The 64763-nt window shown below is 32.0% G+C and overlaps 5 protein-coding genes and 1 pseudogene across 7 annotated transcripts in view; 4 read left to right on the top strand and 2 right to left on the bottom strand.

Annotated features, from left to right (window-relative positions):
- Nucleotides 1-12785: 12785 nt before the first annotated feature.
- On the bottom strand, nucleotides 12786-13791 carry LOC121225476 (probable carboxylesterase 12). Its single transcript, XM_041109791.1, has 2 exons — nucleotides 13788-13791; nucleotides 12786-13692 (listed from the first exon to the last, which is right to left on the bottom strand). Exons 1-2 carry the CDS (start codon nucleotides 13789-13791, stop codon nucleotides 12887-12889), a joined length of 810 nt encoding a protein of 269 aa, XP_040965725.1. The 3' UTR covers nucleotides 12786-12886.
- Nucleotides 13792-16313: 2522 nt separating this feature from the next.
- On the top strand, nucleotides 16314-27265 carry LOC121225475 (dynamin-related protein 5A-like; annotated as a pseudogene).
- Nucleotides 27266-35813: 8548 nt separating this feature from the next.
- Nucleotides 35814-39269, top strand: LOC121225635 (uncharacterized). Its single transcript, XM_041110029.1, has 6 exons — nucleotides 35814-36101; nucleotides 36531-36766; nucleotides 36847-37105; nucleotides 38301-38480; nucleotides 38562-38717; nucleotides 38815-39269. The coding sequence occupies exons 1-6, from the start codon at nucleotides 36072-36074 to the stop codon at nucleotides 38986-38988; spliced, it is 1035 nt and encodes a 344-aa protein (XP_040965963.1). The 5' UTR covers nucleotides 35814-36071; the 3' UTR covers nucleotides 38989-39269.
- A 1574-nt stretch (nucleotides 39270-40843) lies between these two features.
- Nucleotides 40844-45284, top strand: LOC107920297 (polyadenylate-binding protein RBP47B). Its single transcript, XM_041110028.1, has 6 exons — nucleotides 40844-41391; nucleotides 43143-43623; nucleotides 44069-44151; nucleotides 44228-44358; nucleotides 44583-44676; nucleotides 44949-45284. The coding sequence occupies exons 1-6, from the start codon at nucleotides 41011-41013 to the stop codon at nucleotides 45087-45089; spliced, it is 1311 nt and encodes a 436-aa protein (XP_040965962.1). The 5' UTR covers nucleotides 40844-41010; the 3' UTR covers nucleotides 45090-45284.
- Nucleotides 45285-50870: 5586 nt separating this feature from the next.
- LOC107918774 (uncharacterized) lies at nucleotides 50871-52168 on the top strand. The gene has a single exon (XM_016848357.2). It carries the CDS (start codon nucleotides 51017-51019, stop codon nucleotides 52040-52042), a length of 1026 nt encoding a protein of 341 aa, XP_016703846.2. The 5' UTR covers nucleotides 50871-51016; the 3' UTR covers nucleotides 52043-52168.
- An 8703-nt stretch (nucleotides 52169-60871) lies between these two features.
- The window catches only part of LOC121225633 (CDPK-related kinase 5), a 5482-nt gene continuing 1590 nt past the window's right edge, over nucleotides 60872-64763 (bottom strand). The window contains exons 2-11 of one of the 3 annotated variants that reach the window (XM_041110026.1): nucleotides 63720-63850; nucleotides 63601-63642; nucleotides 63407-63515; nucleotides 62973-63051; nucleotides 62595-62891; nucleotides 62402-62514; nucleotides 61854-61958; nucleotides 61711-61773; nucleotides 61437-61604; nucleotides 60872-61310 (exon numbers count right to left, since the gene is read on the bottom strand). In XM_041110026.1, the coding sequence (XP_040965960.1) occupies nucleotides 61170-61310; nucleotides 61437-61604; nucleotides 61711-61773; nucleotides 61854-61958; nucleotides 62402-62514; nucleotides 62595-62891; nucleotides 62973-63051; nucleotides 63407-63515; nucleotides 63601-63642; nucleotides 63720-63850 (1248 nt within the window). In that variant the 3' untranslated portion in view covers nucleotides 60872-61169. Of the gene's footprint in view, nucleotides 61311-61436; nucleotides 61605-61710; nucleotides 61774-61853; nucleotides 61959-62401; nucleotides 62515-62594; nucleotides 63052-63406; nucleotides 63516-63600; nucleotides 63643-63719; nucleotides 63851-64763 lie in introns of those variants that run through there. The other 2 variants (XM_041110025.1, XM_041110027.1) reach the window with 2 other exon arrangements.

Here is a 64763-nt window from a genome sequence, read left to right as displayed (position 1 = left end):
GCCATAAACTGCTTAGGGTTGTCAAATTTGGGGATTTTGGGTAAGGGTTTTGATTTTGGGGATTTTTGTTTAGGGTTTTTGATTTTAGAGGTTTTGGGGATTGCTCACACCTCATCACCTTTAGAGCCAACAAATCCACATCCAAGCTCATGCGAAAAGTCGCCAAAACCCATCGTTTGAAACCTCGGGTTAGTGCTATTCAAACCTGGGTTAGTGCTACAATAATGGATGAAGATACTTGCATGGATGGATTCTCAAGCAGGGCTATGAATGGGTATGCGAAGATGATCGTGAAGAAACGAATTGTTAAGATCACACATTTGACGAGCAATGCTTTGGCTCTCATCAATGACTATGTTTCATCTCAGATCCTTCATTGATTTTCTCGAGAAAATTTTGATGGCAAGGGAAGCATTATGTTTCATAGATTTATGTTCAATCTGGGATTTGTATGGTTTTCGAACAGGGCATAAGTTTTTAAGATATTACAGATTGTGTTCTCAACTCCATGTTTATGGTTCTTGATTTTTGTAGTTGTATCAATTTGAATATGAAATTTTTGTAATTGGTTCTCAACTTTATGTCCATGTATGTTCAATTAACAACGATCTATTTTGATAATTTTATATTTCAAAAAAATAATTTTAATAATTTTAAAATTATTTGCTGACATGACATATAAGACAAAATAGTACCACGTCAGCATTTAAATACATTTGGACTACCATGTCAACGGTTAATGTTGATCGTTAGTCAACTGACGGCCATTTTAGCATCTCCGTTAAAAAAGACCAATTTGACAAAAAAATGTTAGATGTGAAAGTGATAAAAAAACGTTAAGGGCTAAAGTGACCAAACAACCAAATGTTTGGGGTTATTTTTGACATTATGCTTTTTTTTCTTTCCCCTTCTTCTAGGAGATTTTCGTTATATGATTGTTGAAGGGACTCAGCCAGAAGAAGCAACCTCTGCTGTGAGCTTCGTTTGTTTTTGTTTTATAACATGCGTATATGTTTTGGGGATGGCGTGTAACTCTGTTCTGAAAATGAATCTGTAATAAATAGATTTCTTATTCAGTTACTACTTTATAAAAATGTTACCCCTTGAAGGATTTGCTAAAGTTTATTAAGTTCTGACATATGAAATAATTTCTACTCGTATATGCCAAACTATTTTATAAGTAATCATTACTACTAGTATTGTATTGTTAAGAAGATTTTTTCAACCAAAAGATTTAAATCTATTTGCTTTTCTTCTATGACGTATATTGTTAACTAAACTTGTGTTTTGAAGAAGTTTACTGAGGCTCCACCTAGTTAAGTTCATATGTATTGCAATTGAACTGAACTATGCATGTGTTTGTTTTCTGTCTACATAACATTTCAATCAACCTTCGAAGATTGAGGTGTTACAAGAATGACCACCACCCTACCCTAACTTTTGTCAAATCGTTCATCTCCCTTAACCATTTTCTAATAAAATTGCTAGAAAGAGATTTAGCGAGGATAAAAAGAAGCACCATAAGGTGAATCAAAGTAAGCAAATAGCTAAAATGTAGAAATCGTTGCACAAAATTAACAAAAGCAAGAAAATCACCAACAACAGTTGTAGAAATTTCAAACAAAAAAGTAGGCAAAATAACTTCGAGAAGACAACCTAGAATACATATAAACTTATCTCCCAAAATGCACCATTTCAAAGGACAACTAGCATCCAATTGCAATTCACCACCTATCTCAAAAGGCTGATGATCATCATTATTACCATTCCCTAGAAATGCAGTCCTTAGTGTACATTTATGACATAATCTCAAACGCTTGGACATAATGTTTAGACATTAAAGTGTCTTGAGGAACGTCACTTTATAACCCTTATCTTAACTCAAAAAAGGGGAAGGATATTGTTATACCCCCATTCGTGACAAGACACGTGGAAAACCTAAAAGACGTCTAAATAGTAAACCTACCACCAACAAGTCGAGTGGTCACCTGTGAACTCACCCTCTAGGGTGAACTATCCAGACAACGGATGATTTAATATTCATCGGGAACATGAAGTCATTTGGTCACCAAATATCACGTGGGCTCAACTGTTTTATCCCATCAGAGTCAGAATGAATGACAAGATTTGTCTTGTTACAGACATCCTCGTCCCATCGAAGACATCCCTCCCACGAGCTTTGTAAAGATGGCTAGATGACAAGTCCAACACGTTAAAACAATATTGTACGGGACCCTACTTATAAATACCTCCAGGAATGATGAAGATGGGGGACCCTTCAAGGACACTAAGTCTACACTCTCTCAACATTATTTTAGCCTTCAACCTCCAAACTCTCTTCACCATCATTCTCCATAACCTCCGACTCTCCGCCCCAACTAGGTGAACTGACTTCCTTAGCAACCAGTCTCCTTCCCTTTATATTCTTCTTTTGTTGAGCACTGTATCAACAAAATTACATAATTTATAAAGTAAAGGGAAATAAAATATTATAAAATTGAAAATCCGATCAAATTCGAACTTTAATATTGAACCTTAAACTTTATCTATACTTTAAAGTGTTAATTTTTTTTTCAAAACCATTTTTCAAGCTTAATATTGTTTAGACTCTTTTAAATATTGGGCAAGCCTTCTAACTTGAACGAGTAGTCTAACCCGTGTGCATATCTAACTCCCTATAATACACTTTATTATAAATATTTTTTTTTCAAATTTATATTTAAAGAATTATATTTCATATCTCATATTAAAATTGAAATATATGCCTAAAAATAAAAATTAATACAATCATTTAAAATTTTCCTTAAAAATTAGCATAACAATTATTAAATTTCGTTTGATCTAGTGTTTGTCTTCTCCTATTCACCTAATTAATAAATACTACAATAAATATTTAAGTAATCTTTGGCCTAAAATGCTAGTTTTGGTTTCCTATTTTTAACGTTTCTTCCCGTTGTCTTTATTGTTTATCCTTAGTTCTTGACGTTTATCACTTTGCACTCATTACACTGAAAAAGTGCAGCCATGTGTGTGAGAAAAGAAATATTAAAATTATATAGATAAATTATATTAATAGTAATTTAATTATTAGTTTTTTTCGGTAACTCAATTATTCAATTTCGTTTTTTTTCATTAGTTGGCTTATGATGATAGCTTTTAATTTGGAATAGTAGTAACTTTAACTCTCAACATTTATAAATTGTGTCAATTTAGTATTGATTCTAAAAAATTAACCCCCAACATTTATACATTGTGTAATTTTATCTCTTTCTTTTTTCTACTTTTCTTTGTGACACAGTGGGTTAATTTTAAAAGAATGAGAAAAGATGGAAAATATTATCTTAAATTTTTGGGTGTTTTCATTTTTTTTGTATATTTTCAATCAAATTTAACTGATAAACTGCAAAGTTTCCACTATTAGTCAGCTGGTGTCAAAAAAGCTAAAATTAAATAGTTAGAAGACCAAAAAAGAAATTTACTAATAGTTGGGTGACTAATAGTGTTATTTATCAAAATTATATTTATAAAAATTTTATATTATAATTGTGTCATATGTAGAATGGTGAAGTATTTATGATCAAACTCATGTTCAATACATTTTTATTTTTAGTTGTTTTATTTACATCTTTGATATAAAAATAGTAAATGACAAAAATATTGTCGTATTAATTTATTATTTTATTAAAAAATAGTTTTTAAGTAATTTTTCGAACCAAGTTAATATTAAGTTGACTTATGATACTAATTCAATCAAGCACATTATCTATCATATATATGGGCAACTATTTGATACAAAGCTTGTAGAGTATTTAGATTCTACAAGTATGGTTGAAAATGTGACAAGTATCCAATTTGTTTATATATTATTCTTTTATTTTTTATTATATCCTATGGGGCACATGTCATACCCTAAACCCTATGGTGTAATTGAGTTGAGCTCGAATACTAGCAAACTCGAGCTCTCAAGTTCAACCAAACATATACTTTTAAGCTAAAGTTCAACTCGGAAAATACTCAAGCTACTTGAGCTCGAACTTGATTAAGCTCATACGCATTTAAGCTCGAGCTTGAACTGCACTTGATACTCAAGTTAAGGGTTAATAATATATATTAAGGGCAATAATGTAATTTAATATATAAAATATTAAAAATATATATTAAAAATAAAAAGTTTGATCAGGTTCACAAGTCGTTCGAGCCGAGTATTATACTAAGCTTGAATTCAACTCAACCAATAGTTCAAGCTGTTCGAACTTGAGCTTAGCTTGATAATTACTAAGTCGAGTTTAAACTTTTTCGAGTCAAAATCAAGTAGCTTGTACGCACCAATATCACATTTACACCCCTAAGTTACCAATGACTACTAATACAATATGCAATAAAGTCTTTCTTTCTTTCTTCTTTATGGTCATTATTATTACTTCACCTTATTTTACAATTAGAATAAAACGACAGATCGGTCCATTCAGTGGCAACTCCATGTTGGCAATTTATTAACCAATGACTGGGAAATCAAAGGCAGATACGAGCTATTTTTGCTTAGCGGGCAGATTAGGTAACCAATTAGGTAGGGACCTGTATTTTAATATAACATCACACTAGTTAAAAGCTCCAAGCTGGAGGGATGTATGGGGATCAACTCATCATAAGGATATTATTAACTTTTATATATACCAGTATGTTCTCACCCACTTTCTCCTTAGGTTGATTACTTATTTTTTAAAGTGAAAATTTGAAGGTTATAATATATTCAAAGTTGTTGTAATCTTCCTATTTGGAATTTATTTTTTATAATTTTATTTTCAAAAATTTAATCTCCGTATTTTTCAAATTTTAAAATTTAAGTTCAACTGTTAACACTGTTAAAATCTTTATGTTAAATTTGCCGATGTGACATTTTGAAATTAAAAAAAATACTCCATCGACATCTATGTAACAAAAAATAACATTGTAATGGACTTGAATTGAATAGAGAAATTTAATAGTGTTAAGAATTCTTAAAAATCCACCTCAGCATTTTAATTAGAATAAAATCTTAAAACTAACTAATGAAACTATAAAAGTAGAGGCATTAAATTATGTTAAAATTAAATTATAGAGATAAAATCTCAAATTTGAGTGAAATATAGGGATCAAAACTGAAATTTAACCATTCTTATATAATCTTTAAAAAGTAGATGGATTAGAACTAAAATTTAGCCATTACTTTCTCATATAAAAAGAAAAGAATCAATATATGTCTAAATTATGTCAAAACTAAAATATAGAATCAAATTTAAACGAAACATAAGAATCACAACTAAAATTTAACCATTTTATATAATCTTAAAAAGTAGATGAATTAAAATTGAAATTTAGTCATTATTTTCTCATGTAAAAATATAGACAGATATCTTTTCTAGGAAGACCTTGACGGCCTTTCTTTTATACATGGTAGTATAGATATGGTACTAGATTGGATTGACCAATTGAACTATTTGAACTAAGAATTGATTGATATATTAATACATAGTACTTTCTGTGTTTAAGTACTGTTTCACCCCTCCAATAACATAGTACTTTCTCTTTTTCTTCTTGGTGCTTAATTACAAATGTGTTAAAATCATTAACTAAAAATAGAAAAAAAATTTAAAATACTAATTACAAATATTTAATGGTTATATTTAAATATTTAAAATATAGTTTATATATTCTAATTAAATTTTATAAATAATTAATATTTATAGCTTAAAAATATTTAAAATTTATATTTCATATATTAAAATATTAACAAGTTATAATAATTTTTTATATTCTTACTTAAATATAATAATATTAACTAATTTAAATATTATTTAAATGTATATTTGTTACTTGATAATAAACTGTCTAAAATGGACATTTTATTTCTCAAAAGTAATTTTTGACAACAATATTAGACTCTCAAATCTTAAATCAAACTTTTCAAAAACACTTTTCAATAGCAGTCTTCAAAAACATTGCCAAAATAGTAGTCTTGTAATTCACCAAATATATATATGTCTCCATGAAGATTGTTGAAGTTTAATTTTTTTTCCCCAAACCTCAATATCTATAATTGAAGAGACAGTTTTGTGATAAGTAAGTAATATCAATAAATAATTTAGGTTAATTTAAGTAATACTCCTATTTTTTAAGGTTAAAGCAGGTATGCAATTTGAATCATAGTCGTGAGAGAAAAAACATTGATTCTAAAAGCAGATACATCAATGGTGTTTCATTTCACAGTCCACAATTACTGAATTTTGCAGGACTTGTCTACATATACCTTTCTATGGGTTTTTTTTTTTTTTCTGACAGAAGCTGCTTTCCTATGTTTTAGTACAGCAAAGATGTTAAAACATTTAGCAGCATAAATGGGAATAATAATGAGAGTAGATGGAATTACGTTACACATGCATTCAAACTTTCCAACAGCTGAGTTGGGTAAATTTTTTCTACTGTTTTCTTTATACAATATCTAGTGGAGTATCTCGTTTTGTCAGTAAATTTAAAACCATTCAAGCCCGTAGTTGACAGTATTAAAAGTGAGTTATAAACCAGCATGGTCGCTTGCTGCTGTGAGTCAAAAATTAAGATAGACAAATTCTACTAGGCAGCAGCAATGAAATGCCTACCTGCCCTCATCAAATTGGGACGTTGATATGACTTTTGGCCAGCCCATCAATCGGCAGACCTTATTAATAAAATCCACTGACATCGCGGTTAGGATCTAGTTTCCGAATTTTAATATAAGAAATTTATTTCAAGGTGTCAATATCAGAGGCACCGACACCGCACGCATCGTTTTTTTATTCATTTTAATTTTGAGTAATATTTTTAAAAACATTGTCTTTATTATTATTTTGTTTGTTTACTATATAAATTTCTTATTTTTCTTATTTTTTTTACTAACTTTCTATTTTAAAGTTTAAAGTTGGTAAAATAATAATAATTTTATCTATTTTTAACATTATTCATGTACTAATCGGTATGTGATGTTTCGACCGATACAACTAAAATTGACTGGAACGAGTTGATGTAAAAACCAATTAGATTAACCTTTAACTCAATCGTCAAAATTATTATATATATATTTTTATTTTAGGCACTTAAAATAAAAAGTTTGTAATTGATGCGGCCACGTTATATTGTTATATTGTTTGGTCATTTTGGTCACTTATTAAAATCGCAAACGAAAAGTTATCGTGACAGTTAAAAATTGATATAATAATATATTTAACCTTCAACTTTTATATATTATATCGTTTTAATTATAATTTAAAAAATTAATTCTCAAAATTTACAAAGATTAATTTGATCCTAATTCTAAAAATTCAAATACATATAAATAAAAAATATAATAATAAAATTTATATTAATATTAAATAAAACAAAAAAAATCCCCCACCCTTCTCCCACCGGACCTGCCCCACCATCGTCCCTGTCCTCCCTCTCTGCTGCCAAAATGTGAACGCAGCATAAAGATGTCTTTCTGGCATATCTCATACATACGCTACGAAAATCAGTAATTATATGGATTATTTGCTTAGTAAAGGATATGGAACCCCGTACCTATGCTCTGCATGTTGAAAGAAAATCTAGGAGGAGCATTTGGTGCCTTCAATCCAGTAGTATATATCTTGCCTTTTCCCAATCTAAACAAGTATATAAAACATGAAGTAGCATAAACATACATACATACATACATACATACATACATAAATATTTTCGAACTAATGTTTTTTATTCTCTAATTTATCATATTTTGTTATAACCATACATGAAAAAGAATAAGAGAGGGAAAGCAAAGTTGTGTTGCAGAAGCATTTAGCTTCACACCTTTTCATGATACCAGATGATTAAGATCCCATCCTCGGTAGAACTTCCAAAGACCGATGACTTGTAGAAATAATATAAAATACCAAGTTAAATACAAAAAAAGTTTTATCATCACCAAATTTTTATATTGATAATTTTAGGGTAATCTATAAAAAAATAGTCACTTTTGTTTGCCTCAAATTACATTTTAGTCACTTATGTTTGAAATGTTATGTTTTAGTCACTTATATTATCTTTTTGTTATGAAGTGCTTACTCTGCCGTTAAGCTCCATTATCTCCCTAACCGCAATCTTACATGACAGTCCAAATGGGTTTTAAATGCCAACTTGGATGTTCAAACCGGGACAATAATAGGTTTTTAATTAAATAATTCATTAAATAAATTTAATTAATTAAAAAATTTAAATTAATTACACCTTGAACGGAAAAAAACGAGCAATTTACCAATAAAAGCCCATTTTTTTCAAAAATTATCGAAATGTGCCCATTATTTTATTATTTATCGGAATGGTCCTTTTTCGCGAAATTGCGTCCACGTCAGCGCGATGTCAAGGTACGCGCCAGGAAATCGCGTCCACATCAAAAATTTCGACCGCGCATGAACAGTACCCAACGGTAAAAAATTTGACGGTTGCCCCCCCAACGGTAAAAAAAACTATAAATACCCTCCACCGCTTTTTATTTTTTCACAAACAAATCCTCTCTCATATTTCCTCTCAATTCCTCTCAATTTCCTTCCAAATTTCTCTCAATTTCCTTCCAAAATTCTCTCAAATCCATATTTAATTTCAATTTCCTCTCAATCTCCTTTTTTAAAATAATTTTAAATTTTTTTATATTTTTATAAATCGTAAAAATTTGTACGATTTCATCAATGGCCGGATCATTGACTCGTCTTGATAGGCATCACATATCGGTGGAACAAATGACAATGGTAAGTGTTAAATTTAATTTTTAAATATTATTTAAGAAATTTTTATTTATGCATTTTTAGATAATTATTAATTTATTATTTGTTATAAAAGTCTGAAGATCGGGTATTAGAATGCAATATCCGGAATATGCATGCTCCTCCATCACCGTTGGTAGAGAACTACCTCCGGGAAGCGGGTTTTTGGCACGTGGTGACGGTAGGCCGGGGATGCAAGTTGGACCCGAAACTGATCAGTGCGTTGATCGAGAGGTGGAGACCTGAGACGCACACATTCCATCTTCCATGTGGAGAGTGCACTATCACTCTAGAATATGTTAGTTTGCAGTTGGGATTGCCGGTGGACAGGCATCCAGTCACCGGGTCTGCCCAATCTAGCAATTGTGAGGCGGTGTGCTACGAGCTTTTGGGCACTATTTCGGAGAAAATGGAGGGAGGTAAGGTCGAGATGGGCTGGTTACGTGACACATTCCCTGATTCGGATGAAGATTCAACCGAAATTGAAAGAATCTGATATGCTCGGGCATACATTCTTCAAATAATTGGAGGTTATCTGATGCCCGACACGTCACGGAGCCCCGTACATCTAAGATGGCTGCTAAAACTCGTTGATTTTAAAGCAGCCGGTGAATTGAGTTGGGGGTCTGCCGTCTTGGCAACATTATATCGGGAGATGTGTGGGGCAACATGACCGAGGAGAGCAAACATCGGAGGTTGCCTGTCACTACTGCAGTCATGGGCACGGTTTCGCTTTCCATTTCTACGTCCTCGAGTGAACCACCCATATACATTCTCACTCATAACGAGATAAATTTTATTATATTACATTTTACAATTATTATGTAGATTTTTAAAAAATAAAAGTATGCTAAAAATTTATTTAATCAGGTGGAACCATCCGACAAGTTATGCTCGATTACTGTCCTCTCTTGAAGATATACGGCTTCTATTGGACCAACGGTCGGAAGCAGAAGTAAGTATTATTGCAAATAAATATTTCCATACATTCGCTATTCGATTGATATTTAGTATTTAGTATTATGTATATAACTAATATTTCTATCATGTTCATATAGTTTCAATGGACACCATACGAGGATCCAACAATTCGGGCAGTAATCCCGGAAGAGTTTTTACAAAATCCACAAGCTTGGCAAATGAAAGTCGTGTTGGTCAACTACGCAACCGTGGAGCCGCACCAGACAGACAAAGTGCTACGACAGTTTGGATGTAGACAACCGATTCCAGTGGATCCTAAGGTGTTTGACGATCAACACAAAGTCGACCTTCGGCAATTGAATACGGATTGGACGAGATACTGGTCTGAGTACATGGAAATACGGGAAGATCGGTATGAATATCTACCTACTCGGGAACCAATCATCGTTCCGGAGTTATCATGCGTTTCAGAATACATGCCATGGTTTAGGATCCATGGCAAGCTGTATTTACTGACGCCAGAGGAGAGGCAGCGGCAAATACGTGTCGAAAGGGTAAGGCGCGGGCCTCTAAATCCAAGACGACAAGACGAAGGCAGCCCCTCAACGAGGCCCAGACATTCACCTGGCTCATCATCAGCGGCCATGCAATCATCAGGCCCAACGAGAGCACCGACACAGCAGTTCAACCGATGATACCCACGCAACCGCCTTTTCAGATGATGCCAGGTGCGTTTCCTAGGCCTTATATGTACCCTAACCCTTATATGTATCCTTTTTCGAGTCTTATGGCAGGTTGGAGCCAAATGCCCGATTTAGCTCCATTTCTTGTTATGCCGAGCGGACCGTCGATGTATAAGCCTGCGGCGCACGAGGGATCGCAAGGGGACCATCGGGGAGCTCTCCTTTTTACCAATCCCCACCAACGTATGTGTTTCAAACACCATCGCTGTTCCTGATGCAAACACCTCCACATACACTATTCTTTGAAGGTGGATCATTGTCCCAAGTCCGACAACCAAATGCCAAACCGAAAGAACCAAAATCCCCACCGGAGGAACAACAACCGCCGCCGGAAGCTAGAGAAATGAGGAATCCAGCGTGTAACCGTCAACGGCCGCCATGTGACACTGAATCCCCCGGGCATAGACATTGATTGCCATATTTAAATTTATTTGTACAAATATTTTGAATATTTTGATATTATTTTATGTAAAAAAATAGAAATTTTTTGAGTTATTTTGATATTATTTTATGTAATAAAATAGAAGTTTATTTGATGTAATAAAATAGAAGTTTATTTAATGTAATAAAAATAGAAGTTTATTTGATGTAATAAAAACCCTAACCTAATTTAACCTTAAACCCTAACCTAATTTAATTAAAAACCCTAACCCTAACCTAATTTAATTAAAAACCTTAAACCCTAAACTTAAAAACCCTAACCTTAACCTAATTTAATTAAAAACCCTAACCTAATTTAATTGAAAATCCTAACCTAATTTAATTAAAAACCCTAAACCATTAATTAAAAACCCTAACCCTAACCTAAATTAATTAAAAACCCTAACCTAATTTAATTTAAAATCCTAAACCCTTAACTTAAAAATCCTAACCTTAACCTAATTTAATTAAAAACTCTAAACCCTTAATTAAAAACCCTAACCCTAACCTAATTTAATTAAAAACCCTAACCTAATTTAATTAAAAACCCTAAACCCTTAACTTAAAAACCCTAACTTTAACCTAATTTAATTAAAAACCCTAACCATAAACTAATTTAATTAAAAACTCTAAACCCTTAATTAAAAACCCTAACCTAATTTAATTAAAAACTCTAACCTAATTTAATTAAAAACCCTAAACCCTTAACTTAAAAACCCTAACCCTAACCTAATTTAATTAAAAACCCTAACCTAATTTAATTAAAAACCCCAACCCTAACCTAATTTAATTAAAAACCCTAACCTAATTTAATTAAAAACCCTAACCCCTTAACTTAAAAACCCTAACCTTAACCTAAATTAATTAAAAACCCTAACTTAATTTAATTAAAAACCCTAATCCTAACCTTAACGTAATGTTAGATTTGGAAAAATGTTTTGACTGGTACTAACAAATAATAATTTTACATAATTTGATAATTTTACTAACCATTAATACAATTTTTTGACTTAATAATTTTACATTCACATAATGTTAGATTTGGAAAAATGTTTTGACTGGTACTAACAATTAATAATTTTATATAATTTGATAATTTTACTATCCATTAATACAATTTTTTAACTTAATACAATTTATCAATTAATAATTTCACAAACTTAATACTATTTTATCAGAAACGTCAACTCGAAATTATTTCTTCCAAGACCTAAAAACCCTTAAAAGCCTGAACTCTAAACCCTAAAAGCCAAAAAAACCTAACATGAGAAAAACCGCGAAATCGCGTCCACGTCAGAGTGATGTCAGGGTACGCGCCAGGAAATCGCGTCCACGTCAGCGCGAGTTGCTGACATGGCAACAAATCGCGCCCTCAAGGACGATTTCCTGGCGCGTACCCTGATATCGTGCTGACGTGGACGCGATTTCTCGAAAAAAGGAGCATTCCGGTAAACAAGAAAATAATGGGCCCATTTTGGTAATTTTTGAAAAAAAAGGGTTTTTATTGGTGAATTGCCCAAAAAAAACTATTTGTCTCCTTATTCTTTTAGTTTTTTTTTCCATTTTGACTGAAAAAACTATTCTCATCCTAGTTGGACATCCAAGTTGACATTTAAAACCCATTTGAACTGTCATATAGGATTGCCGTTAGGGAGGTAACAAAGCGTAATAGCAAAGTAACTACTTCGTAACAAAAAGAAAACGTAAATGACTAAAACGTAATATTTCAAACATAAGGGACTAAAATGTAATTTAAGGTAAATAAAAGTGACTATTTTTATAATTTACCCGTAATTTTATAACCCTACAGGCATAATAATTCAGAACTCATGCACTCAAAATTCTGAAGAAGATACATAATATAATATTATACTAAAATTTTTTTTGGCAGTACTGATTTCATATCTTTAGGTAACCAAATGCCATCATTTTCATTGAAAATCATCATCAAGTACAACAACAATAACAAAGTGCTAGGACTGAATACGAACCCAAGTCTACTACTACTAAACCTTACCATGGACCCTGGTTCATGAATGCAGCAACCTTCTTCAGCTTAGCCATGGCACTATCGCAAGTGGGTTCTAACAGAGGGAATACATTGTCTTCTCCTTTGCTCTCCATCATCTCCACTTCACCTTTCCATCCAGTCTTCTTCAACCTCTCGCAGTAGTACCACCCCCTGTGTCTCAACACATCCTTTTCAGCAACGCAGACAAGCACCCTGCTACAAACCAGGCTCGCCAAGCTTTGATCTTTAAAGGGATTGATCCATGGGTCGTCAGTTCCACTCGTCGTCGGAGATACCAAACGCCAAAATCTTTCTATTTTGGCCCTTTTATCTGGGTCCTTGGTCTCGTCACCTACTGGTTCTTTGCCCCCAAAATATGGATGTATTAACATAATGCCCGCAAGGTTTATTCCGTCCAGCTTTTCTTTACCGATTCTAATGGCCATATGGTGCGATTTGTTGGCGCCTGTACTATCACCTGATAAATAAACTTTGTTGAAATCAACATGACGGTTCAACCACTTTTCATGGCCGTTTCCGCCGTAATGGGAGGCGAGCCATTTAAGGGCATACTGTGAATCATGGTATGCAATAGGAATAGGGTGCTCAGGGGCTCGCCTGTAATCAACCGGGACGGCGATAACATTGGCTTCTGCAACTAAGGAGTTTAAGTAAGTATGGTACATAGGAGAGGAGGCAGTCCCTATGAAAAATGCTCCGTCGTGAAAGTAGACGAGAAGTGGGAGCTTTTGGGCGGAGGAGGAAGTGGCGTTTTTAGGGACGTAAAGTCGGAGGTATTGGGTGGTTTCTTGTTAATACACGGCATCTTTGGATTCGACGTTTGTTTTGGAATCGATCCCCGGTGGGACGTCGATCTGTGTGCCTACAAGCCTCTCGACGCGCCCATCTTAGTATATGCGAAGAACAGGAGGCCGGCCGTCGAAGGTTATTTCTTCTAACACGGTGGACTCCATGTTCTCCATTAATGGAAAATAACAGTGGCAAACACACACGGATGGAAGGGACTTTCATTTCTTATATGGATTTTATTGATCATGGAGATTCTGAGGGAATATATTATTTTTCTTTTGCTTATTAAATAAAGGGTAAACTATAAAAATAGTCATTTTTATTTGTTTTAAGTTACATTTTAATTATTTATGTTTGTAATGCTACATTTTAGTCACTTACATTATCGTGTTGCAACATTTTAGTAATTGAGCGTTAATTGTCATTAACGGTGTAATGGTAAGCTGACGTGGCACGTTAAATCATAATTTTAAACGAAAATTTTAGGTTAAATTATACAATTAGTCTCTCTATTTTTTTGAGTTATTTTTTTCTTTTATGTTCTTTGAACTTTCCTTCTTCTTTTTTTCTTTATTTTTCATTCTCTTCTCCTTCTCCTTCTCCCTATGTTTTCCTCCCTTCTTCATTTCTTTTAACATAATTTTTTTATGTTTTTCATTTGTTAAAATTAGTCCCCATAGTTTATTTTTGAACAATTTAAATTGGGAAGATCAATCAAAGAGAGGGAGAAGTAGAAGAGAATGGAAAAAAAAAGTTAAAAGAACATAAAAGAAAAAAATTAAATTGCTCAAAAAAAATGGGGACCAATTGTATAATTTAACCTAAAATTTTTGTTTGAAATGATGATTTAATGTGCCACATCAGCTTACTGTTACACCGTTAACGACAATTAATGGCTCAGTGACTAAAATGTTACAACATGTTAACATAACATTTCAAACATAAGTGACTAAAATGTAATATGAGGGTAAACAAAAGTGACTATTTTGATAGTTTACCCTTAAATAAACTGTAAATTTTATGTTCTATTTTACAAAGTGGTAGGAAGAAGAAAAAGTTGAGTTTTTTTTTCAAGTATTCAGGAGTAGTTGTTGAGAGGACTTTTCTCAATATCACCTTAGACCCAAATAAAATTAATTTCAGAATCAAACCCTAAAATAGATGAAAACACTTATAATTATAAAAAAAAATATTGCATCCAGTAATAATTTATATACATATATGTAATATGTATATTGTTCCGTACATTGTTCACTAAATACTAAAATTTTGATTAAATTTAAATACAATGTTGGTTTAAATAAATAAAATGTAAGTCTTGATTAAGTTTGTATAACGAGTCAAACGGGCACCATTTCAATTAGAAATGATTAAAATATCCTTTCTTATAAAGTAATAAATATGATGACAAGAATGTATTTGTTTCTTTTTATATTAAATAAATCTAAAAAAATAACAACAAATGATGTGATTTGAACTCAATGAACCATAGATTTTAAAGCTTAATTTCTACCATTTCAATCAAAGCCACGGTTGATTTTATATAATATTTTCATAACTATATGTTATACATAAAAAATTTCACCCATGACATAGGTGTGCTATAATATATTATATTTAAATTATGTATATATAGATTCAAATCTCACTTGTGTAAACCATGTGAAAGTGAGTTAATTTGAATTTAAGTTATTTAATTCCGCGCTTGTAATGTTTGTTTCTAATAGTAAATATTGATATAGTTTTAAGTCATTTTCGTGGGAATAGTATGCCCTCGTTTCCAGAAGAAAAGAAAATTCAATTTGAGGTAATCGCAATTTCCAGATATAATTCCACAATTGAGTGTCATGACTCAGACAAGTGAACTATTTTCCAGGGCCAAAGGGTAGGCTCTCGCAAGTGTAAAGTGACTGTTACTCAATGGTCCCCAACATACAATATCATAGCTATTGGTGAAGCAAGTATTGGGGTACTCAAGAATACATCAACCATATCCCTTAGGAACTTCCATTTGGAGTACTTATGTCCACTATGCTCTAACTTACAAGAAGAGATTCAACAGTACCTATTTAGGAGTTCTCAAATTACAAGTCACTTTTGGAATAACATCTACACTTTTGTCCAAGTTACCCCATTTATGTAAAAGACTGGGAGGAATGGCTTGCATTAAACCTCTTGTCCAAAGTTTGAGAACTTAAACTGAAACTTCCTTGGAATGTCCTATTTGCTTTCGTTTTATGGGAAGTATGGCTTATTTACAACGTTCTGGCCTTTGGTATAGTTCACCTTAAAGAGCAATTTCTTGATAAGGTGATTTCTATGGTTAGGGAGTTTGTTGCCCTTTCTTAAGTAGTTAAAAGAAGAGATCTCCCCTCATTTGTTCCAGTTACTTGAAAACCGCCTCTAGTGGATTGGTATAAACTTAACACCAATGGTTCCTCTTTAGGTAACCTCGGTAAAGTTGGGGTAGGAGCTCTCGTAAGAAACCACGCTGGAAGCTGAATGGTTGGAGCTTGTCGACATATACCTAGAATCACTAGCGTAGAGCCAAAGCTTTAGGCCTTAAGGGATGATCTCATGATGGCTAGGGAGCTAAACATCGTCAATCTTTAAATAGCAATGGATGCCATTATCATTATTCAGTTTATGTCTTCTGATAAAGTTTATAAGATTGTCTTGTCTCTTTTGATTGATTAACGTAGGATACTCCTCCACAGTATGACTTCTAGGAAACAAATGTGCTGATGCACTAGCCCAATTTGGGAGCAATTTCCAATCTCCTCCTCTGCCAAATGATGATATTTGCTCTCAAAATTTATTCTGTTTATGTAGGACTAGAGGTGAAGTAAAATAATTTTTTTGGTCGATTGGCACCACCTTACTAGCTCCCTTCCCCGGATGCTGCCCTTATGGAGGACACCACCTTACTACCTAAAGTCCCTGTTAGTGTGTAATATGATAGGATGTAATATATTCTGAATACTATAATTTTGGTTTTAAATGATATCTATTCCTTTCTCCACCCAAAAAAAATAGTCGTAACTTAAAAAAAGTGATTATATATATAATATCTGTTTTGAGTGGGATCTATTTATATTTGTATAAAATTTAAGTTATTATACACATTTTCATAACTTTTTATACTATTGATATTTTAAAAATTCAATCGTTAATTTTATCAAGATATTTGTACTTGTCATGCATGTAAAATTTTTAATTGATCTGATATTTCTATCATATCAATATAAAATATTGTATATGTTGACACCATTTTTTTGGATGAAAACGGGGTCGACTTGGGTTTTGGAAAATGAAAACGAAAATGGGAGTCGCCACCGATCCTTTTTGATGAGGTGTGATCGGATCACCTTGCAAAGCGGTTGTTTTTAATAAACGATTTAATTTTATTAAAACAACGATTTTGGTCCACGAAATTCAGAAAAATGGGTTCGGGAGTCGGTTACGCACGAGGAAGGATTAGCACCCTCGATACGCCCAAAATTGGTACCTAGTTGATTACTTAATGTCTTAGTGTCAAAAAACTGAAAACTTTAAAGAAATTTAAAATACGATCCTTAAAAAAAACTCGAATGGCATGGATTAAAATTCAAAAGGATATTTGGCAATTTGGATAAACGAGAAATCGAAACCCAGCACCTTAGGGCATGTTCCTCAAATTTCCAAACGCAAAACATTGCCTTTTTGAAGGGGTATTTAGCTATTTGGTTGAATGAGAAAAATCGACACCCAGCACCTTAGGGCATGTTTTCTCAAATTTCCAAACGCAAGACATTGCCTTATTTTGAAATTTTTAAGAAGGATATTAAGCCATTTGGTTGAACGAGAAAAATCGACACCCAACACCTTAGGGCATGTTTTCTCGAATTTCCAAACGCAAAACATTGCCTTATTTTGAAATATTTTCCTTTTTTGAAATATGATATTAATATGCAAAGTGGAATAATAAATATGATAATGTGAACAAAAATAATATGAGCAAAAACAAATCATTCATGTATATACAATAACAAGTAAGAAAAATTAAAACATTAAAAGAAAATTATGGACATATAAATAAATAAATAAATGAACACTAAGTAAACAAGGATAATAAGGAATAAAAAAATAAAGCTATGAAAATATGAAAATATATGTAAGTTATTGGGAATTATCCATATTTATGGAAAATCAAAGATATGGGTATCAAATAATAGAAAGTCAAAGATATGGGTATCAAATATTGGAAAGTCAAAGATATGGGTATCAAATATTGGAAAGTCAAAGATATGGGTATCGAGATATTGGCATAAAAAAATCTGAGATATTTGCAATATATGGTCCCTAATTGTAAAGTGACTTTGCAAGTTGATCCCTGAACCTCAACTATAAATAGGCATAACCATCTCTCATTCTGTATCTCAAACTTGCCATTCTCTACTTAAGGCATTGTTTTCTCTCTCTCTCTTTGTAAATTCTCACTTGTATTTTGGAGTGAAATATATTTGGTAGTGCTCGAGGACGTAGGCAAAATTTGCTGAACCTCGTTAAATTCTTGTGTTCTTTATTGTATTATTCTGCATGAATTGTGTGTGTGATTGTAGTGATTTATTGTGCTATTAAATTACGATTGAGGGATATTCTGGCTAGGAAAGACCTGGTACTTAAGCGATCCTTGCGATCCACCTCTCTTTCCTGGGAATTGAACTTAGTGTGATTTTTTAGTACAATAATTTTACTCTTTTACACGCTTCCGCACAACATAAGTATATATAAGTATACTTTATATATTTATGTAAAAGAGAAGAACTATGTATGTATAAACATATTATGTAAATGTATTCACGTTTATACATATATATATAAAATATAAAAACATATCTACATATTTTAAAATTTTATATAAATATATATATAAGTAAGTATATACATATACGTATGTGAATTAAAATATGAAAAGTATATATGTATAGGTATATATATATATATGAATCATAATATATAAAGTACATATATAAAATAAATATTTTAAAAAATGAAGAATATGTAAATATATATATTTATGAAAATAAAATACATATATATAGATATGTAAATATGTACAAAAATCATACAATATACATAAAAAATGTAGGTATGTATATAACTATATATATATAAAAGCAATTATAATAATAATAATAACAATAATAATATGAAATTTATTAAGGAAATAAACAAACTAACAAAAGGACTAAACTAAAAAATTAAAATGAAATTCGGGGTTAAATCTAAATAAAATCAAAGGGAAGGGACCACATTGAACACGCGAATAACATAGAGGGGCTGGAAGGGAAATTTTCCCTTCCTCTCTAAAACGCATAGCTTCAAAGGGGATTAAATTGAAATCTAAAATAAAATAAAGGGATAAATTTAAAGAAATAAAAAAACTAATTGTGGAGGCATTAAAAAGCGGAGGGGCTAAAAGCGCAAATAGCCCCTCCAAGCATAACACGCGGATCTTGACCTGGAGCGGGTCGGACGTTGGGTCAGGAGCCCAAAACTACGTCGTTTTGGGGCTTACCTGACCCTCCCAAAACGGCGTCGTTTTGTAAGGGCTATAAAAGCCAAATTTTTTTTTTCAAATTTCCTCATTTTTCTTTTCTCAAAAACAAAAACCTTAAAAAGCTCTCAAACCTTCCCCCTTTCTCCGATGTCAGGCCTGAAATCTGGCGGGAGAGCCACCGTCAACGCCGTCGTGCACGGCGGCGGGGAGACCAAAAGTCTCCCCTTTTTTCGGCCGAATGGTCTCCTCGGCCTCTTGAACGCTCCGGTGTCGGTAAAACAAGGTAAAGATGCTTCATTTCTTTTTTTGTTTAATATTTTGAAAAAATAAGAAAAAAAAAGCAAAAAAAAAACGAAAATAAGAAAATAACCTTCAATCTTTTCTTTCTTCTAAACCGTTTTTTTTATTACAATGGTTTTTAATCAGTTTTACACCGATTTCCCCAAAAACATAAGCCCCCCTTTTACAATGATTTATTCTTGGCTTTATAGCTGATTTACATAAGTTTTTTTAGTCTATTTCTTTGCTTGCTGATGTTTCCTCTCTGTCATTGCAGGCATGGGCGCACGTGGGTGGAGATGACAGTGGCAGTTGGCGGTGGTTGCGGCGTTGAGGGCAGGTAAGCTAGGGTTTCAGTTCTGAAACCTTAGTTTGACCATGGAGGCTGAGACCTTAGACCCAATGCAACTGGGCTCGGTTATTGGGTCTAATTTGGGGTATTGGGCTAGTGTTGTATTGGGTTTGGTAATGGGGTTTAATTGTTTTGGGCTGAGGGTTAGTGGGTTATTTAGGTGGGTTAGGTTAGTTGGGTATTGAAAGTTTGGGCTAGGGCAAAATGGGTCTGGTATTTGGGCCCGTTATTTGTGTTTGCTGTTTGTTTTTTTGCTTTGCCTCTGCTTGTTGGGCCCGGGCATAAATTGGGTTGTACAGCTGCCCCTCTTTGCTCGTTGTCGTGTAACGAGAACAGAGCAAAGACTAAGAAAGGCCAATTTTGTCCGGTCTCGCCGAGTCTTGACTTCTTTTGATGTTTTTCTTCTTCAGGTAGTCATTCCAGTCCACTACGTCTTATCGCTTCGATCTACTCCACTGCACTTCAGAGAGATATGACCTGTAGTTTCAATACACTCTGCTGCAACTTTAAGGGGATGAGATTTTGGTTCTTCGATCCACTCCATCGTAATATCAGGGAGATAGGATTTGTAACTCGTAACTTTTGGAAAGTAAGATTCGTCATTGTGGCTTTAATCTTTTTAACTGCAATGTCGGAGAAACAAGATTCACCAATTTGGTTTTAATCTGTTCCACTGCATCGCTTGGGGCGTAAGATTCGCTGTTGTAGCTTTAATCAAGATTCACCGATGTGGCTTTAATCTTTTTAACTGCAATGTCAGAGAAACAAGATTCACCAATTTGGCTTTAATCTATTCCACTGCATCGCTTGGGGCGTAAGATTCACTGTTGTAGTTTTAATCAAGATTCACCAATGTGGCTTTAATCTTTTTAACTGCAACGTCAGAGAAACAAGATTCACCAATTTGGCTTTAATCTATTCCACTGCATTGCTTGGGGCGTAAGATTCACTGTTGTAGCTTTAATCAAGATTCACCGATGTGGCTTTAATCTTTTTAACTGCAATGTCGGAGAAACAAGATTCACCAATTTGGTTTTAATCTGTTCCACTGCATCGCTTGGGGCGTAAGATTCGTTGTTGTAGCTTTAATCAAGATTCACCGATGTGGCTTTAATCTTTTTAACTGCAATGTCGGAGAAACAAGATTCACCAATTTGGCTTTAATCTATTCCACTGCATCGCTTGGGGCGTAAGATTCACTGTTGTAGTTTTAATCAAGATTCACCAATGTGGCTTTAATCTTTTTAACTGCAATGTTAGAGAAACAAGATTCACCAATTTGGCTTTAATCTATTCCACTGCATTGCTTGGGGCGTAAGATTCGCTGTTGTAGCTTTAATCAAGATTCACCGATGTGGCTTTAATCTTTTTAACTGCAATGTCGGAGAAACAAGATTCACCAATTTGGCTTTAATATATTCCACTGTATCGATTGGGGCGTAAGATTTGCTGTTGTAGCTTTAATCAAGATTCACCGAGGTGGCTTTAATCGTTTGAATTGCAAACTATGGTTTCTTCGATCTGCTTCACTGTCAGTACAGGAAGGCAAGATCTGCTATCTTCATTGATCTGTTCTCTGGGAAACATGACCTGTATAATCCATTTGATGGACCTATTTATGCCTAGTGTTTAGGATGTCATGATTAAAATGAATCAAAATTTCCTAACTAGATGTGTATGAATGATATTTGCATGAATGCAGAATGTCATGAGAATAATCCATTTTTTAATGTTTGAGTTGTTATTGCTTATTTTTTATCACTGACGTGTTACAACGCCTTCTTGCTTGGCTGGCATATCCAAAGAAACACTTAATCAGATTGCCCCCACTGCAAACCTCCAAGTTCAATCCACTAGGATGCAAAATTTGAACCATCATTCTCCCACTGTAACCTAAGGGTAGAAAAATATGGCTTTTTCTTAATCTTCTGCTATCACAATTCAAGGATACAGAATGTGAAACTCTTTGGTCTCCTACACCATTCCCAAGGTGTCATACCAAATGTCTATGCACAATGAAGTATTTTCTTCTCACAGAAAACCTTTTCTTATTGCTTGGTGAACATCGCTTGTTTTTTCATTGAAGCTTTGTCACCAACACGGCATCTTCTCATTTTGTTCAATCCTTATTTGGACAACAAAGTTTGAAAGGATAGTCTTGATTTAGGCTTTTCCTTCTTAGATATTTCACCCTTTAAACTTGGTGTTTTTTAAACAATAGTCCTGTTTCAGGTTCCTATATTATTTAGAAACTTCTAGAGTAATATGCAAACTTCCCTTGTGAAAGTAATATTTGTCCATTAATCATTATTCCAATGCAACATGCTTGCAAAAAGGGTTATAACAATGGATAAGAATAAAGATGGTTCTGAGCATAGCTCAAAATGAATAAATTATCAAATAGTAAAGAATGATAATAATAAAAAATTTGATTGGGAATGTATATCTTAGAAAAGAAAAAGTTTTCCAAGAACAACAAATTTAATATATAAATAATATGAAGGTTGGGTGCCCCAGATATCTCAGCTTGAATTTCTCTGTACAAACTTTCTGAAGACGTGTTTAGGAGATCAGCAGGACTTTGTCGATGCCCCAAGATGTCGCCTACCCTTTCCTACTAATTCAGGTATAGCAAGATCACCATATGCCACGATCTGATCAAAATTTGAGCTGTTCTGATCGCCTCATCCCCCAATTTGATCCAAAATTTGAGTCGCTCTGATCACTTAATGTCCTATTATGATCAAAAGTTTGACCCGCTCTTTTTGGGTTTTCAACTCAAATCCCCTTTGGTCTGAAGGTGCCCTTTGCGGGTTTTCACCCTGGCCTCTCCCTCTTTTTTTTTTTGAACTTATTGGATTAGGCATGTCCTCGTTATCCTTTCCGATCAAGATTGACGCTTTTCCAAATAAGGCCTTCCACATAAGGTTCTTCCCATCTTGGCATGAAGTTCTTTTTGTGTGGGAAGGATCTTCTTCGATACTAGGTCCTCTCATGGAATTCTCTTCTTTTTCTCTCTCTTTTTTTTTGAGCTCACATCATTTGCTTTTGGCGTATTTGACCATGATGGATAACTTTGAACATTCCTCCTTGATCGGGATTGGGTCCAAAAACTCAGAAAGAATCTCGTCTTCAATAGGCAAAATTGCGATAGGCCCAAGAGAACGGCATTGCCCCAACAGAGTTTTTTTTTCAAAGTGCCCTTTGCGGATTTTTACCTTGGTCTTTTCTTCAATCTTTTCTTTCTTCTGAACCATTTTTTTATTACAATGGTTTTTAATCAGTTTTACACCGATTTCCCTAAAAACAGAAGTCCCCCCTTTTACAATGATTCATTCTTGGCTTTATAGCCGATTTACATAAGTTTTTTTAGTCTATTTCTTTGCTTGCTGATGTTTCCTCTCTGTCATTGCAGGCATGGGCGCACGTGGGTGGAGATGACAGTGGTAGTTGGCGGTGGTTGCGGCGTTGAGGGCAAGTAAGCTAGGGTTTCAGTTCTGAAACCCTAGTTTGACCATGGAGGCTGAGACCTTGGACCCAATGCAACTGGGCTCGGTTATTGGGTCTAATTTGGGGTATTGGGCTAGTGTTGTATTGGGTTTGGTAATGGGGTTTAATTGTTTTGGTCAGAGGGTTAGTGGGTTATTTAGGTGGGTTAGGTTAGTTGGGTATTGAAAGTTTGGGCTAGGGCAAAATGGGTCTGGTATTTGGGCCCGTTATTTGTGTTTGCTGTTTGTTTTTTTGCTTTGCCTCTGCTTGTTGGGCCCGGGCATAAATTAGGCTGTACAGCTGCCCCTCTTTGCTCGTTGTCGTGTAACGAGAACAGAGCAAAGACTAAGAAAGGCCAATTTTGTCCGGTCTCGCCGAGTCTTGACTTCTTCTGATGTTTTTCTTCTTCAGGTACTCATTCCAGTCCACTGCGTCTTATCGCTTCGATCTACTCCACTGCACTTCAGAGAGATATGACCTGTAGTTTCAATCCACTCTGCTGCAACTTTAGGGGGATGAGATTTTGGTTCTTCGATCCACTCCATTGTAATATCAGGGAGATAGGATTTGTAACTCGTAACTTTTGGAAAGTAAGATTCGTCATTGTGGCTTTAATCTTTTTAACTGCAATGTTGGAGAAACAAGATTCACCAATTTGGTTTTAATTTGTTCCACTGCATCGCTTGGGGCGTAAGATTCGCTGTTGTAGCTTTAATCAAGATTCACCGATGTGGCTTTAATCTTTTTAACTGCAATGTCGGAGAAACAAGATTCACCAATTTGGCTTTAATCTATTCCACTGCATCGCTTGGGGCGTAAGATTCACTGTTGTAGCTTTAATCAAGATTCACCAATGTGGCTTTAATCTTTTTAAATGCAATGTCAGATAAACAAGATTCACCAATTTGGCTTTAATCTATTCCACTGCATTGCTTGGGGCGTAAGATTCGTTGTTGTAGCTTTAATCAAGATTCACCGATGTGGCTTTAATCTTTTTAACTGCAATGTCGGAGAAACAAGATTCACCAATTTAGCTTTAATGTATTCCACTGCATCGCTTAGGGCGTAAGATTCGCTGTTGTAGCTTTAATCAAGATTCACCGATGTGGCTTTAATCTTTTTAACTGCAATGTCGGAGAAACAAGATTCACCAATTTGGCTTTAATCTATTCCACTGCATTGCTTGGGGCGTAAGATTCACTGTTGTAGCTTTAATCAAGATTCACCGATGTGGCTTTAATCTTTTTAACTGCAATGTCGGAGAAACAAGAAATTTGATGTAAAATAAAGAATCTAACCTGTTTTATCCAATGGCAAAACTAGGGGTTCGGCATGGCCCCTGCCCGCCCTAAAATAGAAAATTTTTCATTTAGGCCCTTTAAAATTTTTAAAATTTTAAATTAGTAAAGGTAAAATTACACTTTTCCCCCTTAAAATGATAAAAATATGATTTAATCTTTTAAAATTATAAAGATATAGACTATTAAAATAGTGAAATTACATTTTTACTACGTAAAAATTACAATTTAATTCATCCCTAAAAATTTTTCTAAATTCGCTCCTGATTTTGTCTATCTATATTTCTTTTTGCAAATATTGAATAATGGGAAATTTTCACCAATAAATGTCTTATCTTTGTAGAGTTTGAAACTTTGTAGGAAAGAAATTTTGTAGTCATCGTCGCGTGTAGTTGATTTTCATAAATTGGAAAGTTGCGTTTATTTTACGGAAAATAGTTTTTTACCATCAAATCATACAATTTTTAATGCACCAAAGATTTTTTATTTTTTATTTTTTATCTTTCATGTTTTCACATCTATATCTAGGGTTTATAATCATTTTTCCTCATTCGATTTTGCAATTTTCTTTTAAATATGGTATATTTTATTATTACATTCAATATTTATTAATAAAAATGTAATTTTAATATTATAAAAATAGAGTTAAATCACAAATTAATAATAATTTTTATTTTCAATTTAATCCATTTAACTCAACAATTAATGCACTTTTCAATAATATATACACAATTATAATTTTTTTACCCATTTATTTTATTTAGTTTATTTTTCTTATTTTTCTTTCATGTTGAACAACGCAGATATCAATTAAATCGATTGAATTGATAGAGTCGATCTAGTTTTGATATCATCGAAAAAATTTGTTTTTATAAATTTAAAGAAAAGGTTAATCACACCAAACGTTACTAAATTATGACTTAAAATTTAAATTTGTTCTCAAACTTTAAAAATTTTAATTGAAATATCGAAGTATTTGTATTGTACCGATTAAGTCCTTCTATCAACTTAGCTATTATGCTTAAGCTAATATCAATTCAAAACAAGTGGACCAAATTGTAAACACATGTGTACCTATTGCATGAACGACTTGACAATGTTTTAAAAACCAAACCCGGCTAGCAAACATATGTATTCTTCAAAACCCAAAGTTCCAACAACTCTAACACCATGTTTGGTTGGGTGTATTGGCTATGCCAATACACCCCTAATCGGTGGGCCCCACTTAAGCTCCCTTTATTCCGTTGTTTGGTTCATGGTAATGCTATTACGGGTGTAATCCATTACTGCCCTAATCGGTGAAATCCATCGATTTCTAATCCGCCCCTTCTACTCAGTTTAGGTGTTGCTTCACTTTACCCTCCCTGTTTTACCCTTTGCCTCTTCTGTTCCCCTTTGCCGTCAGGAAGGAGATTCAAGATGAGATAGATAGAGAAATCGGCCGAACCAAGCAAATCTCCAGTGCTCCAATTCATTTTAGGCGCTATCATGTTCTGATTCATGTTTCCTTTGACTTAGATATTGGAAGGCAAATCTTATCGGCTGAAATTCCCTTAGGTTGGTGTCGTGAATCGCTCACAAGCAGATATTAACAAGAATGTTGATATGATTGCTGCTTGACGTAGAGAGCGTGAATATTTTTCTACTACGCCTAAATATAGGCATCTTGCTCATAGAATGGGTTCTGAGCATCTTGCTAAGATGCTTTCAAAGGTAATCTATAGGGCGTTTATTTCTTTTTTCCTTTTTTTTGTACTTTTTATCCTATACTTTCTTGTAAAGGACAAGATGATACTGGGTTTAGTGCTATCTTTTCTTAAGTTGTATTAACTTTGTCATACTGGTTAATGTCTCAGCATTTGGAAACTGTTATCAAGTCTAGAATCTTTGGCATTCAGTCCCTTATTAATAAAATAATTGCTGAACTTGAAACCGAATCGAGTCGCCTTGGAAATCCTATTGCAGCTGATGCGGGTGTAAGTGTGCTCTTGTGTGTGGATTTTGGAATTCTTTGGCTATTCCACTTGCAGTTGATTATTAGTTATAAGCTCTTTAGGAATTACTGATGATTGAGATGCTTATACAAGGGAAGTTGTACACAATTATGGAGTTTTGCCGTCTTTTTGATCAAAATTTCAGAGAACATTTGGATGGGGTGTATGTATCACGTCTTGTTTTACCTTCCTTAATACACCTGTCTTTAACATCATTCAATTTTGCTAATTTTGTTAGAGATTTTGTCTTGACTTTCAATGTTGTTCACAGGCGTACTGGTGGTGATAAGGTTTACAATATTTTCGACAACCAACTTCCTGCTGCTTTGAAAATGTTGCAATTTGACAGGCAACTATCAATGAAGAATATTAAGAAGCTCATTACTGAAGCTGATGGAAGCTGATGGCTATCAACCACATTTAATAGCTCCTGAACAAGGATACCGTCGTTTGATTGAATCTACTTTAGTTACTATCAGAAGTCCAGCTGAGGCTGTTGTTGATGCGGTATGAAAGTAAATTTTAGAAAAAATGCTATATCTGTCATATTCAATTTGGCATGCCAAGATCATCTGGTTTTCTTTTTCTTTCAGCATCAGTTCAGTTGTGATTCTTAAAAAAAAATTTCTTTCAAGTATCAATATTCTTGCTATCCTCTACTATTTAGTTGTCTTACATAAAAAATGTTGATAATTTTTAACTGCTATTAAGGTCTCGATTTACTAGGGATCATGTTGGTCATAGACTGATGCTTCAAATTGGATTGATTTCATTTGTTACATTTTTCAGACTCATTCCATTCTGAAGGATCTGGGTCACAAGGCTATGAGTGAAACTCCGGTATGTTCCCATCTTTGCTTATATTGTTCATGTACCAAAGAAATTTTGCCTGCTATTTTTCTATCTTTTGACATTGAGTTTAGTATTCTTCAAGGTTTATAAGAGTCAACATGGTTTGGTTTTCAGGAGTTAAAGCAATATCCTGCACTCAGAGTAGAGGTGGGAAATGCTGCGATCGAGTCTCTTGAAAGAATGAGGGTTCAGAGCAAAAAAGCAACACTTCAACTGGTTGATATGGAATGTTGTTACCTTACAGTTGAGTTCTTCTGAAAGCTTCCTCAAGATGTGGATAAGGGTGGCAGTGCTACGCAATCAATATTTGACCGATACAATGACTCCTACCTGAGGAGAATTGATAGGTTCATATACACAAAAAGTTGAGGATGGATCTCAATTGTTTGAAACTTAATCGAAGGATACTATTATTCAATGTATTTTATTTCTGATAATGGGTTTCTAACAATGTGTGAGCAGGAAGTACAGTTTTGTCTTACGTAAATATGGTCTGCGCTACTTTGCGCCACTCGATTCGAAAGTCTATTGTTTATTGTCAAGTCCGTGAAGCTAAAAGAAGCCTGCTTGACTTTTTCTACACGGAATTGGGTAAACTGGAGGTGAGAAATGTCCTCTCTTAACCAACTTACCGTCTGTTACTTATTTTGGTGAAACAGATGATCAGTGAATAATTTCTGGGAAATTTCTTTTGTAGCAAAAACGATTATCGGCATTACTGAATAAGGATCCAGCAATTATGGAACGCTGATCCTCTCTTGCGAAGAGACTGGAATTATATAGGAGTGCATAAGCTGAAATCGATACGGTCACTTAGTCGAAGTAAGAGTGGGTAAATTTAGATCCATGGGGCATGGTATTGGGATCTGTTTTGTTGTATTTTCGTTAAAGAAATATATTTTTACCATATTTTAGAATGCAAACATCATTTGTTGTGTATTCTGAGTTTCTTTAAAGCTGTATAATATGCAAATGTTTTGCCACTTTATCGCTTATGTGATTTTTCATTCATTAATTTAAGCATCCGAACACATTTTGGAAATAACTTGAGTTTGACCCAAATACCTCTCGATTTTTTCTTTTTTCTTTTTGCAATTTATTAATTTAAGCATTTTTTAGATAAATTTTAAAATTACTAGATAAATTCTCTTCCCATGCTTCGGAAAATTAGTCATATTTTGACTAAGATATTTATATTGGAATATAATGATTTGATTCTAAATTGGTCATATTTTGAATAAGATATATAAATATATAGTAATTTGACTCAAGAAAATTAACTTGGAAGGTTTTTCGATATAATGTTCAAAATCACTCAACTTCTAAATACAATAATACAAGCATGCAATAAATTAATACATGATATAAAAATAATATCAAAAATAATATCAAAAATAATATATTTTAATTATAATATATTTAATAATAATTATGTTAATTTATATTTATAGTATCATATATTATTATTTGAGTAAATTCATATAAGAATATTAATTATTAAGAATTTTATTAAATTATATATTTTAATTATAATATATTTAATAATAATTATGTTAATTTATATTTTATAGTATCATATATTATGATTTCAGTAAATTCATATAAGAATATTATTTATTAAGAATTTTATTAAATTATATATTTTAATTATAATATATTTAATAATAATTATGTTAATTTATATTTTATAGTATCATATATTATGATTTCAGTAAATTCATATAAGAATATTATTTATTAAGAATTTTATTAAATTATATATTTTAATTATAATATATTTAATAATAATTATGTTTAAATATGATTAAATTATTTATTATTGATATTAATAATCTTATTAAAATTTAAATAACAATAACAATCATCATTTACCAAAACAAATTTATGCTATGGGTATTCTAGTCATTTTAGTTTTTTCCATTATGCTATTACACCTCTATTCCATTCAACCAAACACAAGAATACTATTACGCCTCTATTCCATTACATTCAACCAAACAATTGATTTGCTATTACACCTCTAATCCATTACACTTCTATTCCATTATGCCTTTATTCCATTACGCCTCTATTCCAATACAGCGAACCAAACGTGCTGTAAGAGTGTGCTTGGTTGGATGGAAAAGTGGAAAGAAAATAAATTTTGATGTGCTTGGTTGAGAAGAAAAGTGAGAGAAAAGAAAATAAGAGAGATGATCATATTTCATCCTAATGCATAAAAATCAATTATTCCAAATTAGAATGATAAGAGGAGAGAAAATGAAGCAGATGTGCATATTAGTTCAAAATTATGCATTTTTTCAAATATTTTATTTTTATTTCATTTTTCATTTTTCAATTCTATCTAGCAGTAGAAGAAATGTACTTTTTCTTCCCTTTTTTTTCTATCTTTCCTACCAATTATACTTATGGAAAGAAAAATCTAAGCTAAATTTTGTTTAAAAAAATTAAAATCTCAAAACATAGATAAAACCCGAATTAAATAGGGATTTTTTTTCTCCATTTTCAGTTTTTTGTTTTCAATTTTTTTCATGTTTGAAGTAGTTCTCAATAATTACAATTATATGTAATGGTTGAATCGCTTAAGTTATCAATTTTCAATTGAATTGAATGGTTAGATTTGATTCCAATAACATTGCAACTTGAATATGATGTGTTTAAAAAAGAAAACCTAAATTATAATGACACGGTTTTTTTTTTAACATGTTAAATTGAAAATTATCAATACAATAAGTACGCAATGTTTATAATTTAATCCATGTGTATTAAAAATGCACTACATCATATCTAAATTGTCATTTAATACTTTTTTTTGAACATCTCATTACAGATTTAGATCATATCAGCTCTTCCCAGTTCATAAATAAAAATATGATGTGCTTCAACGCACTCGAACTCAGATCTTCTAGTATTAACAACAATAGCCATACTAATACATGGGCTTTTGCGAAAGGGACTTGACCCGTATTCTAGCCCAATATAAGTTGTTGCAAACAGACCCAAAAACAACCACTTATTTCTATCTAAGCAGGATTTATTTCTATGCTGCGAGATTGGCGAACTCCACCATGTTTCCTGCTCCATGTGGTTGACTCGTGCAACACATTTCCTTATGACAAATGTATATTACATAAAAGTTTTTGGACAAAACATCCATAAAATATTTATAAAATAATTTATAATTTAAAAAAAAAACGAAAGCGAAAACCGTGTGGACCTCTACAAGAAATGATAAGAGAAAAGTAAAAGTCTGCTTTTTATAATACAAATCATTATTATCTAAAAATATTTTCTTTCCACCTGCAACTCACTCATATTTTAGGTTCGAGTCATGATGTTAGTGGTTTTTTTTTTGATATAAGCAAACAATTAGATTACAACGAGAAAGGAGGATGAGTTGACATATACAAGGATTAAATCTTAAATCTCGTGTCAATCAACTTAAAACCCAATAAATACACTATTGAACAAATGGCATGATTTGTTGTTATTAAAGATGTGCATGTTGTACCACCATATTTTTTAAAATATTAAAATAGAAGCATTGATAGAAACTATCCTAAATTCTTAATTCTCCGATTAGAATTATTTATAAGCTGAATCGAATGCAGTTAGGTTTATGTATGATATTAGTATTCTGTTTATTTTATATAAGCTTAAAATTTTATCTAAACTCACTTATATTTATAATTAAATAGTTAACTCAAGTCTATTTTAAGTTCGCTCATATTTTATAAAATATATATTATTTTTAATTTAATTTTTAATACTACAGGTCATCTTTTATTACAATTTTAAATTTAGATAACTTAACATGTTTTTAAAATTATTTAAATAGTATTGTATTAATTATATATTTACTTTTTTTGTGATATAAATTACATAATATATAAAAATAAAAATATATTACAAAAACATAAAAGGGGTATTTGAGTCGGGCTCAATTCTTGAATGTTGACACCAAAGCCTGAACCTTATTTAAAATGAGTCTATTTTTTTACCCAAACCAAATCTTCTCATATTTTAAACGGGCCTTCGAGCTTGAACAAATAATTTGACCATGGACAAAGCTATTTCCAATGAAAAAGCAAACATGAAGATATTTTTTTATAATACGAGTTAAGATCATTCTAAAATTTAAAAAAAAATTATTAACATGTAAAAATTTATATAATTTTATAATGATTTACATATAAAAAATCATGCCAACAAGACATATACATATAACATTTTTATAAACCAAATTATTATAACAAGTTATATGAATATAAAATAAAACAAATACAATATACGACATTAATACTAAATTATTTTTTAATATAATTAACTAAAATAAATTGTACAAAACATAACATCATATAGAAAAATAATATAAATATTGTTGATATTGGACTCAATAAGGGAAGGATGGAGAGAAGAAGAGAATAGTTGTTGAGAAGGTCGATTCACTCGGTCAAGACGGAGAGCAGGAGATCAAGGATAACAAGGATGGAGAGAATGCTAAAGATAAAAACTTCGAAGAGTATTGGTAGAATGTAGGCTTAGTATCCTCAAGAGTTGATTTCCTCTTCATCGTTCTTGGAGATATTTATAGGTGAGAGTCCCTGGTAATATGGTGTTAACATGTTGGACTTACCATCTAACCATCATTATGGAGCACGTGAGGGGGATGCCTGTGACATGATAAATCTTGTCCTCCCTTCTGACTCTAATGGGATAAAGTAGTTGAGCTCATGTGATATTTGGTGACCAAATGACTCTATGTTTCCAGTGAAGACTGAGCCATCCATTGTCCGGATAGTCCCTTTGAGAAGGTGAATTCACAAGTATCCTCCTAACTCACTGATGATAAACTTATTGTTCAGACAACTCCTAAACTTACCTAGTGTCTTACCGCGGATAGAGATATAAACAAATATATATATAAACACATACAAAATAGTTCACATTACATTTCACTTCAAACTCGCATTAAAAGGTCAATATCGTAGCTAACCCTCTCATTATGATATAAGACTAAGCTTAGTTGTCCCCTAACAAGTGTATAAAATTCAAACTTGCTGTTCTCATTGATTTTGGGGTTAACTTTTAGTATTAGTTATTATAAATTGTACATAATATATATTTTAATCTAAACAATGATTATTGAATATTAAAAATTTTAAATTTTGATCAAATTTAATATTTAACATATATTTTAATTCAAAATAATTTGATATTAATGTAAATAATTAACATTTTTAACTTTTTTTATTAAAAAAATTGAAGTGAATTTTTTTGCAAAACAAATTAATTCTAACTATATTAATATTTTTATGTTGAAATGGGTGTTTTTAATAACAATTCATGTCAATATTTAGATAAATTAATTATTAATTTGATTTATTCCTTTTGAAGAAAATTTATTAAAATATCATAAAATATTTTCAATTCTTCAAAATCTTTAAAACAATTATCTAAAATAGTTTGATAATTTTTTAATATTTTTGAGATTATCACAAATCTATTTTTAAGTATTTTAAAGTTGATTTTTTAAACTTTGAACACAATGTTCCTAACGTCAATCCCTCAAGTAGTTAAATTGTAAATGGAGATAAGTAAGAGCTCGCGGTCAGAAGTATTTTAAGATCAATCTCAGAAATGGGTCTCTCAACAACTCTAATTATTTAACAGATAAGAGATACGTATCCAAGCATCAAATGTAGTTTATTAGTAAGAAATTGTAAGACAACTTCATTTTTTTTATATCTTTTATTGTATATCTTTTTGTTATTTATCGAAAATCTTTATACAAGTTTTTAATCCATCTTGTTATTGCTAAAAAATTGTAAAACGAGAGGTTGATAGTTGAACTTTGAAAGTTAAGAGTAATTTTTACTATTATCATTGTAAAAGATAAAAAGAAAGGTTTCCATCTTATCCTACATAGAAGATAAATTGAAAATGCTTTCGTGAGTGAGTTAAGAGAGATCTTTATATTAACTTTCTCGAGCTAAGTAGAGGAGGTGGGTTAGTATGGCGCAACCTGTATAAACCCTTATATTAGCTTTTCTTTCCATTCACATTAGTTTAAGTTTTATTGTCTTGATTAAATGGATTTCTACAAAAATACCTTAAAGTTTTAAGGATTCAATCCACCCTTTCTTTGATTCATTTTATACGTTGAGAGCCAACACTCAACGGAGTCAATTATTCTGGTTAAAATGCTCATATGGGTAAACATGATTTTAGTGAAAATACTACCTTGGATATATAACTATTTTAACTTGTCTTACTAATATAGTCTTTTTTAATAGTGAAAGGGAATTTTTCAAGAAAAAATTAGGTTAATATTTTAACTGAAATAGTTAATATTATTAAATATGTTGAGGGTGAGTATCTATTTAGAGGTGTTCATAAGTTGGGTTGGTCGGACCTATGTATGATATTAACATTCTTTATGCCTGTCCAAGCTCGGTTCGACTCGAAATATGAGCTTAAAATTTTGCTCAAGCACGTCCATATTTGTGAATGGCTAACTCAAAACCATTTTAGGTCTGCCCATATTATTTTTAATTTAATATTTAATAATTTATATATTTTTATTTATTAAAATTTTATATATAGTCACCTTAGCAATTTATAACGTTTACATCATAGTAGTTTGTATTATATACTACTATAGATTTAATTTTTATGTGTTATAAATTACGTAATGTATAAAAATAATATACCATAAAATATTATTAACTTAAAAATAGGTCAGGTTGGGTCGAGCTTGGGTCTTGAATGTTCAAGCTCAAGCTCGACCCATATTTTAAATAAGCCTAATTTTTTTACCCAAGCCCATTTTTTGAGCTTAATATTTTTGCTCAAACACTTTCAAATTTCGAGTAGGCCTTCTGGCTTGGTGAGTAGCCTGACCCTTGAATAACTCTAGTATCTGCTATGGAGTGTCTCACTCCATCAACAAAAGTTATTGTTCCCTTGTTGGGGTTGTCTCTCGTACTATGAGGAGAGCCCAAAGGGGTTTATGGAGTTTAGGGAGTGCTTCAATTGGTGGAGATACGACCTACAAACTCATGAGAGAAGTGTTGGCCAAGTGGTACTAGATATGCAAAGGTAAGACATTTGAGCCTTAGTTGGTGGTTTGAACCACCACAGGCATAATATGCATAATTAGTATTTCGCACAATATTAACACTTCTCCCATGAGCTTGCAAGTCATATCTCCACCAACCGAGGTGCTCCCTAAACTTCGTGAACCCTTTTAGGCTCTCATTGGAGTACGGGAGATAAAACCTGACATAGGGACAATACCTTCTATTGAAGGAGTGAGACACTCCATAGTAGATACTTGCCCTCAACAGTGGAGGTATTGTTCTTAAAGTGTCTATGCTCGATTTTAGCCTCGGGTTTTTGTCTCCCTACTCCAAAAGAGCCCAAAAGGATTCATGGAGTTTCGATAGGAGCACCTAAGCCCACCAAGAAAATGTCCTATCATTTGACCTTGGTAGCATTCAGACCCATGCCTTTAAAAGGTCTTAGTGGGTAAGAACAATCACTTGGCAACTTTTTTTCGTTTTGGTACATGCTATGACATGTTACTTTAATATTTTGCCACGTTGTAAGCTAAAAATTATATTTTTAATAAAAATTTGAAGTGATATTCTAATACATTCTCAAAATGTCATGTCATCACATAAACTAAATCCGAGAAATGTTACCAAGTTTAGAGGCTAATGTGGATAAATGGACAAAAAATTTTAAGGGCCAAGTTGAGAAAAATTATGAAGTTTGGGAACTAAATGTTACCTTATATCTATTATAAAAGTAAAAAAAAAAGATAAATCCCCAAACTATACATGAAGTATGATTTAATGTGTAATTGTATACATGAACTTTGATTCTCTGTAATTTTATACATGAAATTTTTCAACACAATTATTGATATAAAATCATTTTATATTTATATATTGCATATATAAATAATTATATTTATCCAATATAAAAATAAATTGATGTATTTATTTTTTTAAATATGTATGATTAAATCAAAATTAAAGTTTCAAGTATATGTTTTAAACACAATTAGAGTTTTACGTGTATAATTACACCAAATTAAAACTCATGTATACAATTGCACGTTAAATCAAAGTTCATGTATAATTATGAGATTTGTTCCCAAAAACAAATTATACCAAATTTGGACCTACCAAATAAGTATAAAGACTAAATCCAAAACTTGATCATAATAGAGGGACCAAAACAATAATTTAACCCCCCCAGAATGTAAGGCAATACTCGAAAAAAACATAGGACCGAGCGTGTGCTTCATCAACGGCAAACGGACTTGAGGAAGAAAAGAGCCTAATCATTTTGTTCTTCACGAGAATTAACCCTGCTATTTCTCTTTCGCTTTCATTCAATTTTTTTAATAGAAAAAAAAAGATTTAATTTGAAAGAAATGAGAGATGAAAACTAAATACTTCTTTTTTTCTATGTGAGTGAAAAAAAGAGGGAAAAAAACCATAGAAAAAAAAAGGAGTTGCCAATGCCTTTTGATTGCCTTACTCTTTGAGCTTTGAAGCCATGGCCGACGATCTGAGTTTCTTCAGCAAGGTTAGTATTTTTATTTTCCTCTTTGGGTATGTTTAGTAGGTTCCATTGTCGTCATATAGAGTGAGATTGAAGATTCTGTTATTAATATTAAATATTTATTTATATTGCCTTATTTGGTTTTCTGTAAAACATAAAATCTTTGCATTAAACACCCATGATTTTAGGGGGCTTTGTTGTCTTTTATCACTTTATTAAGATTGAAGCAACACCCAGATTTCATTTTCATGAAAGCTTTGTTCTTTGATTGTGGTTTCGATGTTGATATGTTTTTGTACATTAGAACGTGATTAATCAATTAATTAATATGGCTTATTTAGAACGGAGTTGAGTTTTTTCTAGCTGAATTAAATGAGAGATTAATGCTATAGCAATACCCCATACCATATTTTTGAAGGGATTATCGATATTGAAGTGATCTTTATATTTCAGGATTCTTTCATCCTAAAGCTGCCAAAGAAGTCTCCATTGGTGTTGAGGATGGTTGTGTTGTTGTTTGTAATGGTTTGTGGTGTGTATATATTCTCAATTTGTTTGAAGCAAATAAGCACCAGCAGCACGTCTGAGTTTTTGAATATCGGAGTGATTCAAAAGCCTTGTCCAGAACCTAATATTGAGCCATGGGAAATTCCTTACGCGCACTATCCGAACCCCAAAACTTTTAGCAGGTATGAAACTGGTTTTGTTGCTTCTTAGTTTGGTTTTTTAGTTTTATGAATTAATTCTGGGTTTTCTTGTGTGTGATTAGGGCCGAGTGCGCGTGCAATCCTGTCCGGTATTTTGCCATTATGTCAATGCAGAGATCTGGGAGCGGATGGTTTGAAACCTTATTGAACAATCATACTAACATAAGCTCAAATGGGGAGGTATTCTCTGTCAAAGTTAGGAGGACTAATGTGTCAACAATTGTTGAGACTTTGGACAAAGTATACAACTTAGACTGGTTCACCAGTGCCTCCAAAAATGAGTGCACAGCTGCTGTTGGATTGAAGTGGATGCTTAATCAGGTGAGCTTCTCATATAGCAGAAATGTAATGTTTGCTAATATTGTTATAGCAGAAATCTGTGGCCTTAATGAAATGTCTTATGCTCTTTACCTCATGAGTCTGAGAATAGGAATTGATTAGCCTTTTCAACTAGAAATTGGTTCACCATATCAGCTATACAAAGCCTTAGTTAAAGAAATGACTTAGCATACCGAAGCTAACTCTACAACCAGGATATCAAGGATGAAGCAGAAGAAACCGGAAACATCCTTCATATTTATGGATACACTTGTGATTAGAGTATTTTTAATGGTCTTTCGGTGAAAACAACCTTTGAGTTCATTGGTTTCTAGGGCATTGTCATAATTTCATCTGCTCTTTCCATGTTTCATTTTCTTTTGTCTTCTTAAAATTATCCACAATCTTTGTTTCTAGCTCTAGTTTTATGTAATTCTCTAGCAACCAGATATATTTTCCCTGCAGTAGAAACACATTCCCTATTGCTCTGAAGAAGAAAAGACTATCCTAGCTTGTTTTATGCACAAAACAATCGTCAATCCTTTCATCTTGTTTTCATTCCAAAACATAACCAATCATATATTCTTAACCCAGCAAATGACTTTCTGTACAACTATGACTGATTGGAGCCTTATTTGCATCTAGACACTCCTTTTTCTCACAAAGCAGGTTCGGTGTCTTCTTTTCTGCATGAAGTTGGGTACGACTATTGGATACCGTGGTATTCACATCTGAGAGTAATCTTAAGTGCCATCACTAAAGAAAGGAGACATGTTTATAAGTTCTTGGTATTTTACGGTTTTATTCATTTTCTAATGAGAAGCACAATTATAGGTAAATATTTACCATTACATTGATAGGGAACAGCTATAAATTTTTGTAACCTTGAATAATGCAGTGGAGACTTTAGCAAAATAATGAAAGGGGAACAGGAGAAAATGTTTTTGTAACAAATAAACATGGGAAAGAAGAGATGGCAGCTTATGAAGTTCTGAGGGACTACGTAGAAATATGTGTTGGGAAGTGGAGAAAATATATATTAAACAGGAGACCCCTTGTCCGATTTTTTGTTAACTCGAGAAAATGTATTTAGTCTTCTTAGTAAAGTCATGTTTCTTATGAACACACATTGCTCTAAGTATTGAATTCATGATACAAATATGTCTCTGTTATACATGATCATAATCCTTTACTGCAGGGATTGATGCAGTACCACAAAGAAATAGTGGAATACTTTAATGCTCGGGGTGTTTCAGCTATTTTTCTCTTTAGAAGGAATCTTTTGCGCAGGATGATTTCAATACTAGCTAATTCTTATGATCAGAATGCCAAGCTACTAAATGGAACCCACAAGTCTCATGTTCATTCCCCTCTCGAGGTTTTCATCCCTCTTCTCCTCCTCTCTTTCTCTCTCTCACACTCATATCTAAAAGACTCAACTCTTTCATAATGATTTCAGGCTGACATACTTGCCAGTTACAAGCCTGTAATCAACGCAACGCTGCTAGTTCCAAATATAAGGGAGGTTGAAGAGACTACTAAGAAGGCATTGGAGTACTTCAAAAGCACCAGGCATATCATACTTTACTACGAGGATGTAGTAAAGAACCGCACTGTAAGAAAATAAATGCTAGAAAACGAGACATCTTTTCTTAATGAATCTTTTATCCAACTGTGGGTTCTTAAGATAGTTGTTTCTATTATTCGTGCAGAAACTAGCCGAGGTTCAAGAATTCCTAAAAGTTCCAAAGAGGGAGTTAAGTAGTCGCCAGGTAAAGATACACAAGGGGTCATTATCCAAACACATTCAGAATTGGAATGATGTAGAAAAAGCACTCAACGGAACACAGTATGAAAGTTACCTATATGGAGATTACAGGAGGTAAACCATTGGCATGTACATTCTATTATATTGACCCTTTTATTCTTTTGATCTCCAAATGACAGGACTCAGGAGCCAACAGGGTGGGGAACCCACCAAGCCACCCTGTTGAAGTTTTGGCTATAGATTTTGCTTATTTTGCTTTCAACTTAGAAACCTGTTTCTTTTCTTCTTCCTCTTCTTCTTTTGTAGCCTCACACCGACTATTCTATTCATTCTTTTTCCCTCTCAACACACAAACTTTGCTGTATCTTTTTTTCCAATCAAAGGAGAAATTTGTTTTTTCCTGCTATGTGTATGTTAATGATGCCCCATCTATTATTTTTCTTTAAGAGTAACCATAATATGAATATCAATGGTTCAAGGTGGTGTCATTTACTCATTTCCTCCTCCATTTTACAGTTGCATATAATAGTGATGATGGTTCAAGGAAATCCTATTTATCATCAAAAACCATATTTTTTTTTTGGTTACCATGTTTTTTTATAGTAAGGGGTACGAAGCAGGAGTTTAGGGATCGAAATTGGGATTTTGGCCTCAACTGAAGACTTGAGCACAAGCCACCTATGATTCAATCGACTTTGAAGACTAGATACCAAGTATCTAAGACACTGTTACTAGGTTAGGTTGCATGTAGATCATCAAATACATGTGAAACGGGCATAGAAAAAGAAGAGAAAAAGGATGGTTTGAAAATTTTGATTGTTTAGTGGAGTTGCTGTTACTGGCTTTTGCTTCAATCATGGTTGATTTGTCTCGTTAGTATTATTTGCAGTCATAATCCTCTACTTTTATACAGGTAAAATTGTAAATGAAGTCTGAAGATGAAGTAGCCCTTTTCAGGATTGGATTATTCATAGATACCAAACAATAAGTAACGCGTTGACTTTCAAAGTTGAGATTTCCAGCCCACTACTGACCACACCATAGCCTTCCTTTTTGACCCTCCACTTTTATTCCCACTAAAATTACGTCGGCAAATATATTAGGTCAAATTTTGCTTGGTGGAACAAAAAACCTTGAAAGCTAGGAGAATCAATGTCACCTTCTAACATTTAATATAATTAACATATAAAATATATTTTTTTACTTGCAAATTATATATCAAAGCTAGCAACTCTAGGTCTACTTCTCCAAGGCTGACTTTTTTTCTAAAGAAAAAAGGTCGACTTTATTAAATCTTGAAATTCAATGCCTCATTACAAAGTTTATCAATAGATCAAATTATAATCTTTATCCTCCACTCGGTTAGTTTTATAGTTTGAGAATTATTCTATTTGAAATGCCGGTGATATTCAAATAAATCCTTTCTAATAATATCGATTTTAATTTTGATGAAAATGCTGTTGTAAATAAAAAATTATATAATCGATAAATTAGATGAAAATTTTATATAAAAAAGAAGATGAAAATTTTTAATTACAAGATGGAGATAGAATTAATTATAGGTTCTAATTATATATATATTTGACACAATACGCCTAGAACTACTCATATCTCCTTCCAACCCATATATAAAAGAATAACGTGTTTTAATGCATTCGAACTTACATTGACAATTAAATTAAAACTTAGACCGCAAATGAATGTTATTCCTATCCATTTTAAGATGCAAGTAGTGAAAGCGCTTGACAGAAATTCAATTACTACAACCAAACAAATAAATTAATTATTATTTTTGTAATAAGTAAATTAAAAGGAGAAAAAGAGAGAGTAAAAGCAGATCCAAATTGGACCGCCGGTAGCATCCAGACCGTCCAGGTCAGCAAGACCCGACCCCACGCGACAACCAAGTGGGGTCCATCCTAAACTCACGCGCCCACGGGACGGCAACAAAACAACCTCCACACCAACGTTGTAACCTTCACCCCCCATTAAAAACTCAGATCCACCGCCTCCCTTTATAAAAAAAAACCTTACACACTACCACCTTTTTTTTTGTTCTCTCTTTCGCCTATTTTTACGGTGGAACAGTGAAAAAAACAATACCGAGAACGTTAGATCACGTTGTTATCGACATACCAAGATGCAGTCAACCAACGGTACTGATTTGAGCTCAAAACAAGAACAAAAACAACAGCCGCCGCCGCAACAACCCCCGCAGTGGGTGGCGAACCAGTGGATGGGAGCCATGCAGTACCCGACGACGGCGGCTATGGTAATGATGCAGCAGCAACAGATGATGATGTACCCTCATCATTATATGGCTTATAATAATCATTTCCAGTACCAACAATATCAACAACAGCAAGGTAAACAGCAATACCAGCAGCAGCAGCAAAGCTATTCAACGAAACAACAACAACATGGATCTAACTCGGATGAGGTTAAAACGATCTGGGTTGGTGACCTAGTTCATTGGATGGATGAGAGTTATCTTCATAGTTGCTTTTCTCACACTGGAGAGGTAAAAAGCAATAATAATAGTATTATTGTCATTGAATAATAGATGTATGTGTTGTTATATTTGAATCTTGCTTTAGATCTTTTTTTTCTTTCTCTTTTTGGTGGTTTTAAGGAATCTTTTTGGTTTTGTTACTTTGTTGCCATTTCTTGTTTGGCGAGCTAGCAATGTTAGCTGGAATGCAGATCGGTCTTGTACGGGAATGAGAGCTAGGAACGCAATTCGCTACTTATACAAAACCTAATTCAGTAAAGATAGTCTTTTTGGGTTCGATTAGTAGGAATGAAATGCTATTTATTCGAAAGTTTGTGAATTGTTTGTTTTACTCAATAATTTTATAATAAACTATATGATAATGGGAGTGCTAGTTTATTTAATTGGATTGATAGTGTTTCTTGGTTAGGAACGTGCATGCCGATATCGGAAATAGTTAGGGAGATAACAGAGGTTTAAGGGTAATTAAGGTTTGAAGTTTATGAAATGGTTGCAGTTAAGAGCTTGTTTCCCATAAATAAGTTGGTCTTGTCAATGCTATGATAGAGGTAACTGCGCCTTGATCATTCATGAAGTGTATTATAGACAATTTGTGGTTTAGTTCATTTAAAAGATACAAGGAATGTTAAGTTTGTGGTTTATTGTTCTTAGTATAATTAGGGTAATTTATTTAGATTAACTTGTATGTCTTGAATGTTAAAGTTGGTTCATTAAAATACGACTGAACAGATCAATAGACTGTTGTTAATTGCCGTAATTAAGTAATATTGACTAAATGCGGAAAAATCAGGTTATGCTGTTGTCGACTGTTAGAGGATTAGGTTTTGGTTGAAGTCCGCTTGCATCTCATTTAGTAAACTTGAATTAGAAGTGGATTAATCATACATAATCCACTACTTGCATCAAAAGCTGAAGCAATAGCAGAGTCTAACGTTGTTCTTGGTAGAACTTTAAATGGATGTGGTTGGATCGTTTCTTATCATTTTAAGCTTTTATGATAAGTAGTCACCTAATTTAACATGGTAGAAGAGCTTTCAGTTTGAATACTAGAAACAACTTTTTAATTCTTCACCTATTATTGCCTGGTTGCCTTTTCACAGTATAATGCTTCTTTAATCTTTCAGCTTGCACTTTCTTTCTAGAGACTTGCACGTGACAGGTGTGTTAGTTAGAACTAGAAGCATAACATCCTCTCATGTTGGGTGTTAATGAGGGGGTGGGGTATTGGAGGTAGGCTAGATGGCAAAATCAATTTTGCTTGCATTTTGCCTTGCTACATGGACTTTTTTTTTTTTTTCAATTTAAGATTTCCAACATAGATAACTTGTTCATAAATACTGGAAATAGAATCCTCTTGCTTTGGATTCAAAGGTTACTGAGATGGCTACGTGGTAGTGTAAAGTTACGAACACCATTTCAGAGAAGGTGCTCGGATCATGTTGGAATTTTTTTATGAGAAAATCTCTCATGTATCGTTAATCATGTAGAAAGCTTTCTTGATTTCTCTACTTGTGTTACTTGAAAAAAAAATAGTGAGGAGGGGCTAAAAAGACTTGCTACCTTTTACTATTCTTTGGAAGCTTAAAATCTGACAAGGCTTTAGTGGTTTTATTTTCTTTGACTATTAGGTGCTCATTGCATATCATATTCTTGATGTGTGACCAGTACCTTTCTGAAAATTTTACTTGATTATCCATATGACATGTTCTTGTCATCATTGTTTTACCTAGCTTACGGACATTTGGCATTTCAAAATCCAGGTTTCTTCTGTAAAGATCATACGCAATAAGCAAACTGGTCAGTCTGAAGGATATGGATTCGTGGAATTTTACTCACGGGAAGCAGCTGAAAAGGTTTTGCAAAGCTATAATGGCTCTTTAATGCCAAATACTGAACAGCCTTTTCGTTTGAATTGGGCTTCATTCAGTGTGAATGAAAGGCGACCTGATTCAGGCTCTGACCTATCTATATTTGTAGGAGATTTGGCTGCGGATGTAACTGATACAATGTTGCATGAAACCTTTTCTAGTAGATTTCAATCTGTCAAAGGAGCAAAAGTTGTTATTGATTCAAATACTGGTCGTTCTAAAGGTTACGGTTTTGTTAGGTTTGGTGATGAAAATGAAAGGTCAAGGGCCATGACTGAAATGAATGGTGTGTATTGCTCAAGTAGACCTATGAGAATTGGTGTTGCTACTCCCAAGAAAGCATCCGGATATCAGCAACAGTATTCTTCACAAGGTACCTTAATATTTTATCCATGACAAATTAATCCAGTTCTTAAGTAAAACTGTGAGGGATAAACATGCAGGGGCCCTTTCTGGGTTCTCTATGATTTCTGCCATAACGTTGATGGTGAGGTGATTGATACTTGGATGGCCTTCACTTCTACTTTAGTGGAGCATATCGTGATCTATTCTTCATTTCAGGCTCGTTTTAATATGGTGAACTATGCTATTTCAAATAGTTCATCATCATATGGACATTTTATTTTGTTCAGTATCAGGGTCGCAGGATTTTCCTTATTCCATCTATCATCATGTTCTTTTGTCGGTTGAATGAATGACTGCTGAGCTAGTGTTTTCTTTTTTTAAATGTAAAATTTTCCAATCATTGCATTTTGTATTGTAAAACTCAGCGTGAATTTTAGTTGAATGATTATATTTTTGTTCTCCTTTTTTGTTAGCTGTGGTATTGGCCGGTGGACATGCATCAAATGGTGCTGTAGCCCAAGGTTCTCAATATAATAATGATTCAAATAATGCTACTGTAAGTCCTTTTCCTTCCATTTTTGCTATCTTCTCCCCTATATCTACCATTGATGACAAGGTTATGTTTCTTTCAGATATTTGTTGGAGGACTTGACTCTGATGTTAGTGATGATGATCTCAGACAACCCTTTTCCCAGTTTGGTGAGATCATCTCTGTGAAAATACCACCTGGAAAAGGTTGCGGATTTGTGCAATTTGTGAACAGGTGCCTCCCTATATGTACTTCACCACATTATACTTTACATAATGTTGAAAGTGTGGTAACTATATTGTTAAAAAATGTTATTTAGAGTTCCATCGTTGATAATACCATAAAAACATTGATGCACATTTTTAAGTGATGCAGAGTGATAGGTTTTCTGACAATTGGTAATGTGGGTGTATTATTCAATCATGAGCCTGTCGTAATGTAATGTATATCCATTTTAGGAAGAACGCTGAGGAAGCAATTCAGAGTTTGAACGGGACAACCATAGGGAAGCAGACTGTCCGTCTTTCTTGGGGTCGCAATGTAAACAAACAGGTAAATTTAATTTATGCTAAACTGGATGTTCTTACCAAAGGCAACTGTCTTATGGCCCATTGTTGCCTTGCTCATTGAAATGCTTATAGTATGGAAAGAAAAAAATAGAATTTTTTGGCTAAGTCCTAATTAATACGCCTGAGGTTACATAATATAATAGTATAGCATGACTTATACAATCTCCTGAAAGTGGTTTATGACATTCCCCCTCTCTGCTGCTATTGTTTCCCTTCGACTTGTTTGGCTTACTTCTTAAAACCGGTTTTTGATAGTGGAGAGCCGATTCGGGTAACCAGTGGAATGGAGGATATTATCAAGGGCAAGTATATGGTGGTTATGGTTACGGCTATGCTATGCCATCAAATCAGGATCCGAGCATGTATGCTGCAGCTGCTATTCCGGGTGCATCTTAACAGGGGTTTAAGAGATGAAAGCATGTATGAGAATTAACAATGGCTTGTAATCTGAACTTTCAGGTGAAGTTTTTAAGATTTTTTTTCATCAGATTTACCAATTAAGTAGGATGGGTTTTGCTTGCTGCTTTAGCTGGATCTTCAGGTTAAAGAATTTTGTTGCTGGATTTATTTACAACTTTAAATTGTGTTTGAGAGTTTTCTTCTTTTTTTTTTTAATGTGTTGGGAAGATTTTCTTTTTCTCTAAAATTTTTTATTTGTTCAGAATAAATTCACTGACAATTAAAAAGGTGGAGTTAATCACCAATTTTCTGAATGTTGGAGCCAATCAGGAGAGTGTATTTATGTTGTTTTACTTTGGGTTAGTTGGAATGAAATAGAATAAAAACTGAATAGTTATTCATGAGGATAGAATAAATATAAAGTATTTTGGTTCATTGAATATATTATTTTATTTATATAATAATAAAAGAGATGATGTCTATTGGTATCTTTAATAAATTGCTAAATCAATCAATAATTTGTTTTTTTAAATTATCAAGCTCACATTGATAATTTAAAAATAAATAACTAAACTTGTATTGTTAATAAAAAATTAGATAACTTTTAGAATTAAAATTAAATCGACAAATTTTGTTAATGTTAAGGGTTACAAAATATTGCTGGTTTTTTAAATTTAAAATTAAATTAATAAAATATGTAAATTTTGGAGGGTTAAATTTGTTATTAGATCAATAAAAAAAGCTCATTTTGTTATATATTTAACGGTGGTTGACTAAAATTTTAAATTTTGAAAACGGTGGTGATGAAATTGAAAGTTTTTAAAGTTAGGTGATCAAAATAGAAGTATTTAGGTGGTTTATCCTAATTTTTACCTAGTGATAAAAGGGGTCCAATGCATTCACCGGTAGACCTATTCAAGAGTCGTATAGCTGCCCCTATCTGGTAGATCTGGCCAAACTTAGGCTGGACTTGAATAAAAAAAATATTTTTAAATTAAAATTTGATTATGAAAACATATAAAATATAAACTAAAAAATATAACATTTTATTAATTTTTAATAGGAAAATGAGTTTTTTGGGCGATGAAATCAATCCAAAAACAAACTTAGACTTGAAAAATATTTTGGAATCGAGCCTCAACCGGACTCGACTTGATCCATGTACGCCTCTATTCATTGGACATGAAGTGAGTAAATTCATATGTGCTCTTTCAACATTGTTATTTAATATAAATATGATTTTCATTATTATTTAATACAAAAATGGTTATTTTTTGCTTTTATTTTACCGCTACCAATATGATTGAATTCAAATACATTCATATAATTAATTTTAATCTCATTACTATAATAACTAAACTCAAACCATTCTCAATTATAAGATTTCAACTTAAACAATGGTTTCAACATCATATTAAACTGATTGATTAATTTATTAAAAATATATTTAGTGATTACATGAACTCAACTTTTGTAAATTTGGTCATGATGGCTTAACAATGAATAGGGGTGATATATATATATATATATAATTTTCACTTGAAAGATGGCCACAAAATTTTCACAAAAAATGTCCACAAATTTTTTGTCATTTTCAATTGACACTTGATATTAAATTAGATAATATTTACATTTGATAAATTTCAATAACTTTTCATTAAGATTATTATTTAGTATATAACTAGTAAAGTGTTTTTTTAAGTTTTTCTTGAAAACGACTCCAGTTGAAAGCGTTTTTATCAAAAACGACTTATTCCCATAACTAAAAAAAAATACGATTTTATTTGATAATTTAATCGATAAATTTATGATGGCTCAACAAATACAATAAAAAACATACATAGGAAAGATCAAAATGAAATTATTTGTAGAAAGATTTGGATTTAAATGAATTTAAGTTAAAATCAAATTAAGTTTTTATTATCAAATTGAATTAAGAATGAAATTCAGAAATCAGAATTGACAAAGCAACAGCCTAATGGACTTCTGGTCCAAAGAGGAGAAGGGTAAGGAGAGAAGAAGAGGTTCGGCCATCTTATTTGATTTATTTCCTCATCTTCTAGATGGGTATGTTGAGTTGCAAACATTACTCTCTTTTTTGTTCACACATGACCTGCCCCTATGTCCCAATTTCCTTTTTCATTTATTTTGCATGGTGAGCATGAAGAAATTGTTTTATCAACTTTCCCATCAAATCATCTATACTTCTTTTTTTAATTATTTAATGATATTTTATTAATTCTTTTATGTGTTACTATAATTTGGGTAATTCTTTTACCTCAAATTCAAAATCTGAATCTCGAATCTAAAATTTTAAACTTTAAACCCTGAAGGAGTTAAGCTTCAGAGTTTAGGATTTGGGGTTCTATGGCATGAATGTTAAAATATCATTAAATAATTAGAAAGAAACCATGAATAATATGGTGGGAATGATCCATACAATAATTTCTCGTTTAACAAGAGAAGTAAAATAATGATTATGTATTCCTGAATTATGAAAAGTTTTATAGAATCACACGTAAAAACTGAAAAACTACAAAACTTTGAGTGTCCATTCGAAAGGTTTCACCTAATCACATTTCATAATTTTTCTTTTTTATGTATAAATACAAATATTGCGAGAATGTTTAGAATTAGTTTCTTAAAAGAGAAAGGAAATTATGAGTGCTCCGGTCTTTATAAAATAGAGTTAATTATTTAAATTATTTCATGATTAGCAATAACTTGAATTTTTATATAAAATATTTTATTTTTAAAATAATTGAGTTTTTTTATAATTTTATATAAAATTAGGGTTAAATTGACAAGAAATATAAAGCTGAGAACTAAAATTACCATTATACATGTTACTAAAAAAATTTATTATATCAACTAAAAAAGTAAATTTAAATATATTAGTGATCATATTATAAATTTTTTTAGTTAACTTACCAAAATAAAAATTATTTATAATTGAGTAATTAATAGTGTAATTTATATAAAAAAAATCTAATTGCATGGCCGTCGGTTGCTTTGTCGATTAATGGCCAATTGCCACCCTTCGCCTGCCTCGCTTTTCATTGCACTTTTCCAGCATGAAGGGAATTTTCAGATTAATAAAATTCTAACATTGATTTTTTTATTTTATTTTGAGATTTCAAAATTTTATATTTTATCTCAAACAGAAAATTATTAGAGTGCTTCAATATAAAACTCTCGGGTCATAGTTTTCATCTTTCGTATAGTAATGAATCAAATGATCAAATTAGAAATCGGTTGATATATCAATTGGAATAAATGGGTTGAACCAATCTTTAAATGAACTATTCAAAATTAATAAAAAGTAAAAATCGAAATAAAAAATCAGCAATTGAATCATTTATAGATAATAAATTTTTTTTATAAATTTTAATAATTTATTTAAGTATTATTGAATTGAGAATAGAATCAATTAAATTAAAAATTAATTACATCATAATCCGATTTTCAAAACATTAATTATAATTGTGAAAGCCTAATGAAACCCATTCTAACAAAATCATGTAGTGGTGGCCAGGCTAGTTCTAGCCTTGGCTTTCCAATTTTTTTTTTTCCATCTTTTACCTCAAAAAAAGAAGGAAAAAGAAAAAGATGTTCCAAAGCCAAACTACCAAGTATGACCCATTTGAATTTAATTGCTCCACTTTATGTAGATTTAGTAATAATATCTCATTAAAAACTTTTAAAATGTAAAAAAAAATCCTTTTTTAACTCAATAATTAGAATTTTCTAATATAACTCGTCATTATTACCTTAAATGTATATGTCGAGACAAGTTACGAAGTAAAATTTTGAGTGATACTTGGTAGTGTTCATTATAATCCATTATTATAACATTGAAGCAAAACTTGTCATATTTGTGTTGGCAAATTAATGAAACAAAATCTTTAAGCTATTAACTTAGCTGATATTTTGAAGATATGGAAGCCCATCTATGGGAACCAATCTGTTTGCTTATAAAGATTGGATTGGAGAAGATTGAATCATTTACAACCCTTGACTTATGGAGATTTGTTCGAATCGAGTTGTTGTTTTACTAAGAAGATTGTATCTCCGTCATATTGTGATTTACTAGACTTTATTAGTATATTATCTTTGCTATTTTGTAGCTGCTAGTAAAAGAATTTAGAGATGAGTGTTCTAGTCATTAGATACGAATGTGAGATCTCCATACTTGGAGAGTGATAGAGTGTGGTTCACTTGTTATATTGTGTATTAAAGATAGTTGAGTTACTCACCGAATAAAACTCCGCGTGTAGAGAAATCGAATTGCATAAACAAACATCGAAGTTTTAATTCTTTGTTATTTTATTTACTTGATTTTCGCAATACCATGGTGATTATTGCAATCAAGCTCTTGAAGTCTCGACCTTTTTCACAAAAAATGTATAACGTCTATAAAAACTAAATACATATGAGGCACAGTAGAAGTGTTTATCCCACAGTTTGACACCTAGCATATTTATTAATTTAGTTAACTAGGTTGGTGGGAGGAGAAAGAGGAGGTACCGGCGGGAGGGAAAAATGGGGAAGGAGAAAAGAGAGAGAAATAGACAAAGAAAGAAAGACATAATGTCAAATTATGGGCGTGGTCCTTTAATTATACTTAAGTTTGAGATTTAATCCTTTTAATTTAATCTGTCATAATTTGTTAAAGTACTTTCATATAATTAGTTAGTCTAAGTAACTAATATGATTAGCAATTTTAGTTAAAATTTTGAAGTGGATTTTTCCTTAAAATTATCATTCCAACAAAAGAAGAAGAAGAAATTTTGTGCTAGTATGATTAATTAGAAGGTAATTAAATCATGATGTAGCTGAAAGGGTTGTTTTAAGAAAAAAAATACACATAATTATTTTAACTAGAATAGTTAAAAGTGTTAGCTATTTGGATTAATTAATGATCTTATAAAATAGAGGGACCAAATTGTGTTAAAAATTAAAGTATAGGGCCTTAATCCTAAATTTGAGCATAATAGAGGGACCAACACTATAATTTGACCAAGAAAAGAGAAAAAGGATAGAAAAATGGGATAAATATAAAAACTATACTTGAACTTTGATTTTGTGCGATTTATACAAGAAATTTTGATTTAATTCAATTTTTATAAATCACTAATAATATTATCAAATTAGCACAATTTTATGTTGATATATTGTATACACAAATAATTAAATTAATCCAATATTAAAATAAATGTACGTATTCAATTCTTTAAATGTGCACAGTTGAACCAAAATCAAACTTTCATGCATACATAAGAACCACAATTCAAGTTCCATGTGTATAATTGCAATAAATCAAAGTTCATGTATCAAATTATACAATGGACCAAAGTTCATGTATAAATTTGATATTTATCCCTAGAAAAATAAATAAATAAAAATTATCTTATTATTTTTGTTTTAGGATAAATATCAAATTTATACATGAACTTTGGTTAAATGTGTAATGTTATATATGAACTATGATTTTATACGATTTTATACATAAAATTTTGATTTGGCTCGATTTTCACAAATCACTAAAATAATTATTAGTATAATATCATTTTACCTTTACATATTGCATATACAAATAATTGTATTTATCTAATATGAAAAGAAATTTGAAATATTTATTTTTTTTAAATGTGTATGGTTAAATGACAATCAAAATTTCATTTACACATTTGAACTATGATCAAAATTCCATGTGTATAATTACTTACATTAATTATATATTAGATTAGAAATACAAAGATTTTGTGTCACACATAGATGTGTAGGTAGATTTACATAGGCGGCTCTCTCTCTTGAGTCATATACATACATAACCAGTTTTCAATTTTCCCATCCTCTCCTTCCCCTCTCTTTCTTCCTTATAAAACGAAGATCCTCCCATCTCGACCTCCAAAAAGAAGCCTATGGGCATGGAAGTGGTGGTGCCGGTGCCGCTGGACTTCAACTTCGATAGCGCATGTTCGTCTCCCTATATGACTGCTCCTTCCACTCCTCAACGCTTTGGCAATGGCAGCAGCTTCTTCTTCAGTGCTCCAACTAGTCCAACTCGTGCTTCTTCTTCGGTTGCTGTCCCTTTCGAGTGGGAGGAAAGGCCTGGTATACCAAAAATGAATGATTTTAATAGCGGAATCGAGGAAGAAGATAACACCCACGGTGGTGGTGGTGAAGGGTGTGAAGATTTCGAGTTCGACTTTAGTGGGCAGTTAGAGAGGACGTCTTTGTCGGCGGAGGAGCTCTTCGATGGAGGAAAGATTCGGCCCTTGAAACCCCCACCTGGCTTTTCAGAGTTGTCAAGTTATTCACCCAAATCTCCCAGATCTTTCCGAAAGAAGGACATCGATCCATTCGAAACCGCCATCGAGAAGTCTCGTAGAAGATCGGCAGTGGAGCCCAAAAACACAACACAACGAGGCAGAGAAATAACTTCATCATCATCTTCAAGCTACGTTCACAAGAAAAGCAGATCATTGTCTCCTTTCAGAGTATCCGACCGCACCATGTTCGAGCAAGACCAAACCACTGCTTCTTCAACGAATCCCAAATCTTACGTGTCTTCAATCTTATCAGCAATTTCATTCTCTAAAGGTAACAGGAAATGGAAGTTGAAAGATCTTTTGTTGTTTAGAAGTGCATCAGAAGGTAGAGCAACGAGTAAGGATTCCTTCAAGAAATATGCCGTCTTGTCTAAGAAAGAGGCAGAGGATGTTAAAAGTTGGAGCTTTCGTTCTACTGAGAGTGTTGGGTCGAGTTCGAGACGGAGAGGACCGGTTTCTGCCCACGAATTGCATTACACGGCGAACCGGGCGGTGTCGGAGAAGATGAGGAGGAAGACTTTCTTGCCTTACAAGCAGGGTCTCCTTGGATGCTTGGGGTTCAACCCTGGAATACATGAGGTTTCTAGGGGTATTATGTCTTTCACACGTGGATGATCAAGATTTCTTGATTTCATTAATCTATCTATCTTACTCCGATTTCAGTATATATTAGCATAAAAAAATAAGCATATAATTGTTTATGAAATTAAAATATTTTAAATACTTATCTTTTAATCTTCTTAATAACAAATATATTCTATGTAGTATGTCTGTGTTAGGAAAGTTGAAATATGTTAGGAAAAAGCATGAATTAAAGAGAAAAAAAAGGTTTGGATAGGTGGTAGGGTGCGGTGCGTTTAGCTTATTTTTTTATCTCACGTTATAGTATTATTATAGTATCTAATTTCTCCGCCATCACTATTTTTACACTAACCCCAAATAAACGTATCGTTCATCCAAACCCACTGTTTTCTATAATATAATCATTAGGTTGTGGAATAATGGTGATTATGATAGATGCGTTTTCATAGTGTTGTGTGTTATTATATTGGGGGTTTTTGTGAAGTTTGAAATTCTCTATTTAAAAAATCTAAATTAATAAAATAATTAATTTATTCGTTTGCATATTTATGTAATAATATGAGAAAAAAATATTTATTACATATATTTATAATTTAGTATAAATTTAAAAATAAGCAAAAAGAAACTTTCTAATGACCAATTAAAATCAGTTTATTACTAATTCATATATTAAAATATGGTGAGAAATAACTCTTACCATAGTTTAAATAGTTTATTTTTTAAAAAAAATATCAAAATTAGATATTTAAATATAATTTGTATTCCATGAGTATATTATATTTAACAGATTTAGTATTATCAACTAAATTATACGTATACTTCTTTTTAGGTGCCATGAGCAATGGATTATCAAGATTTTATCTCTCGACTTTGAAAATAGTTTAAAGGTGTCTTTGGATGCTTAAACAAGCGAAACTATAGCTACCAAAGAGCTTTCCACATGGGAACACTTGAATCCATGATCTCCAGGATATAAAGATCACGTAGGCAAGTATGATACATAAGTGCAAAGCTTCACAATAGCCATGATTCCGCTTGTTTATATATCCAAAGGCATCCATTGATTCATTGTAAAATTCGAGAACAAAATCTTAAAGATGCATGAGAATAATTATCGAGTTGCACAATTTTTTATACATTAACTAATTTTTTTTTTTAGAATATCGTACTGATAATACAAAGATATCTGAATAGCATCATAATTTCCCACATGACCTCTATAGGTTAATATCTTCTCAACACAAAGCAATTTCAAAAATTACCTTTAAACTCAACAAAAAATTGAATTAATTTAGTTGATAGGTTTTTCCTTAGTGTTGAATTGTTACCATGATTTTTCAATCACTTTAATCTGGAATGATGAATTGTCGGCCAAAAATGGAGTATTAATATTTAAAAAAATCTTGGTAGGTTCAGCACAAGCATGTGCATTGCCTTCAAAATTCAACCAATTACTTTTGGTTTTGTACTAAAAGATTTCAAAAAGTTTTAACAAATTAACTACAATATTACCTAAAAATTTGTTTTAAAGCAGGCAATTAAAATTGTTTTTTATCTTCTTTTGCAAATGCTTTCGGTCCGTACCATTAATGAAAATATATGTCAGGGATGAACTCGATTAAGCAACGAACAAATAAGATAATAAAAAAATTGAAAAGATCGAACATAAATATTTTATGTGGAGGAATCCTTCCAAAGAGGGTAAAAAATCACAGATTAAGATGGGTTGAAAAAGACCTATTCATAGATAAAATAATTTTAAAATAATCTACACTAATCAGAGTTCGATTGGAACAAATACTCAGAGTTTAACTAGGAGAAGAAAATCAAGAAAATTGCATGAGTCGCTACGCCGCGATGTCCCTTGTCGTGTCGTTGCAACATCGTTTCTGTTTCTCCCTTGTTTTCATCGTCGCGTCATTATGACGTCGCATGGCTTCTCGTCGCGACATCGTTCTCTGTTTGTGCCTTAGTTTGATCGAAATGCAATGCATACTTCACAATATAATCACAAGAAATACATTCAAATGATAACAACCAAAAATTAATTTACAATTAATAATTGAAATATCTACAGAACACAAATACAATGAAATTTAAATTTAAAATCTCAAAAATTAATGTCTCCTAGATGATTATCTTTAATTTGCAACAATTGATACAAGAATCATCACAATGCTATAGGTTTAGAGGAAGTGTAGGCATGTGGATTATAAAGGAGACCTCACTAGATATCCTAAAATCATGGTCACTTTTTTTCCTTTATCCTCTCTTAATTATCTGAAGTTGGATAATTAATTTAGAGCTATAGGATTGGCTATATGACATATGATGCAATAATGGCTACAACCCTACTTCACATTAGTAAATATCCTAAATTTTCCACTTTAGAATATGAAAGAAAAACCCCCAAAGCTTGGGTCATTTATGATAATGATAATGACAATGATGTGGATGATGTTAAAGTTACAGGTAAATTATATAAATGGCCACTCAGTTATACCTGCATTTCTGTTTTGATTGTCTAATTTTAAAATTTTTAAATTTAGGTATTAATGTTTGAATTTGTTCTTGTTTTGGTCACTCATCGTTAAATTGATAACAGAAAGCTTTTTTTTCTAATTGATATAATAACACATCTAGTCTTCAATGCTTACTTAGAGTATCAATTTGATCTTAATTCTAAATAATTTAATAAATTTAACCATTCACATTTACAAATTCTATAAACTTGATCCTCAAACTTCTTAATCAAAACTTCCAGCTTTTAAAACAGAGTTATTCCACATCTATTAACTGTTTTATTTATGGTTGAAATTTTCCAATTCGGTATATAACCCATTTTGTTTATATTTTTAAGAAATTTAGTGTTAGAAAATAACTAAACACTATTAAAAACAATAGAAAATGGAAAATTTAAAAATATAATATATAATAAAATTATATAAATAATTTAATATTTGTAAAATATAATTTTTCACTTTGACTAGCATAATTTTAGTTTTTAATTAATTTGGTAAATGATTTGACACTAAATTAAATTATGTGATACATATTTCTTATTGTGGATTTAAAAATTAGAAATAAATAGAACGCATAATAATATCTTAATCAATTTATAAAATAAAAAAAATCATTATAACAAAAGGACATTCAATTAATTCATTCACATTTTTTTTCCTTATGAAAAATTAAATGTTCTTAATTTTTTCTTATATAATTATTGATTGAGCAATTGGATTTTTTAACTCTAGATTTAATTTCCAATTTTAAGGACCAACTTTGAGGACTATTTCTACGTACTTTGAGGGAAATATCATAATGTTAACAATAAGAGTAAATCTAAAGTTTTTTTTTTAAGGTTTTTCTATTTTCTTTATTCAAAATTTTATCAATCAAAGGGTTATAAAATATTATATTTAGAAGAAAACTAATAAAAAAAAAGAAATAATGTTTCAAGATAAACTTATTGGTATTAGGAATTGGCTCGGAAAACGGTTGGTTAGTTGTCAGGTTTTTTTTTTCTTTTTTGGGGTTTTCAAATTTATCAATGTGAAATGACTCTGTTTTAAAAGTTGAAAGCTTTGATTAGGAAGTTTGAGGATCAAATTGATAAAATTTTTAAATGTGTTGAGTTAAATTTATTTAATTAGTTAGAATTAGGATCAAATGGATAGAATAAGTAAGTATTAAGGACTAAATGTGCTACTATATCAATTAGAAAAAGGCTTTCCGTTATCAATTTAACGAAAACAGGTGACCAAAAAAAGAAATGAATTCAAACATTAGCGCCTAAATTAAGTATTTGAATATGATTTCAATATTTACTTTAGTACTCGAGTTTTTTCAATATGATACTTGAGATTTTTTTACCCAAATTAAGTACCTATGTTTTTTTTTGCTAGAACACACGTGTCAAACATTCATCGGGCTAAATGATACCATTTGGTTTGGATACTCAAGTATCAAATTGGACAACAACAAAAAAAAATTCAAATACCAAATTAAACATTAAAATCAAACTTATGTACCAAATAATATAAGGTAAACTACCAAAATAGGCATTTTTGTTTACCTTAAGTTACATTTTAAGTTACATTTTAGTCACTTATGTTTGAAATGTTACGTTTTAGTCACTTACATTATCACGTTATATCATTTTAGTCGCTGAGCCGTTAATGGTGTAACGGTAAGCTGACGTGGCACGTTAAATCATCATTTCAAATAAAAATTTTAGGTTAATTTATACAATCGCTCTCCATATTTTTTTCGTTTTGAGCAATTTAATTTTTTTTTTTCTTTATTTTCCATTCTCTTCTCCTTCTCCCTTTGTTTTCCTCCTTCTCCATTTCTTTTAACATAGTTTTTTTATGTTTTTCATTTGTTAAAACTAGTCCCTATACTTTTATATTTTGAACAATTTAATTTTTTCGAGTAACGCGAGCTTATGGACTAGTTTTAACAAATGGAAAACATAGAAAAACTATGTTAAAAGAAATGAAGAAGGGAGGAAAACAGAGTAAGAAGCAGAATAGAATAGGAAAAAAAAGGAAAGTTAAAATAACATAAAAGAAAAAAAAATTTTGCTCAAAATGAAAAAAATATAGGGACCAATTGCAGAATTTAACCAAAATTTTTTGTTTGAAATGATGATTTAACGTGCGACGTCAGCTTACCATTACACCGTTAATGACAATTAACAACTCAGTGACTAAAATGTAACAACACGATAACGTAAGTAACTAAAACGTAACATTTCGAACAGAAATGACTAAAATATAACCTGGAACAAACAAAAATGACTATATTTATAGTTTACACAATAATATATTAACCCTAATGGTGGTTTTGAAGGAATGTTTTTTTTTTCTTTTTTCCAATGAGAGAGAGAGAGAGAGAGTCGTGTTTAAGTTTATTAAGTCATTAGTAAACTTATGGTCAAAAAATTGGGCAGCCTGCAGTGCTCATCATTATCTTAATGAAATAAACAATATTTTCTGTTAGACTAAGCTTTGCCTTTGCTTTGATGTAGTTTTCATGATCAATTTCCTCCGTCGCCCTGGAATTCAACCCTTTTGACTGAATTTTCTTTGCCTACTCTCTTACAAAATGAATGAAGTTAAAAAGATTTTGTATGGAGATTAGGAATTGGGACAGGATGGTTTTTTTCTTGTCCGATTCTGACTTGTTTTTTTTATACATTTCGTTTCGTTACGATTCTATTTTGAATTTGAATTTATTTAAAATTTTTATCTTGACTCTAATCTTACCTTAATCTATCACGACATTTTAAATAAGAAGAACCCCTTCTTTAGTAAGGAACAATATTTAATACATAAGTATCATGCCCTATCAATGAATAATAACATGACGTATCTTTAAATTAAACAAAAATATGGAGGGCTTGTTAATAAATATCAATAATTTTATTTAAACACAATCAAACATTAATTGTAACTATTATAAATAAATATTAATAACTCTCAAAATTAGAATCTTGGATTTAAGGGTTTAGGCAATAGGGTTTCAGTCTTTGTTTATAATCAATTATTATTTAATTATGTTTAAATAAGGTTATTAGTATTTATTTATAAGCCTTTCACTATTTTTTGTTTTTATTTAATGATGATGTATCATGTTATTATTCATCGATGGTGTGTGAGATTTATGCACCGACAATGTATCGAATATTCTCCTTTTTGGGAAATATATATCCGGAAGAATAAAATGGATTTTACCTAGACTCAATCCCAAAAATTTTAATGTAAAAACCGAGCAACTCCAAAAGTTGGAAGTTTTGTTCAACCCTTAATGGAGATGGGGTATGAGAGTTGGAGAGAGACAGAGGAATTAGGATATTTAAAAAGACCAGGTCAAAAATGGTTTTATGAAGCAAAATTGAGGAAACCAAAGAGAAATTTAACAGGACAAGTTAGTATGAAGATCAACTGTTGTGGGCAGGGGAAACCCATTTTTCTCGCACCATATCCTCCATACTCCATTCCCGGTCAATGTACCATACTAAAGTCATTGTTGAAATTTGCAAGCTCCTATTCCATTTGTTCATAACCATCAACGGTTTTCACCGCATAAAATGTGAATATAAATAATAGAGATGTATAACACAAGATGTAGATATAAATTGTGGAAACGAATAATAAAATTAAAATATTAATAAATGTTAGGTGTATATTATACTTATAATTATGTTTAAATTATTAAAAAAAATAAAAAAGCAGTCTTACACCGTATTAGTCAATATGAACCAATTGGAGTAGTTAAAGAAGGAAAAATGACTGATTAAAGCCAAAGGGGGACCGGTTGGGAAAGAGTAATGGCTAGAAATGAAAATTTCCGCCATTAATGCCTTGCATTGAGAAGCCAATGCCCCAGTCGCGTCTACATAGGTTCAATTATGTTTCTACTCTTTAAACTCTTGTATATGGTCCCTTTGTTATTATTTTTTGGTGAAAATAGTCCCTTTATTTTTAACCCCAACAATTTAATTATTCTATTCTTTTAATTTGATAGTTGAAGTCGAATGAATGATACCATCAAATGATTTTTCACTAAATTGGATTATGTTATATTCAATGCGAATTCTAAATCTTTGAGTAATTGGAGCTAAAGGCTTAACACGCGTACATTTAGGAGGTCATTTCTCTCACTTTTTCACAACACAACAAGCAACTTCTCCCATTCTTGCTCTCTAAAAATTCTGGTGTTTTACTAAATTACATTAGAGTGATATTCTGTTTAGGAGATTGGGGCTCCAATTTTTTCTGGGAATTGAACCTAGTGTGATTTATCTAGGTTGAGTTTCTTCTAGTTTATTTCCCGATTCCTTTTGAGAAGAGCAATACCAATTCTGTTTCACCTTCTTTATTTGGTTGTACGAATATATAAACACTGTGTTAACCTTCGGGGCGACGTCCATTACACAATTACACCAATCAAGACGAATTTGCTTCTAAGGTAGTGGTTCTTTCATGGTACAGTGATTACTTCATTATTTATTTACGCTTAGTTTATTTTATCCAATCAATGCTAACGAATTTATTTTGTAGTAGCATATTTCCAACACATCCATCCAAGCCCAAATTCAAACCAAGGTCAACTTGTTTTCAATTTTATAATAATTTTTAGGTTATTATATATATGCTTATGTAAAATTGTTTATGTTTAGAAATAGGTAATGTGTTTTTTAGAGATGCAAATTACTGTTGTGGTTGTTGAGGGTGATTTTTATGAGTAATTGATAATTTTAGGTGTACACTTTTCCCACGAAAAAATGACATTTTAATGAGGCATTTTTTCTATTAAATTTTTTTTATTTAAAAATTTAATAAAAGTAAAAGTACATCTTTATCAGTAAATATTAAATAAAAATTTAATGGATAATTATTTGATATATCGTCTATAAAGTTTTTAAGACTTTATAAGTAAATTAAATGTGTGACAAATGTCGTATTTATTAAAATATTTAATTTTTTTACTACACCTTATAAGATATTTATCACATTATAAACCTGCTTATGGAGTCTAAGAAGCTTCAAAAGTGTCGTATGAAATAATTAAAAATTTGAAAGGAAAATATTTGATACTCTATCAATAAATTTTAAAATTTTCATATGTAGTGTTGAGTTGATGATAAATATATATAGGGTATAATAAAAAAATTTTAAAAATAAAAATATAAAAAATGAGACACATGACAAATTTATATTTATGCTTGTGAAGTTAAAAACGTGCATTGCATCCAATTGTAAAATAAAAATAATGTAGAGGCTAAATATTAATAACTAATAAAATATTACAAAATAATAAAATTGATATTAAAAATATTAAAATATTTTCAATAAAATGTGTTTTTTCATATCTATTAAGCTTTAATTTAATTGCTTGTTGTTACAATAATTAAAAAGACGTGAATTTAAACTAGTTTGATAATTTGATGATTTGAGAAGAGATAATAATATTAGTAAGAATTGTATAAAAATAAGTGTGTTTTATGCATATAAATTAAGGGCAATTATTAAAAAAGGGTTAAATTCGGATATTATTCTCTATATTATGCGTATGTCGTGGATTTAGTCTATGGATTTTGAATTGATTATTTCTAGTTTCTGTACTTTTTCAAAATTTAAAATTTTAGTCTTATCAAATAACAACAATTAAATTTGTTAAGTTAAATTCTACTATTTTCAAAATTCAGCGTGACAAACTTATTATTGCATGTGTAATGCAATGTAAGCTCATTCTTTTCAGATATTACTCACAAAAAAAGTTAGTTAATAGATTTAATGATAACAAAAGTCTCGCAACATTGTTTTCTTTATTCATAATACTCAGGCTCAAAACCTTAAGACTTTGCTAGGTAGAATGGAAAGAAAACTAGAAAGATGAAAAATTGAAGGGATAGAAAACTAGAATGATAGAAAACATATACTTTTTTTCTTTCCATAGGCATGCTTAGTAGGAGAGATGAAAAAATGGTAAGAAAATGCATTGTTTGATAGAGTTGAAAGTTTTAAGGAAAAAAAACCATTCGAAATCATTCTCTCTTTTTCTTTTTTTTCTAATTTGAAAGGATTGATTTTTTTACGATAAAATGGAAAATAATCATCCCTCCTAATTTGATTCTTTCTAATTTTAATAGCCATAAATATATATATATTTATAAGCATAATTCTATTTCAGTTGGTTTTTAATAGCTCCTAGAGCCTGGTGTATTTAGGACTAAAGCAACCTTTGATTGCACCATATGAATTAATGAAAATTATAAAGTATTTTAATAGTAAGCTACATACTATAAAGCATATATAAAAAACAATCAAACAGGCCAAATATAGATATAACCCATTCAAGTAATGCAAACTATATATATATATTATATTACATAGTGATTGTCAATGATATCTTTTCTGACTTTCAAACTCAAAAGAATTAGCATAAAATTGAAGCCTCATAATCTGAGCTGATGATGCTAGGCCTCGGATGTCGAAAAGAAGCATGCTTCCTGAGTCTCTCGACTTAAAAGAGAGATCGATATCCAGTTTTACACAGAATCAAAGCCACATCTTGTCCGATTGTATTCGATATTCGACCAAAATGGCATTATTATTAGTACAGCCTTGAGTGACCAACATCCCTTGCGACATCATTGTGCCTTCGCAAGGGCTCGACTGGATGGACCGCGCAACAACTTCACAAACCCGAGGAAACTTAACTTCCCATCCGTATGCCTTATCCAGTCATTAAGAACAGCATGAACCGGAATGGAGGGTCCAAGGCCAAGTTCCTGAATAGTTTTAAGTACGGAGTTGCTACTTTAGAGGTTGCATATGATGATGCATTTTCCAGTTTAGCATCATAATTCATAACACTGATTGGAAGCTATTATTTATCTAAAAAATTCCAAACTTACAGAAGCAAGTTCCTCGATCACGATAGGCCTGTTTCCATCCTTCTCAAAAAGCTCGTACGCACAATGGGCATGTTGTTCCCAACGATCAAGTGCCTCAAGCTGATGAACACTTAATGCAGCTGCACAAAATTCTTCAAAACCCGTTCTTCTGTATTGAAGTGCATTAAGCTGTCATGCAATGGAAATTAAATGGAAGGGACTTGAATAAGCTACTTATTGATGACCATATAATCAAGGAATGGCTACATAAAAGAAAGAATAACTGCATTCATACTGAGAAAAGAAAATCCGGAACGTGTGAATCCTTCATTGCATCTGTTGCATTTTTCATCAGGGCCTGCCATCAAGAAAACGAATAATCAAAAAAGAGTATCATCTAACAACATATCAAAGGTGGGGGCAGGAACGGAGACTAACCGTCTTAATATTCTCCAAGGTTATGCTACCATTTTTGGGCTCGAATAATGCAAATTGCTCTCTCATGTAAAAGAGTTCATCCTCAGTCAATGTCTTAGACAGTGCCTGCAGGAATGAATTAATCGTAAAAACTGATGATTTCAAGTAAGAATCAGTGTATCAGATCTTTCCACCAGAGAATCATAAATGACATAACCAAGTTAAAGTACTCTCTGGAGTTTATTTTAAAGGCTTATCTCTTAGTAGTAAAACAAATCTCCTCGATTCTCCAAGACCTTGGTGAAGTACACCATTCAGTAAACGACATGCATAGCAGCATATGAGATCATTTTCAGCTTCTCACATCATACTAATAGGTTTCACTTAGGCATCAGATCTTGATGAATCATGCACTATCTAGTTTACATTCTAAATTACAGATATAATGAAGTGAGCAAAGAATAATCGAAGTTGATTGGTGTGAGCATGGTGGTCACAAGACCAAGTGTTACACAGTGGCATAGGTAAAGTACAAGAAGAAGAGAATTTCATCCCATTAGCATACACACCTTTAAAGCAGCCTTCCGTAAAGTTGATGATCGCATATATGCCTTCATAAGCCTAAATACTAGAATGTCAAGAGGGACCTTAACATCATTATGACTCCGGATCCAAGGATGACCTGTGAACAAAAGAGCAAAGCTTGTTACTCTAGCCTGAGGATGCAGCAACCTAATATTGTAGTTAAAACCAGGCACGCACATAGAGCCTGAGCTGCTGTCATTCTTTTCCTGGGGTCCTTATTCAAAAGGCGCTTAACAAAGTCCTTAGCTTCTGAAGATAAGGAAGGCCAAGGCGCTTCGTTAAAAGTTGGATCAGCTTTTAGGACTGCTCGAAAAATTCCGGATTCGGTCCTAGCCCAAAATGGACGACTACCGCATAAAAGAATATATGCTATTACGCCTATACTCCAAACATCAGCTTCTGCACCATAAGATCTATGTAGAACTTCAGGGGCCACATAGTATGCACTTCCCACAATGTCATTAAGTCTTTCATCTGAAAAAACCATAAGTATTAGATATTTAAAAGAATCCCGAAAGGTTGAGCAGGAGGAAGCTGAGCAAGAAGAGTAAAAACCTGGTCTGACAAAATCTGACAATCCAAAATCTATGGCCTTAAGCTGAGAGTTCTCCTCCTTAGAAGTATATAGAAAGTTCTGGTCCAGAAATATGCTAAGTTTAGATTCTTCAAAACGGTAAAAAACACATAAAAGGTCACAAGTTATTTACAGGGTATCTATCACGAAAAGATGGTAACGGACTCAGCCATGATGATGTGGCATGAAAAATGTCCTACAACTTTAACCCGACAGAGGGCACACACTTGCCTAGCCCCTCATTAGGTCAATTTTCAATATAGGAAATTGTCAACCATAACTCCTATTACACATCTATGATCTATGTATGCTTTGTGTTTATATTAAACCATACAGAATGCATTTGAGGATCACTACCTACTCATGCTTTTATTCCTTTTAACTATCGAGTAAGAAAAAAGAGAATTTGCTCCACCTCTGGCTTAAGGTCCCGATGCACCACACCCTGAAGATGACAAAAAGCAACAACATTTAGTATCTGTACCATCACAGTTTTTGCATCATCTTCAGAGTATTTTCCGCCCCTGCAAGCATAATTTCACTTTCAAGTTAGAGGCCATACAATAAACCATTCTCAAAATTTTAGCAATTTATTACAAGAACAATCACCTGGCAAGAATTCTATCCAAAAGCTCACCTCCTTCGCAAAACCTGTAATTCCAATCATATTACTCAAACTTTTAATTAAAATAAGATCACGTGAGTGGTAGTGCATGTCTTGAGCTTACTCCATTACTATATAGACATTATCATGATCTTCAAATGCATCATAGAATTTCACTAGATTGTTATGTCCTGTCAGGGCTCGCAATATCTTCACCTCCCTTCTTACATCCTCAACTGCAATAGCTGTTGTCATCTGACACATAAATAAATTGTCATAAGAAAAACACATAAAGACAAACCAAGGGAAAAAGTAGAACAGAACACGATCATAATCTATCTTCATCAAACATTAACTAGAACTTGTTTTTCCCAACAAACAAACTGCATCAAGGATAACTAAATATAAGGCATTCGCTTCAGGCTATTTGTTAATTGATTTGAAGAAAATAGAAAATGAATAATAGAAGCCACCTCTGCCTTCATTCCGTTTTCATTACATTTTAGTTGTCGTTAAACAAATACTAACAAACCGAAACCACCCACAACATCATATTACAACAAATCTTTGCTTTGATAAAGTGAGTTGGAATATAAAAAAAAGAGGGCCTATATTGACAAATTTTAATCAGTTCTACTCGGTAGCAGGTTGCGAAAGGAAATCCATCCTTATCTGTTCCTATTCTTTTTCCATTTAAGAAGGGACCATCGCAATCAAAGATTAATACACAAAAGGAAGAAAGAAGGCTTACGTAGCAATTTATTAGTAGTTACATTACATCTTAAGCCATCTTGCTAGTCGGGGTAAATTAAGTCAAAATATCATCTTAATCAAAGAATAAGAAAGAAGCAATAGTAGAATGTTTCTCTCTGCCTTGCAAAAGTTCAAAGTATTGCTTCCAAGGTCAATTGATGACAAAAAAGTTTCGGAGCAATCATGCAACAGACACAGACAATGGATGTGCAATCTAACTACAACCATTTGGTTTTTTCCGTCTTGGTTGCAAGTATAAGCCAGTAAAAGACAATAAGGTACTAGTTGACTGGTTCTGCCTGACCATGATCATTCCAATAAATCAATTTATTCTTAACCATTGAATAGTGGTACTTCAGTAGCACCTGTCAATTCAAAGTGTAGAGAAAATGATATGTCAATATCCTCTAGAGAA

Source organism: Gossypium hirsutum, chromosome D13 (genome assembly GCF_007990345.1).
Source record: "Gossypium hirsutum isolate 1008001.06 chromosome D13, Gossypium_hirsutum_v2.1, whole genome shotgun sequence".
Lineage (NCBI taxonomy): Eukaryota > Viridiplantae > Streptophyta > Magnoliopsida > Malvales > Malvaceae > Gossypium > Gossypium hirsutum.
The sequence above is the reverse complement of the archived record's forward strand: the minus strand, read 5'-3'. Positions and strand labels throughout refer to the sequence as shown.

Coding starts and splice junctions, on each gene's coding strand:
- LOC107918774 (XM_016848357.2), top strand. CDS start 51,017: ATGGGCATGGAAGTGGTGGTGCCGGTGCCGCTGGACTTCAACTTCGAT.
- LOC107920297 (XM_041110028.1), top strand. CDS start 41,011: ATGCAGTCAACCAACGGTACTGATTTGAGCTCAAAACAAGAACAAAAA. Junction 44,152..44,227: donor ATGATTCAAATAATGCTACT/GTAAGTCCTTTT, acceptor TGTTTCTTTCAG/ATATTTGTTGGAGGACTTGA. Junction 44,359..44,582: donor TTTGTGCAATTTGTGAACAG/GTGCCTCCCTAT, acceptor TATCCATTTTAG/GAAGAACGCTGAGGAAGCAA.
- LOC121225635 (XM_041110029.1), top strand. CDS start 36,072: ATGGCCGACGATCTGAGTTTCTTCAGCAAG. Junction 37,106..38,300: donor TGAAGTGGATGCTTAATCAG/GTGAGCTTCTCA, acceptor CCTTTACTGCAG/GGATTGATGCAGTACCACAA. Junction 38,481..38,561: donor ATGTTCATTCCCCTCTCGAG/GTTTTCATCCCT, acceptor TAATGATTTCAG/GCTGACATACTTGCCAGTTA.